Below are 72089 nucleotides of genomic sequence, written 5' to 3' on the forward strand. Positions count from 1 at the left end.
TATTTTTACAGGTCCAATGTGGACTAGCTCAATCCATCTCCAAGTATGTAGCAACCAGCTTCAACTACTGCCCACGTTCATTCTTCCTACTTCCTGGTGGTTGTTTAAACAACAAACTTCCAGGAAGAGAAAAACCAACACTGTGGGCTCTGCAACCTTGGAGTGGAGTCTGCAGTGTGGTGTGCAAAGCATCTCCATGGAAAATTGCAGGACCAAAGAGAATGAGCTCAAGTATTTTGGCCGTCATGATCCAAGTAACTCACAGTGCTATGGGAAGGAAAACTCTGTGTTTGTGTGTGTGTGTGTGTGTGTGTGTGTGTGTGTGTGTGATGGAAAGATAAAGGGAGAGAAATTAGAAATATGAGAAAGAGAGAGGTTTCCCAGGCCTAATGAAAAGTGCCAAATATTGGAAGGCTCATTAGAATTAGCTGAAGTAAAAAACACAGCCTTTCTCTCCCACATCCTGCATACCGCATGTTTGTGACAACTAGGTAGGATTAATGCCCAAATGATGACCTGAGATACATCTTTAGAGGCCTCACTGTCAGGATTTGTTTGTTTTGACTGACTCTCATTTTCTCTGCCGCTGGTTAATGATTCACAAGCAACACCTTGGTAACCAAGCTAGGGCTAAGGGATTCATTTTCCCTGTTTTCTTTAAGGGCAGGGAGCAATCCTGAGCCTGGGGACAGTCACATCACCCTTGATTACAGCTGCACTCAGGACACTGCTGGAGCTGAATGGAGCTTTGTTCAATGAGATAACTGGTCCCCAGCCTGACACCCTGATGACAGCTGCTGCTCTCTCTCTCTCTCTCTCTCTCTCTCTCTCTCTCTCTCTCTCTCCTCTCTTCCTCCCTCTTTTCCTCCCTCCCTCCCCTGAAGAATATTTATGTAAGTAACACTGAAAAATACAAGATAAGAAATGAAATGCTGGGCTCAGCAAGGTGATGGGGCAGATTGCCTCACACTGAGGGATCAGCCCTAGAAATGCCAGGATGCACTATCACTCTCAGGAAATTCCCACTTCTGGGCTCCCCCCCCGCCCCGTCATCATTGTGCTCTGGTGCATGCATGCACCCTTATTCCTGGGATGGAGCTAGCTGCCAGCCCTAATACCTACCTCAGAGAGAAGCATGAACATCAAATGAGACTGTGGATGGGAGATGTCTGGCTAACTGCAAAATGCCACACAGAGGTAAAGGACTGTCATTTTCATTACTCTTCCTTCCGTGCCAGAGACTGGCCTCCCACACCCTATCTACTGAAAGACCCGTTCTTCCCAAGGAGAGAAGGAAGGCTTCACTCAGCATCTATTTCTGAATGACAGCAGCTCTTGAAAGGAATCAGCCAATATTTACGATTCACATGCAAAAATGTGTCAAGCATACTTAGCCAACATCTCATGAATTCCTTGTGCCTAGCAACCAAAACAGAAAAATGGAACATATGGGACTGTGGTTATCTGATACCAATTCGTTCTGAATGAACATCAAAGTTACCCGCTTTTTCCAAATATGGATCTAGCATAATCACCCTTGCCTGTGAGTGGGGATAAATAGTCATCCTCCCACTTGTATTTTAATGGTTATTTTCACCCGCATTCTTTCCATTTTTGTTCTTGGCAAAGAGAGAGAACCACAGATGCCAGTGTGCACATCTCCTGACTGGCTACTGCCCTGCCTTTTCTATTACAAAACCTTCAACTTCAAGATTCTTTCCCCCTATTGGGCACATTGTCTCAAACATCACAGTAGTAGCAGTTTTCTTTGGAGGAAAGCATACGGTAATTAACTCCACCTCAGAGAGTGAACCTGGGTGGGTCTGAATAGAAGAAATCTAAGAACTAATAGATCTAAGAAACTCCTTTTTCTGTATGCTGCTATCTGGAAGGTGCCTTCATTGGGAGAAGCAGTTTTTAACTTGCCCTAAGAAGGAGCTTTCAAGCAGGGATAGCTACTGGATGACAGAGGCATCTGTCACAAAGGGAAGGTTATGATCTTCAGCCATGGGTGAAGGAGTCCCCCTGAAAGGAGGCTGAACAAATTTGGGGAATACAAGAGGTTGGACTAGTATGGAATGCCTGCCAGTCCAGGGAGCCCATGAATCTACAAAAGAGTTGAACTGTGCATGCCCCAAACCAGGCTTCCCTCAATGGACTTGCTTGAATGAGTTGAAAAGGCTCTGCTTAAGGATGCTTATTTTCTTGATTCTTTTGATCAGAGAGTCCACATTTCCCTCTGACTGAGCTTTTCTGATGTTTGTTTGTTTAAAGAAATAATCATTTAAACTTCGGTGTTGAGATGAAAGAATTCACAAAGAAAAGTTCCTCCCTCTTGAAAGAGAAAAGATAGGTAGAAATCCCATAGGGTTATTGAGTGGAAAGAAGGAAGGTCAGAAGGAAAAGGAGGAAGAGAAGAACTAAAGAAAGGAAGGGGAAGGCTTTTGAAATATGTTGCCACATATGGCAATTATTTGTGAGCCAGTCTGACACAGGTTGAGACATTTTCAAATCATCCAAGTATCTATAAAGCACGTCTTCCAAAGGTTCCCCCCAACCCACCAATCATCTCACAGTTTCCCCTGCCCAGCCAAGGCATAGCTTGTAGAGCACAGACATTCACTGCCCAACTGACAGGTGTCCCTCAGCTTCAGTCATAGCATTCTAGATAAGTCAATGGTAGTGCTAGTGGGTATTCAATGGTGGCATGATCTCCCTGACCCTCATGCCTTGATTTCTTACTTCTATCTCCTACACTCCCTAAAGTCATTTTAGAACTCTATCAGCTTTGCCATTAGCATGCTTACCTTTGGAGGCTTGGGTAAGACTGTAGTTCATGGATAGGACAGTTTTAGTAACCAGGGCAAGACTGGACCCATTAAGGCTTGGTTTGAACATAGATCATTTTAGCATCTAGAGATGTAGAGTTAGAACAGGCTTTGATTTGAGACCTTTATTTGCACCTGGCTGTCTAAGACTGACGAACTGAAGAATGACTACAGAGCTCATTTCGGCACATGTGAGATAGTTGCTTTCTATCCTATTCATCCCACAAGCTTTACAGAAATCGAAGAGGTTTCTTTAGATCTTAGAACAGAGTCACATTCTAAGGAAATAGAAAGATCTCCTCCATAGGTCTTCCCCGAACACTTCTCCTTCAGCAAGAAGCCTGGCGTAGTGGCTGCTGGGTCTTCCTCTTAAAGTTGGATTACTGTGTGCTCCCAACAAATGACATACTCCACTGAGCTGATGATAAGAGTTAGGTAACTGACCTGTAATGAACTATGGGATGGGAAAAAAATGTCTTCCTTGCTCAAGCTCCTTCTTGCATATTCTTAGTATCCTCTTACACAATGGCTTTGGTGAGCTCAGGATATCAATGACTGAATACAACAACTACCTCTTCCTTACTAGCAGATAATCATCATCGCAACAGAGAAGCAGCATTTAGAAAACACTTAGTGTGCATCAGGAATCATGAGGAACTCTTTAAAAACAATCAAACTTAAAACATCTAGCAATCCAATGGAATCAATGATTTTACTATTTTCATTTTACAGACATAGAAACCAAGTCTTGGCCAGGTTCAATAACTTCCTGGATCACACAACTAGCTATGGAAAGAGCGGAGACGCTAATTCAGTGTCTGACCCATGGGTGGGCTCAGCGAATACAGACTGAACGCATCAAAGTCTAATCAGAGAGCGCGGGTCACGGCATGTGCTCGAGTATGGATCTCCGATAGCTTTATAGTGCACTTTGCCTCTAAAGCTATATTTTCAACTACTGTCCTGCTGTTGGTCATTTATTTCCGCAAAGTGGGCAGGTAGTGAAGGGAGAGTTCACCTTCTGCTCCCATCTCTTTTTAAATGAAATGATTGAAATCAGCATGCAAGGCATCCTATCAGTTCTTTTTAAAAAAAAAAAAACAAGGCATCGCCTTAAGAAAGGTGGAGCCCTTGCCCGCAGTCCTCACTTTGCTAATGTGTTATCTTTTCTACCCAGTTCCTTAAAAAAAGAATTCCTTACATCATTTCATTTTCTCACCTAGGAAAGGCTTTTTAGAGAAAGTACCAGCCACCTTCTTCTTAACACCCTGGGACCCCAGGAGCACCAGAGAGAGGTGTGGTAAAGAAAGCAAACAGACCAAAGTGAGGACTAAATGCTTGCAGAGCTCATTAGCACCCAGGCTCAGAGAAGCAAATGCTATTTTTATCAAATGTACCTTCACTTAAATTTCAGAGATACTTGGCAAAAATAACGAAAACCCACACAAGGGCTCCCTTAGAAATGTTTGTTCCTAAGGACTGGAAGTCTTAGGTGTGCTTCTAACCCTATTGTTATCCTCAAACATTTGATGACTTTCGAAGCTTCTATTTCAGTCACTTGCTTTTTGGTTTGAGCTCAGACCCAGCAGGAAGCATCTCAGACTCCAGTGACTCAGGTTTTCTGTCACCTCTGTGACCTGGACTTGGTGCTTCACCTCTTCTCAGGACTAACCAGCTAAGCTCTGATCACTTACTGTGGTTCCAGTGAGGTGACTCCTTTAGCCAGAGCCAGTTTTTGTCCAAGACATGAGCTACATTTAATTTATAATTATACGTGTGTGCATTCTCACAGGGATCATAGAATCGTCCCCTGGCCTGGTGGTATATTATGTCTAGCCTCAATATTTGGGACAAGATTTTCACTTCTGACTCAGGGATCACAGGCACCAAAGTCTTTAAACTGACATCTTGTGTTAGGATGTTAATTCTTATCACTCACACATAGGTGTATGCCTGTGCATATGCACACGTGCACAGGAACTTGCATACGCGACACTTCCTGATTGTTCTAATCAAAATATAAAAGTGAGCCTGTAGGCTGCTGACATGACTCAGTGGGTGAAGAAAATGCTTGCAGCGTAAGCGAAACTGTAGAATCCGCTTTAGCATGCGGATGTGTAACCCTAGTGCATCCACAGGGAGAAGGCAGGTAGGAGAGGAAGAATCTGTGGAGGTTCCTAGGTGTGCCAGCCCTTCTAGGTGTGTGCAGTGGTGAAACACTGACAGCCTCTATCTCACACAAGACGGAAGGTGAGGAGCACTGAAGGTTGGGCTTTGACTTCCGTGTGTGTCAAAGCATATGTGCACCCATACTCACGTGTACAGACCAACACGCACATGCCACACACGCACAAAGGAGCTCCCGAGTGACTTTTGCCCTCCCGCTTTCTCTCAGAACGGAATCTAAAAGGGATGTGCCTATCTTCCTGTTATATAAGCTGACTTTGCTGCAAGTACAAAAATTATCTGGACATTTTCCTTAAGTGCTCACAGTCATCTTTTTGAAGATCTGACTAAACCTATTGACAACACTAGTTCACTAGGAGCGTAAAAGCTATAACTAACAACAGTCCAAATATCCACAACTAGGGAGTGGTTCAAGGAAACCGCGGGACCTACATACCCATTAATCAAAAGCCTGTCGTAGAGATGTTGGCTGAAATGGAAAATGTTAACCTGTCTCTAAGCAGGAAAAGTGCTTCAAAATTATATACATCGTGTGGGCCTTAATTGTGGAGAAGCCTCAATTGTGGTCAAACCTAGCAGTGGCCTGCCCAAGTACATACCAAAAGACAGGTATAATTCAGCAATGGTTTTTGGTGGGTGTAAAGAGTTTTACATTGTGCTTTTTTTCTGTCCTGAGTATATATTACTTTTGTAACTACGTGGAATTAAATGGAACTATTTGAGGAGAAAAATAGTATTTTCAATTTCCTCCCTCCTTTCTGAACTCTTAGAAGGTAGCTGGGATGGCTGTCCGCTTCTCTGGGATACTCATTTACCTTCCCCTCGGGTGCAGTCCAGTTTAAGTTTATTCAGGAACATGTGATGGAGTTCTTGGCAGCAAGAGAGTGTGGTACAGGCTTCTCACATCTTAGGGCAGAGGCAGGGCCAGGCTAACTAACCTTCAAGGGTCAGCCTTCAGTAATCCACCTCTACCAGTCTGGCCCAACGGTCTACGAAAACAGTTCCATATGCCAGAGACTGCATGTTCAAGCACTTGAGGTTATGGGGGAACATTAAAGATCAAATCATAGTAGTGTTCTTAGTATAAACTCAGCACTGAAAAACTTCAAGGATTATAGTCAATAAATATATACTAAAAGAATAAATAAATAAATCCATTGATCACTTTTCATATTAAGTACAGCAATAGTAAGAAAAAATCCCAAGAAGGAATAAAATATTAAGTATTATCCTGAAACGCCAACCAATAAACATACATCATAAAATAACAATGACTCCAAAAGGAAGGCGGCTACAGAGAATCTGCAGTGGGGATAGGTGAGAGCCATGGGAATATTTCATAACTTAGAGCACCTAGGACCCAGCAGAGAACATTATGTTACACAGAAATTTTAAAAGAAGCTAAAACATGATTTCTTATGTTGTGTCAGGAGAAGAGACACCTGAAGTGGTACCAGATATAAATATACACAATAAGTAATATACATAGAACTTGAGGCCAAGAACATAGGTAATTGCCCTCAAGCTCATTATCTGACCTAGAGAGGCCAAGAGAATAGGACAGCAGAGATGATAAGTCACGTGTTTATCTAAAGTAAGATTCTCTCTTGCACATGACCTGTGCCTAGAGAGAGATCCAGGTTTGGAGTCTGGGAACTCTGCCAACCACAACTTGTCCTGCCCAGGCCAACCTTTCTTGCAAGCTTGAGATGCCCATTCTCTTAATGCTACCCTGCCTCAACTTCTATCTAGCCCAGAATTCTTTCTATAAGCTTGCTTTCTAGAACCAAGTTGCACCTATGAAATGAAAGAGTGAATGGAATGACTTTCCTTGTCTATGTCAAGGTTCCATGATCCTATACCTTTAGTTATTTATATAATCCATTGGCATTTGGGAGACCTCGCTTTATGCCAAGCATTACAGAGAGAAAGCCTTAGAGAGCCTCATGGTCTTGCACTATATCACAATGTGCAAATAGAGAACTTCCAAGGTTGGATAGATAGCTCTGCTGTTAGGAGCATTGGCTGCTTTTACAGAGGACCTGGGTTCAGCTCCCAACACCCACACTGGGAAGCTCACAATCTCCAGTACCTCCTAATTCCATCTGCACACATGTGGTGCACATAAACTCAAGCAGGCCCACATGCATGCTTACACACACACACACACACACACACACACACACACACACATCTTATGGAGAAATAAAAAACCTTTCGGAGGAAGGGAGAAGTGTTGCAATGAAGATGTAATGAGAAGAACGTGAGAGAACAAGATGTCAGCCTTCCTGTGACCTCATCTGACGTCTGTCCTGAAGGCACTGTAAGAAATGTTAAACCATGGCCTCAGTGTCAGATTGGTTAAGCTTGAGTCAAGCCATGGTCACACATTAGCTGTATGATGTGGTGGGTGGGGAAGACATCTAGATGTCTTTAGTTCTTCGTCTAGAAAATGGGTCTAATAATTTCAAGCATTCTCCATCCCGGCCTGTAGCTGGGGGCTGAGTGAGGTCACTGCTGTGACCATGGAACCTGGATCATAGTAAATGCACATCTGTTTGTCATTGATGATCCTTCCTCAGTAGACTCTTGTTTGGTCCATTCAGATTTCATTTAAAAAGTCACCAGGGATTTCGTTCACTGTTGTTAAGAAAATGAAAAACAAGAAAGGAAGAAAATACAAAATTGTACAAGAAGGAAGATGTTCTTTGGAGAAAGCTGTAACTTGCAGAATTGTTGGCCCCCACCTGGAAGCAGGTACAACAGATAAATCTCCCAAGATCCAATGTCTCAGAGGTTTCAAAACTCACCAATTCTATATTTAGGAACCCATATGTTCCCATTGGCCACCGTTGCCCACAAACACAAACATTTCAGTGTACAAAGCAGCAATTTCCAGAAAGATTTTCCTTTTAGAAGAGGTAGATTCTACAAAGCTTAATCGGTCTAAGTGGTTCTGAAATATTGTATCAATTTACATCAGAAAGGTCATCATGAAGAATAAACACAGGATTCTGTTCCATGTCTAGGATTTAGCTGACTAACTCCCACTAATGTTAATGGGGCCATGCTGCCAAATCCCCAACCATCACCCTGGATATCTGCTCCAATCCCTTACTGTTGAGATTGAAATGTGTTTTCCAAATCAAAGCTGATCCTGAGAGGGTGCAATAGTCAGACAGGACACGGTGGCTGATGCCTGGGGACCTGACACAGCTCAAACAGCAGTGAGAGGTGTTGTTGAAAGATGTCTCCTCACATTGTCTACTCTGATTCTCATGGCTTCCCTTTACCCTGTGTATAACACTGTCTGCTTGTTCCAGACTCCTCTCTTCTCACATCCTTTTATGAACCCCAGAGAAAATAAAATTCCTCAGTACTCCACACCTTCCCCAGCCAGAAGTCATATTTGTGAGGCTCACTAACTTCTCTCTTTGGAGTAGACCCTCCAGAATAACCCCTTGGTGATGAAATAGTTCTACTGCAGTCTGACTGAGGTCACAGCTTTTCCCAAATGCTGCAGGGTCCTAGTTCTGCAGTCTAAGCTTATGCATCCCCAGTCTTGCTCCTGGCCCCAGGACTCCAGCCCTGGATCTTCTATCACCCCAAATGTTCTGCACCTTGAGTTAAACCGTCCAGACCTTTTCTACCTGCTCTGAGTCAATGCCAAGCCTCCAGACCTTACCTCTGCTACAGACTAACTAATGCCCAGGCTGGTTATCCTTGGCAAACCAATAACAGGTCACAGCATCCAGGGATTTACTCAGCTTCAGCACATGTACCTAGATAAGGAACACTGGCTTTCTGTTGCTGTTCTATGCTAGATCAGGCTGGCTGTCCACTGGGGAGGGAGCAGGTATCCAGCAGCCGCCCACTAAACTATGATGGGATGACATAGGTACTTTCCCTAGAGTTGGCAGACAGCACTTGCCACCCATGGAATGGAAGCTGATCCTAGTTAGAAGCCTCAAGACATTCTTATCATCTTGACAAAAACCAACCAATGAAACAAACAAAATACAACAACAACAACAACAACAAAAGACAAAGAAGTAAAAACAAATTCTTAGTGATGTTTTCTTATTTGTTGACCGAAGCTTTTCTGTCCCACACCATCTCTGTTGCCCAACTCTACACACATACATAACACACAAACACACACACACACACACACACACACACACACACACGGGGGGAGAGAGAGAGAGAGAGAGAGAGAGAGAGAGAGAGAGAGAGAGAGAAGCAGATACACAATCTTCTTTTTTTAAAGTTCAGGCTTTGAAACGTGACAATCACAGATAATGTTCTGGTGTTGGAGGCCATCTGCCTCCCCTCAGGCCAACAGGAGACCTTGTGAGAAGTAGAGAACAGCATACCCTTCTCTGTATTTATCATGACACCATCCAGGGGATGACAGACTGTTGTGTACCCAACATATTCCTGAACTAAACTGAATGACTTTTTATTGCTAAGTATTTTAGGACATCTGAGTATGTCAAGAGAAGCTGGAAGCGAGGGCGTGAGGAGCATGCTTACAAGTGAAGGTACTTTACTTATGGCATTAAACACGTTGGCATGTGGGGTTGCTCGTACTTGAAATCAGCAATTAACAGGTCTAATGGCTGCATGTTGCTCCTCACAGGTGCCAGAGACTTGGGGCAATGGCTCAGTGAGTGTTGTATCTGGCCCATAGCAGGTCAGTGGTCATTTCTAGTGTTAAGTCAATGTTTCTTGGTGCTGTTCTTAAAGGCCTAAAGCTGAATGAAGCACTGACATCATTTTAGCCATAACTACTCATTTAGGTTTGGTTCAACAAGGTCGGTTAAGCTACCACACCCTCCACCAGAGAATAGCAACCTGCTAGTATAATGTTTGGGTGGGCACAAGGCTGATGTGCCGGGCATTGTCTTGGATGGGAGTGATCTTTGCTCTTTGATGCTGTTCTTTCTACCCAACCTCCCAAGGTCTGAAAGAGTCTTAGGAAGTCTGTGTTAAGTTACAGTTTGCTACTCAACAAATCTAGTAGTAGATGAGTCTCAGTGTTTACTTAGTGCTACTTAAAACTCTCTCATTTATATAAATGCTCAGTAGAACATTATGCTACTACACTCTTCCTTTAACCCCATCTCTCTTGGCTTCCTAACGCCACACTCTTCCTCTGTCCACATCAGGCTATAACCCTGCTCAAACCTTTGTGCTCCATGGGAATATTAACTGGTACCATTGCTACTTCAAAGACCTTGAGACCTCTTGCCAGCCATTTATAGCCTCTCGTCACAAACTCCAGATATACTGAGCATGAGAAGATGAATCATGAGAACCTCATCCTTCCTTTTCTTCTTCTCTATGTAATTGATTCTTATGATCTTCTGCGAATGTTTCTGGCTCACCGGTCCTCATCTCTAAGAGAGGAATAATAAACAACAGCGGCAATTGTTAGCTTGTAGCACCAAACAGTTTAGAAAGGTGGTGTGGACCACGGCAAAGGAATTACTATGCCTTACTACTATTTCTCGTTACTACTGACTAAATGTTTCATCTTTCTGTCTGAGAAGTTGCCTTTTCGTTGACCTCAAGGGCTAACCTTAATGGTGCTATCCCTGTGTCTTCAGGCTTCCAGGCTCGGCTGCAGGAGCACTCTTGCTGTGTAGTACCTTCAGTGCAACACCTACAACAACATGGCTGCCTCGGGCAGACTCATATACACCCACTATTCTGATGTTCCATTCAGTTGCATCCTTTGTCCTTATTCTCAAAGTGCCTTTTTTAATGGATAGATTTCCATAGTGCCCCTAATTATAAAGATACCTGAAGATTTAAAAATCCTCATGGTGTCCTACCAAATTACTATCTAGAACCCTGATACAAGTATATCAGAATGTTGCTATAGTTGGACATAAGGCCTCTAACTGTGTAATTAGTTAGAAGGAGATGACTATATAGTTGGTTCTAGTGACCTGTACCGTTAGTGTATGTGAGACAAAGTCACGAGGATTTGGGGGAGTTCAAGACCACTTAGGCTACAGAATAAGACCCCGTCTTGACCACCCATTTCTAAGAAAAGGCAAGTTAAAAATGAAGCCCAAACCCAGTCTGACAGTGTCCTCATACCAAACGGAATTTAGACACAGATAGCTGACAGGTGTGGTCTTACATGTGAAGACTACATGCTACAGTGTGGCGGTAGCCACCATGAAGAGGCCTCAGAGGACACCAACCCGCCAACTTCCTGGTTGTGCATTTTAGCTGCTAGAACCAGGAGAAAGGAATTTCTCCTATCTATTTAACTCTGTTGTCTTAACTAAACTTATACTAAACTAAATAAACTAAAGCTGTTAATAAAATGTAAAATAAAATGAAACCAAATAATGTCCTAAGAATTTCTGTCCTCCAGGGTCTTACCATTTTTCAAGAAGTACATTGTTCTGAGTGTTGCTTGTAGACCTCCCCTTCTCTGTGTCCAGAGGTCACAGAGCACATAGAACAGAGCTGTTATCACTCATATGTGTGACCTTTGTGATGTTTGAGGACCTACAAATGACAAATTCTGTACCTTCAGTTATTTTTCTTCTATGAACTAACTGGTTTAGTCCCCCACTAAGCTACTTGCTAAACTTTTAAATCCAGTCAAACTGTTGCTCACTGCCACACCAATGAACACACACACACACACACACACACACTTAGGCAAACACACATATATTTATACATGGAGTGAAAGGATTTAAAGCTAGAAATGTAAAATATATCAGTAGCATCATCTCACAAAATAGAGATTAAGGTCACTTCCATCACATGGCTATGTGGAACTAAGGTCCATTCATGTACATGTCTTCATTTGATGGAAAGCAGGACATTCTGAGGGGTGTGACCATACATAGAGAAGATGCCTTCTCTGTGACTAAACTCCTGAGTTAGTCATCTTGTTTTTTTGCAGGTGTTTAGAAACCTCAAACAACTACAATAGATGAAGTTCATTGATGAGGGATGCATTTCTACCAGGAAACACTCCTGTTCTAATCCTACATCAAGGCATAAATACAACAGACCTTGTTTTCCACACAGATTCCCATTTCTTTCACACCCAAGCATATGCTAAGAGAGCTCAAGCGACACTCTTCCTTCAGCTCTGGGAGGTGTCTTGAAACATTTTTAGCTTACCAAACACAAGGCAGAGGAGAATCTGTTTCTTTACTCAAGGATAACCATCTTCAACCGCTTATTTATGCTGCAGATGGAAACCTATAGATTGAAATAGACACATTTTCATTCTAAAATTGGCATTTACATGGTCATAGTTAAAAGGTGTGACCATTGTGTTGGGAAAACAAGCACCCAGGAAAGTCTACACCATTTCTTTCCGTTCAAATCAAGAGCTCATTAGAACATGTACAAAGTTAAAGAACAGATAAAGAACATTGGTCTACAGAAATAGGACCACTTGTAGGAAAGATGAGAAATGATAAAATGATATGACTAGAAAGGCCCTATGAAGTGTAAGCAGGAGATCCATCCCCACTTAAAGACACAACAAAAATGGCTGATGGAAAAGTCTAGAACTTTGCTGTAGAGCTTCTGTTCTTCAGTTGCACTAACCACATATTGCTAATTGTTCCCAGGTTAGACAGCATGGACAGGAGAAATTATCATCACTAGAGAAATTCTACTGGACAGTGTTAGTGTAGAGAAGACCTTTGGACATCTTGTTAGACACCAGGTTGGACAGCATGCTTGCTAACTGTGACAATCCATGGAGAGAGAGAGAGGGAAGAAAGGAGAGAGAGAGAGAGAAGGAGAGAGAGAGAGAGAGAGAGAGAGAGAGAGAGAGAGAGAGAGAGAGAGAGAGAGAGAAGAAAGGAGAGAGAGAAGAAAGGAGAGAGAGAGAGAAGAAAGGAGAAAGAGAGAGAGAAAAAAAAAGGAGAGAGAGAGAAGAAAGGAGAGAGAGAAGAAAGGAGAGAGAGAGAAGAAAGGAGAGAGAGAGAAGAAAGGAGAGAGAGAGAAGAAAGGAGAGAGAGAGAGAGAGAGAGAGAAGGAGAGAGAGAGAAGAAGAGAGAGAAAAAAGGAGAGAGAGAGAGAGAGAGAAGAGGAGAGAGAGAGAGAGAGAGAAAAAAGGAGAGAGAGAGAAGAAAGGAGAGAGAGAGAAAAAAAGGAGAGAGAGAAGAAAGGAGAGAGAGAGAAGAAAGGAGAGAGAGAGAGAGAAAAGGAGAGAGAGAAGAAAGGAGAGAGAGAAGGAGAGAGAGAGAGAGAGAGAGAGAGAGAGAGAGAGAGAGAGAGAGAGACCATTCCTAAGCAGAGTTAGAGTGGCCCAGTATTATTGACATTTGTATCCCCCAAAATATACTTACACAGGCAGAGAAAGGTCAGGCTAAAGTAAGAATGAAGTTAGGAAATATCGCTTAAACATCTCACCATTCACATTGAAACATTTGTAAAAGTTGCCAGCTTCTTCCCGTCTGCCCAAAGCTAAATGGACTTTGTTGCTCATCTTCAGATATGCGCCATCTATTGTCCACTTCCCAGGCCAATGTCTGTCCAGTATCACATTTTTGAACATCCATTTAAACAAACAGAACTCCAGTCAAAATAGAAAGATGCAGACTCGTCCCAGTTTACAAAAAAAGGCAAGAACTTTATTTTAAACAAATCCTCAATTGTATAACATACCACATCCATATCTAAATCAAAAAAAAAAAACACCCCATAATAATAAGAATTCAAAGGAAATAGAGGGCTTCCATAAAAACATATTATCTGAATGCTACTCTTGCCTAGTGCTTCAGCTAAATGCACAGTGGGTGGGAAAGGTGGAATATGGCACTTGAATAAGAGCAACAAGAGCATAATTGTCTCAGTCCAAACAACAGGTTTTTGAACCTTTGGTATATGTCTCAAATAAACAAATATCCATAAGCACATCTTAACCAATGATATTTACTTCCAGGTTTGGAGCCAGTGATTGCGTGCATGCGTGTGTATTTCAAAAATAACTGATGATACAGTAGGTTGGGATGGACGTGGGCTGATTAAGGTCTCTGGTGTGAGCACACAGGTAAGTTCAAACCATGGCAAAATGATGTGCAGCTGTGTAGCACAAAAATTAGGTAAGAAATTAGAGTAAGATCTACCAGTTAGAAATTCTGTGGCTTGAGTAGATACCCTCCATTTCAACAACAACAACAACAACAAAAACAGAACAAAACAAAAAACCCACATATTTTTAATTCTATCCACAGTCCATAATCTAGAAGGCAGAAATATCTCAAAGCTCATAAACACATGCTCAACAGTGAAATGACCATCTCACAGAAGTGTTGTTGAGATTCCCTCCCTCCCATCCCCCACCCCTAATAAACAGCACCAGTGCAATTTGAGTTTTAAAAAATTGGAAATATTGAGACATTCCTAAGGTTTTGTTTTGTTTTAATGACTAAGGGCCAGTCATATGGGGCTCTACTGCAAACCTCTGCCCTGGCCGGTCTCCAAAAAGCACCCCATGTAATTCCCTCCAGCTTGCAGATAAACTGTGTTAGGGCTAATGTAAGGCCAGATCAAGGAAAAAGAAAAGCTGGCATGCTATCCTGGGTTTGAGGGAAAGGGGCATGCTGAAGGGGGAAAAATATCCTCCAGGATTTTTTTTTTCTGCAGCCCAGGATAAAGGTATGTGCTGAGATGGGTCACAAATTTTATATCAATGAGTGTTTGACTCATGCCATTCACCAGAATACAGAGCTCAGCCGAGCTAATTCTTGCTTGGCAGCTACGCCAGTTCACTATTATCAGGAGCAGGAAGGGCCACGAAAGAAGAAGGCCCAAGGACATCCAACTTAGCCATCTTGTCACTCTACCCGGTGGTCTCAGTAGAACTGATGGTGTGACATGTGATGACAGTTCTACCTCTCCTTTGTGTTGATGACGACCTCTTAATATCTGTATCCTAGACCTTCACAGCGAGCACTACGCAAATGAGGGCAAACCTGTACACCCTCGAGTCATCCTCTGCCTTGGGGCTACTTGCCACCTAGCAGGCCTTCCCCAAACCTGCCCTTTCACACATAGGCGGAGTCACTGGACTGAGTCCTGCCGAAATTGGGAACACTGACTCTTGGCAGGTCTTTGTTACGAATCTCATAGACTGACTTCCTCTTGGCCTGGGCTCCCCGGACAGCCAGTTTGATCTTCCGCCATCCCAGATGGTTAAGTTCAGCCAGATTGAGCACCACACAAATGCCGCTCACAGCAAACATGAACACCAGAAAGACCGTCTTCTCCGTAGGTCTAGACACATAACATTCTACCTCCTTGATGCAGGGGTAGCGGTTGCACTCATACAACCCTGGGACACTGAAGCCATATAGAAAGTACTGGCCCACCAGAAACCCAATCTCCAGAGCATTTCGAAACACCACTTGGATGATGTAGAAGCGGGAGATACCTTCCTGTCTTCGAAGCTTGGACCTTGCTGCTGTGCGCAGCCCAGATGGATGTGGAGCCAGCTCTTTAACCTCTAAGCAATCTGGTTCTGTCTCCTTACTGGTGGTCTCTGTGTTCTGCAGCACCCCATTGACAATGGCATTTTGCAACTTCTTATCTTCTCGCTTGCTCCCACCACTGCCACCACCCCCAGTTCCTCCAGGTCCCCCTATAGACTCAGCAGGGTCTCTGTCCAGGGCTAGGAAGACAGTCGAGTACCGGCGTTCTCTCTGCTTGGCAGATTGATGCACAGAATAGGTGATGAAACAGAGACTGGGGGTGCACACCATTATGATCTGGAAGACCCAGTAACGTATATGGGAGATGGGAAAGGCGCGGTCATAACAGGCCTGGTTACAGCCGGGCTGCAGGGTGTTGCACACAAACATGGTCTGCTCATCATCGTACACCGTCTCCCCTACAATGGCCACAATGAGTATCCGGAAGATCACCACCACAGTCAACAGGATCCTGAGCAGAGGAAGAGGAGGGGGAGAAAGGTTCTCATAGGCTAAGTCATTGAGGAAGTCCCTGTTCTTTCTGTTTCAGTGCTTACAGGTCCTTGAACAGGGGAGCTGTCCACCCTTGAGTGGTACTGAACCGAGAGCCTGGAAAACAATTTTATCTCTTTGCAGCTTGGTGCTGGTAAGCTTGGAATATTTCATATTACAAGGATCTCACATCTGCACAATTTCATACACTGTTTATGGCCACTTTGTAGCATATATTTCCTTTTGCTATATATATATATATATATATTCAGCTTTTTGTAAAGAATGTCTAGAGACTCTAAACACACCTTTACTCTGGCAAATGCATGCAGAATCCTTCACAGAGGAATTGTGTTTGAGGATCTCCACCTGGGGTGAGTATTAATCTTTGTATGTGTATGTCCTAGTCTCAACATGTAGAACTTAATTCTCTATAGAAACGGTTATGAATACAAGATCACATGTCTACAAACAAATAGGTAGCTGCAGGTAGCTATAAATATGAACAAATATCTGTATACATACATATGTATATAAATATGTACACGTAGATATATTCACAAGAAGAAGCCAGCTACGTGTGTGGCTCTCTGACACTAAGTTTTAACAGAGAATATGGTCTAGCTTAATGAATATCTGTTAAAGAATGGTGCATCTGCTGTGATGAGCAAATCCATCTCCCCACTTGCCCTTCTCTGTCCAAATGCAATTCTGCCTTCCTTGTAGATTCTATTTAGGGAACCAGATGGAGATTGGAGCTGACTCCGGAGAGTGGGGGTACCAGGACTGAGTCCACAAGTCCTTTTCTGATGAGGGAAGTGTGAATCCCCTCCCCCCTGTGGTGCTTTATAGAGAAAGTATGGGGGAGCTGGTCAGGAGTAACTGGAGGAGGGGGGCGTCACTGGGCATCGGGTAATCCCTTAATGCAGGCAACACTGGCACTTGGACAGAGGTTGGGGAGGAAGCAGAGGGCTGCCTGGGGGACCTGGGGGTCGTTAGAGACAGGAGAAGGTATTCCCAAGGGCCGCCCGACGGGCCGCTGACGGCTGGCTTGGTGCCCTTACCTCCCAATCATAGTGGAGTGCTGCTGCACCGCGGCTTCCAGCAGCCTCTCCAAGATGGTCCATTCCCCCATCGCTGTGCATCCGGAGGCAGCAGACAAAGACTGGGCAGTACCGGGCACGTTCTTGGTCCTGGCCCCTCCCCGGGCCGCACCTCCTGGCAGGGAGCTAATTGCCCCCAATTAAAGAAGCAAACAAAAATTCTTTAAAAAAAAAATCCACGAGGCCCTCCCCCTTTATTGCACTTAAAAGAGGGGAGTAGGGGGAAGCAATCTATGTGCGTCCCAACCAATGGAGCTGCTGGCGCGGTGCGGAAGAGCTGGACAGCACCTCCGTGCCGTCCGGGGGTCAGGTGGACTCCCGCAGTCTCCCGGCGAGGGGCGGGGCTGGGTGGCAGCGTGCAGGTGGCCGAGCTCCTGCCCGCGGGAGACCGGTGTCTGCGCCGCGGTCCCCGCGATCTTGCGGTCTGAGGGAGGGTCGGCGAACCGACCCCGGCGCCTGTCACTGGAGCGGGCACCTGGCGCTCCCGCGCTGCGGCGCGCAGAGCTGGCTGCGGGGCTGGGGAATCCGCGGCCACCGCCTCTAATCCGCCCTTAAGTAGTCTCCGCCTGCGTCACGCCAGGTCGGCGGAGGGGAGCAGAGCGCGGCGTGCCGCTGTCGCCGAGCGTCGGAGCCCGAGGGGCCGCGGCCGCGCGCCGCGGGGGGGAGGAGACGGTCTGGAGTCCCCCGCTGCGCAGGGGATGGGGAGACGGAGGACTGCAGCGCCCCTTGGGGCTTCTGATGCGCCCAGGTAATCTCACCTGGCCGCCAGCCTCCCGCAGGAGGAACAGACACGCTGGTGAGTGAGGAGGGACCCGAGTAGGTGGCTTAGCTTGTCCCCGTCTGTCCCTCACCTTTAGCTTTGGGCCTTCCGAGACACTACTAAAATTTTTCTAGATGGTAGTGCTAGTTGGGGGAAGGGAGTTTTTCAGCCCTTACCGGGAGAGGACAGCCGCCCGCGAGAGTGCTGCAGAGGGTCCCGACTTCGGTGTGTGGATCAGGTGCTGAGGAGCGGAATACCTAATGAGACTCCCTGCTGGCTGACGCCTAAATGCAGGTGTGAAGGTGTTCTGAGCAGGAAGGTCTGGGTACAAAGTATTTACCAACCAAACAGGTGCCTAGCAGCGAACAAGGGGCCGTAATGCGTTCTCCTTTCTCCCAGCACAGATTAGGAGGCCGTGATTTCATTTGCACGTAATTGATGGGGGTAGGGGATGCTGGTCAGGTCAGCACGGTCCAGCCTGGATTTAAGGAGACCCAGACCCAGTATTTATGGAGCAGAAACAGTAGCTCACAATCACACCCCACCCCCACTCTCCTTGTTCAGCTTTTGCTTTCTTCCCTCCCTCAAAGAACAGATTCTAGAACCGGTCTTTAAATTTACATTTTGTTGTCAGTTCCGTCTACAGCACCTACTTAATTGGTCCCAGGAAAATTGAGATGATCGCATTAGGCTGCTAATTAACGTAAGGTCAATTTTAGGAGACAGCAAAGTTGGGAGTGTGTCATATAAATGTATCAAAAGCACAATGAGTAAGGTGTTGTCATCCTTTCAAAAATATGACTGTGAACGCGTTGCAAGCTGGTCTTAGGGATATAATGCAGCCTTAATTACCCACAGGGAACAAACACATAAGCTACACCAGGAGGTGCTTTTGATTCTAGAACAACTGAGTCGGTTGGGTATCTCGTGGCCCTGAGGAAGGGCCAGGAGGAAGGGTGCAGAGTAGGGCTTTTTGCATGCATAATGCTTACAGACAGGACCTGAGCTTGTCTCTTGGTGTTGACACTTCTAGCTCAGGTAAGCAGCTCTTCACTTAAGGTAGTAAGAAGACCACTAAAAAAAATGGAGACATGTGTATCATAAAGGCAGTGTCATGGTTACAGTGGGGGTGGTTTCACTCTCTTGGCAGAAAGAAAAAGTACAAGAATGGAGACAGAAAGCGATCTTTCCAGTTGGTTAACAGATGGGATGGTGATTCCCTTATCTAAGCGTGATGCACACTCCCAGGCTTCCTCTTCACTCCCCTGAGCCCCCATATTTGTTCCAGCCATGACAGACATTTTTGGAGTTAAGAGAATCATAGAGAGACAATGGATGACAGTCTGTTTAACTACCTTTAAATGTCCCCTAATAAGTTGTACAACTCAAAATTGCTTTCTGTCCTTAAGGCTTTCCAGAGCTTTATAGACACGGAGTCTAATGCAAATTTCAATCACTGGCCTGTGACGGACTTGCTAATCATCAGTTTATTATTTGAAAATATATTTCAATACAGTGAGTGAAAGACACAGCAGTATCACTGGTGTATAAATACTCAAAACTATAATGTAAGACATCTCTGAGCTCAATAGCTTGTTTTTTAAAGCTATGAAAACTTATTCTTACCACCATTTTTGAAGCAACAGTTTTTACTTTATTTATTAAAAATGAAGTTGTCAGTGGCACTGCAACACACAGAAAAAGCACAAACAGTTTCTCTGTGAAACTGTATGAAAATGCATTCAGGAAACTAAAATTATGGTCTGTGAGAAACTTCCATGGGACAAAATGTAACCTTAAAATATTCATTAATTTAAATTTTATTACCTTACATTTCAAATTTCTGTATTTCAAAGGTCAAAAGCCTGTTGAGAGAAATGTGCAGAGGTGTAGAAAGGAAATCTAGAGAGGAAACACAAATGTTATTCCAAAAGTTGGGACTACAAAAATCCAGAAAAGTTCCAACTTTTAACTATTTTTATTTTTAGAAATCATTCATGAGTTGTCTAACACATTTGTGTTTCACTTTCTCCTTTGAGTCCAATCTACTCCATTTTCAATGAGTAATTTGCCTTGATTGTGCTGCATTAAATAGAAGAGGTTCTTCGCACAGCTGGGCCTCTCTGACCTTCCTTGGGGCACTATTTCATCCGCCTAGCTTCTGACCGGCTCGATTCTGGCTGATGAAGATACTCATTTAAGTCAACTGCAAAGTTCCTCCCACTAATTCTAATTTAAATCTCACTCTACATCACTAAATAAATGGCACCAGATGAAAATCAAGTTTAGAACTGACAGAATTAACCTTAGTGTCCAGTAGGCCACCTCTGTACACTGAAGTTCCATGTCAGACTGTTAAATTAAAGTCTGGGCAAGTAGGGTCCAAGTTTTTGAGTAGCAAGCAATCTCTTGTCACTTCAAATTTGGAGAACTTTTTTACATTCCATGTTTGCTAGTGTAGGAACAGATCCTAGAAACCAAGAGATCCCACCCCACTCTTCATAGATCTTTAAACAGGCCTCTTTGTGCCTTGTTAAGTGAAACTTCATAGGGATTGTGCATGTTAGAGTGAAGGTGGACCTTTCGCTTCTGGCCTCACTAGCACATAAACCCTTAGGGAAGAGAAGGCATAATTCATCCACCATGCTGCTGCTTTCCATGACATCTTTACCATACGGCGGCAAATGCAGTCAGTCTTTGGGAAGACTGACGTAATCCAAAACAATGAAGATTAGGATCATGGAGAGCATAGGCACCTGGGAATATCTAACTCATAATCATTTCTGGGCTGTTCACCTCGTAAATCCCGGTCTCAGCAAACAGCAATGCGCATTAACCAACTAGGGAAAGCTTTGCCTCCTCTAGAAGGAAAAGCCTCAAGACTAGTGAAGGCTGTGCTTGAATTCTCTGACTCAAGAATGGGACGTAGTGTTCCTAACAGTGACCTAATTTACTATGTTGGTGCGACTGGACGCACTCTTTTTACATATGCTTAAAACAATCATTTTCTTCAACCACAGGTTCCACACCGAGCCTGTTAACAGCTCGACTTCCAATATTTGGTAAGTGAAACCTCACTGGACCTTCATACTCGTAAGAATCTAGGTTGATCTACTGGCCTCTGCTTTCCTGGGCCATCTGTGCCTGGGATGACAGAAGACATGTGCTCCTCCTGGTACTGTCCACAGTCGTTCACCATTGTGGAAATGAAGCATTTGCTGGAGGCCTATGATGAAGACACACAGAACAGCGAATTCTTGTGACCTAAGAGAGCTACCTGTCTCCGCTCTTCTTTGTGGTGTAATTGTACTTAACAGAGGAAAAGGAGATCCACTTTCCATATGGGGGTCTTTACCCATTAGGGCTGGTCTGGATTCCAGGGGGTGGGGTTCGTCTAACTCTTGGTCCCTGCTGCTCTCCTCTCATTTCCTCTTCCCTGTGATCACGACACTGGCTGCACCAAGCCAGGCAGAGCTGCAGCAGCACAGCCTAGGCTGCAGCATCAGCATCAGCATCAACAAGGTGGCCTTGGAAAGCTGATCGGAGCCCTGGACACATCTCTCCTGGGAGGTGGCAACATCTGCAGTGTCCTGGGATTTCTGTGATGGGGAGGGACTCCATTCCACTTGGGATTGGTCTCCGCGTTAAAATCTTTCACATATCATTCACAAACGGTTATAATTAACTCAGCTTCACTTCCCTCAGTGGCCTACATGCATCTGTTCCCCAATGGAAATATCAAACTGTCTTTTGAAGGGGCAAAACTAACCTGTTTTAGGAGACTTAAAAGAACATAAATGGCAAATGAAATCTATTCTTCGGTACAAGGCGATATCTCCCTTTCTAAATTTTTTTTTTTTTATCTTTGTGCTTCTTCCATGTGTTTAAATCTCAGCCCAGAGTTCTAGAGAAACACTTGCCTTGAAAGATACATAAAATTTACTGTCTCAAAGGGGAATAAAGCTGTCCAACCTACCGATCATAAATACTCCTAAATATGACCATAATCATGAGCCCAAAATCCAAACTGTGACTTAGCCTCAAGAAACCATTTTTCCAACTGATGTTCAAATCTACCATCTTCCTCCTTCTAGTCTTTTGAACAAAAGAGTAGGTACCCCTTTAAAAAAAATCACACGCACAAATAACCCACTCCTCACTCACCTTGTGTATAGAAAATATACCTTGCACCGTAATATCTCAGGGATTAACGTAATATGGTATTGTGGCCAGAGCAGATGTGTGAAATCACAGCAAATAAATTAACACTCCATTAAGAATCAAATCAGCCCTGCTGACACATAATCTTTCCCGTTTATGTCAAGTCGTGATTCCCATTCACATCGGGAGCTTCCCAGGGAGGCTCATTAGACCTGCAGGAAGAGATTTCTTTTAAGTCAAAAGCTATTCACAAGTTATTCAGCTATAGTGAGGGCAAAAGAGCCTTCCTGGCGTCTGGGTACCCGCCTCCCCACGATCTCTTTGTCACTGTCCACCCAAAGCCCCAGCCATGCAGGATATAGCTAGGCTTCCTGCTGAGTTTGCAGACTGTATAAAAGAGATGAGGAAATTACAGAGGAAATATGTGTGGGCAGGGCCTGCCCTTGAGAAATTGTCAAACTGGGAGAATATCTTTTGGTTGTCATCAGCACCCTGCCTCTGCTGCTTTTACACCAGAGTACAGTGCTGAAAGTCAGACCTCAGGGCTGAGTTCTTCCTGCTGGCTTAGCTGAGCTTCCAATATTATAGGTGGGATCGGAGTGAGTCCCCCAAAGAAAAGTCTCTAAGAGTTGGTACTTATGCTGGAGCCCCTTGAAGACTCTACTGGCTGCCTGCTTCCTAACTTTCTGAAGCTGCCAACATCTGTTTTGTTAGGATCCCTGGGACTCAGGTGTAGTCTAGTTCAGAGGTTGTTTTTGTCAACCAATCTGGCTTCTGGTCTCTCTTAAGCACCCACAACAAAGGCTTCTATAGGAAGTGGATTGAGACCAGAGAAGGACCACCCTCACTCATCGGTCATTCCGTGTTCAGTGCAATTCAGTGGTTCTCAACCTGTGAGCCATGACCCCTTTGGCGGTTGCATAACAGATATCCTGCATATCAGATATTTACAGCGTGATTCATAACAGCAGGAAATTAGAGTTATGAAATAGCCATGAGATAACTTTATGGCTGGGGGTCACTAAGATATGAAGGACTGTGTTTATTAAAGAATCGTGGCGTTAAGAAGGTCAGGGCTCGCCTGCTATGCACTCATGTTTCTACCCTGATGGGATTCACCTTGAATTTAGATCCTGTTGACCACTGAAGTCTCCATCACGGTGCTCGCCCACTCCCACCCCTTGCTCTCCCACCACAAAGGAAAGTAATCCGATAAGGGAACACACACCGGGTGTTAATAACTGATAACTACTTAATGTATTATCCCTCTCAGAGGAATTATCCTTATTTAAGTTTCAAAGCCTTCATGCAAAGAAATGAAGTTTTTTTTTTTTTAGATAGTTTTTTTTAATACTATTTTTTAGAAGCGAACAACTATTTGGGAGCAAGGGGTATCTAAACCTTTCCAAGTGATATTGCACAAAAAGTACTTGCTTCATTTATTGCTCTATAAAGGGGCCAACTTGTGGAAATACGGGAATCACACAAATGCAGTGATTCTTGTATTTACTGCATCTTAGAGTCACCAGGGGGCTTTGAAAGCTCACAGTACCTAAGTTCTAATCAGACTAATAAAAATCAGAATTCCTTCCTGGAAGTGAAATCTGTGCATTTGTATTTTCAAAAGAAAAAATATTTAGCTTATTCTGGGTCCGGTATGCAGTCAAATTTAAGCCCCACTGGAATAATGAACAGAGTCAGAGTGTAGAGTAGTGGTACTCTTAACAAGCCCAGTGAAGTGGGCTCTCTCCTCACGATGGGAATGGCTGCCGCTGGACACAAAGCCAGAATTTCATTCTGAAAATGTGTTCATGTGGCTCTGTAAGTACTTAATATAATCCACACAGGCTAAGTAGTTAGTTGCTAAACTGAAAACACCCATCTCATTTCATCTCAGTCCACTCCTGGCCATCTGCTCCTCTGAATTTCCATTACAGGGCCATGTGTGTATTAATGAAATGATTGCATCCGATTACATCTTTTATTCAGAGCACAAGAATGGCCCATGAATTCCGTCCTCCAGCATTACTGCTTTTGTGGTGAAGTCACTAATTAAGTTTACTCCGTTTCAGGCAGAGGTGGGATCGCTGTTCACTAAGGTAAGAAAATAAATCGAATATGTTACTGCTGATAATAAAATTATAGTTTTTGCTGCCTAGCAACTAGAGGATAGAAACTTCAATCAAAAATGTAACTTTGTTGTTTTTTGTTTGCTTGCTTTGTTCAAGACAGTGCTGTCCTGGCACTCTCTGTAGGCCAGGCTGGCCTTGAAATCTGCCTCCCAAGTGCTGGGATTAAAGGCGTGTGCCACCACCACCCATGGTAACTCCATTTAAAACTGTCCAAATTATATGACTGATACCAACTGAGGATTTTATACCAACTTGTTACAAGTGGTATAAAAGAGGGCCACCAAGCAGTTGAGCTTGCTCTCTCCTTTCCTGCACTTCGCTAGAACAGGGTAGACAGTCAGAGAGCCACATGCCTGGATTATATTACTCTGTAGTTGTATGGTTGAGTAGGCATCAGAATGAAAAAAAAAAAAAAAAAAAGAAACAAGAATGGAATAGTCACTCTATTAACTAATACTTAGTTATTATACTTAAATTATTACTCTATTAACTGATAACCTTTCCTACCTACAATCTTTCAGAGGAGTTTTTAACAGTTTTTTTATTGATTCTTTGTGAGTTTCACACCATGTACCTACCCCAACCCCATTCATCTAACCTCCACCCTTGTAATCTCCCCCCACCAAAGGGATAAAAATCAAAAATAAAAAAAAATAACAAAATAAAAAAATAAGCCAATGAGAAGAAAGCATGGCAAACATTTCATCATGGAAGCTGTAGTCAGTGTGTCCCACACTATACCCGTTTGTCCATGCATCTGTACTTGCAAATGCTCATTGCGATGAGTCATTGGTCTAGTCTGAGGCATATTTTAAAAAAAATCAATAGGCTTTCACGAATATCTGTTATGTGTTTGTAATCATTGATCCAATCACATTCTCCCAAATCACTTATACTTGATCTCTGCACATAGAGATTTCTGACCCTCTCGTTCATTCACTTGTTCAACGAGACTTAGTCATTGCTGCCTGTGTGCCAAGAAGACACAAAGGTGAGCAGAGCGGCATGGTCTCTGACCTCATGGAACTTAAAATCTAGTAGAAGAGACAGCTGCGTTTTAACCAGATGGTAAAGAATCAAAACTAACCTCAAATGACAAAGTTTACCTTCAAAACTGTGGTTAAGACAAACTGTTCAGTGACCACTCTGAGATATACAGGTCATGGCGTAGAATGGAGCAGGGAAAGGGTGGCCTACTCTATGGGGCAGGGGTGATGAAAGATATTCTGTTGCTGAGATGGGAGTGAGCAGTGAGCAAAACTCGAGGGAAAGGCAGAACAGCCTTCCCAGCTGGAGAAACAGCACAGAACAGGCCCTAGGTGAGACACAGCCGCATATTTAAAGAACTGACTTTTCTCCATGGCTCATCAAAGCAGGTAGAGTCTTGAGACAAAGTTGCGGAAGTAGGTGGACATTAATTCAAGAAGACCTCAGTATGTTGGGTTAAAGATGGTTAACTATCTTTCTTAATAGTCATACGCACCTTTTGAAGAAAGGTAAGAAAGGAGTGATACGACCAAGCTTATTCTTTAAGGTTAAAAGATAATTATGTGTATATGTATGTAGCCATGTGGGTACCTGTGAATGTACGACCCTCAGAGGTCCGAAGAGGGTGTCAGGTGCCTCGGAGCTGAAGTCTCAGGTGATTGCAAAGTATCCCAAATGGGTGTGGGTCTCTTCTATGGGTGTGCAGTACGTGCTCTTAATCCCTGAGGCCATTGGGTTTGTCTGTTCAATTTCAAAGCGATGCTCCATTTGCATTGCAAGAAGGTTTGGTTAGAAAGTTGTATTTCTTTTCTAGTTTCCGTGATCAAGTAACTGACAGGAAGCAAGTCCAGGAGAGCGCGTTTACTTCTGCTTACAGTTTGAGAGACTCTATCCTGCTGAAAGAGAGAGACAAAGGCAGGATAGCAGGATCCCTAGCTGGATCATCACTTTTCACTACAGTCAGGAAACAGAATGAATGGAAAATGATCTTATCTATAAGACGCCACTGCCCCATCCCAAATTAGTGACCACTACACCTCCCAAAGGTTCCACAGCTTTCCCAAACAGTACCATTACCTGGCCAAATCTTCAGACATGTGACTGACTGACTATGGGGTGTTTTACTTTCCGACCACAACAGAGTGAGCAAGAATAGAGCCAAGGAAAAGAGAGGGATACTGCTACTGCAGATCCCAGCTCCTTAGACTCCGAGAATATCCTCACACAGATAACTGTCTTCCTTCAAAGATTATGTTTACACCAAAGAAACGTGTCTCTAGATCTAGCACATGATTGCATCTACCAGCAGGTAAATTGTAATGCTATTTAATTATGGAGGAACAGATAGTTCCTTGGTACAATGGCCAACAGAAACCACAAGTGGATAAATCTCAGAGGTAATTGTCCATTGTGACGCCACATCCAAACTTGTTCATTTTTAGCCACGGGAAACAAATGGTGCAAGACAGCTCTCTGGCATTTGTTAATTCCAATGAATGGTAAGAATGGCCACGCAGTGAAGGAGTCAAGATTACTGTGGTCTCTGTCTCCCTCCTTCTACCCCCTCCAATAAAAGTCTAAGTTTGCCTCTATTCAATAGTTCAGCAAAGTCTAGAATGAAGTCTAGGTGGGGGAGTATGGTTCCACACAAGAAGAAATATGTTGAGACATTAATATTAGGAAATGCCCTGAGTTTTATTTAAAGGATTGATTGATTGATTGATTGATTGATTGATTTATGTAGGGCAACTGTCAAAATAGGACTAAAGCGTTTGACTACCAAGTAGGACTAATACCTCTATTAACCAGCAATCGTAAAGAGGATAAAATGAAACTATGTCCTCAAGAAAACAGACACTTGTTCCAAGCACTGTGCCACAACTCTTATATTTTTGGTTGTGAGCCTAGCCTTTAACAGCTGAGCCATCTCTCCAGCCCTGTGCCACAACTCAAGAGTGTTTCTGAGCATCTATTTGGCTTCTGTTTGGGGGTTGTATCCAAAGTCCCTTGTTAGTAGACTAGAAGACTTTCATCAGTCATTTAAAATATCCACCTTGTTTTCTTTTCTTTTCTTTTTTTCCTCTACAGGTTTTATGAGCCAACTTGGTTACTCAAATGTGAAAATGCATTTTTTTTTCAGTAAGTCTAAAGTTAAAAAAGATTTCTAAAGACGGCTCTCACCTGCATTGCATAGCGGGCAGCTGTGCCGTAGGGTACAACTTCGCTCTACTTCTATGAGTTCTGAGTTGGGAAGGATCTTCGTGTCGGCCATTAGCACCCAGGGTCTTCTGGTTATTGGCAAAATCAACCTTCCCTTCAGAGGATGAGTTTGCCACTACTGAGGATACTTATAAATACTTATAAATACACCAGCTCCAGAGAAAACTCACAATCATGAGTCAGCAAATGCCTAAACTGCTCTACATAGGAGCAGCCGGAAGCACTGTCACATGACCTTCCAGGTGCGGTAAGAGCCACAGTGTAGTCTGTGGCACTTCACATTGTCAAGTGCATAGTCGCTGATGTACTAGGGCGGGGATTTGTGGGGGTTTTCTGGTGAATGAGTAAGTTATGCTGAATAGGTTTCAGTTTCCTTCAGAGTTCATATTTTCTGGGATCGAAAATGCTCAGCAGTAGAGTGCACAGGTCCTTAATTCCAACACTGCACATGTATGTATGAGCACACATATACATAGACATATACACACAATGTTTCTAGGCAAACATTCGACAACTAAGCTGCACTTCTTCCCCAGGACTATAGTCAATGTGATTTATATATGTATTACACACACACGCGCACACACACACACACACACACACACCACACCATTAGGTAGAGTCTTTAAAACTTAAGAAAATAATAAATAGAGGAAATAACTTACCCAGAAGCAGAAGTGTATATATGTCGGTGGGTGGGTGTACTGGACATGACAAAGATTTGGAGAGCTTAGTCTATGTTAAGATAGGGTCAGATGGGTCATTGTTATTGATGCCTATAATCTAAGCATTCCGGAGAATTTTGCCTTCAAGGATAGCCTGGGTATAGAGTAAGACTCCCATCATAAAACAAGTCCACAGAGATGGCTTGTCACTTTGTCTCTCTTTCAGAGTACTTCATACATCTTGCCAACTATTGATGAAATATACAAGCTCCCACACTCTTACTGAAATGTATACACTACAGGCATTGTTGTAATTTCTCAGTGGAAGACAAGATGCATGCTTAATCCCCAAGCACTATTTAAAGGATCAATATCATATCTAATTCTCCTAAGAATCCTTGAGAAAGAAGGATCGGACGTCACTAAACTTGGCAACAATACCCAAAGATTTATCTACAGCTTAGAACACCGCTGAGATTCATACAGTCACCACACAGTCATCTAGATGACAAAGTATTAGCAGGACTAAACTTTTTAATCCATCCCTGTTCTCTTGCTCTCTAGATCCTCTCTTTCCCATTATGTGTTCAGCTCTACACCCTGGATGCTTATCTTTACTGGTGACTTCTCTGAGACTGCACTCAGTTTTGACCTATATGATGTCCTAGCAAGTTTAAAGGATAGAAGGACTGTGAGGTCAGGCCACTCCTCCCTGCTTTGTGATGTTTGCAGTGCATCTCTGTGGCTACAGTTTAATGTCCTTCAGATCTCACAATGTTCTGATAATTCTATTTTTCTCCCCGTGCCTTCCAACTTTTAGGTAGTAACATCTTCCTACGACTCTCACACCTTGGCTGTCTGAACATCTATCTCTTGTTTGCTTCTATATATCTTTCCTTCATTGAAAACTTTTCTTCAGAAATCACAACTAAGTCGTCTGATTCCTGTCTGCCCTGCTACTGTCCTTTTTTAGTTTATTTTTATGAAAGAGTGACTAAAAATATAACCTATCTCCTCAAACCAAAAGCCTGGAAGTCTATTCCTATTTTTGTACCCATTCATCAAGCCACGATGACCCATTTATCCCTAAAGCACTAAAGCACTCTCTTCTCCACCTCTCTCCTTCCTTCACAAGTTATTCGATCCAGATCCTCCCACAATGCCTCTGTTTATCTCCTAAACTCTCTCTCATGCTACTAATGAAATGTTGCTTCTATGATGAGCTCTGGCTGTTGCAGTAAAAATAAAAAATGGCGGAACCGGTTCCCTGTGTACTCTGGCAGTCGCACTCTCACTAGTTCTGGCTCTGGCTGGCATACCATTGGAACTATCGATAATTATCTCAGCGGCTTCACACTGCCCCCATCTACTTTCTGACCCGCTGTCCAAGAGCCATTCTAACATGGCACCCTGTCAGGCTGCCCCACCCTCACTCACAGCTCTCTTGCCTGGTTTCCATCACACCAGGCATACACACCCCAATTCATGGTGGCCAGGTGCATCCAGCCACCATACACTCTCTTGACCTCAATTAAGTTGCCACATGAAAGAACACATCACACAATATCCTCTGATCCAATTGATAAGATATAATTTGCCCATCTAGACAACACATCCTATATACACTCATCCCTTTAAAATAGTCATAAAAACGGGGTGTGGAGGGGTGGAGATGACTCAGTTGTTAAGAGCACTGACTGCTCTTCCAGAGGTCCTGAGTTCAATTCCCAGCAACTACACGGTGCCTCACAACCATCTGTAGTGGGATCTGATGACAGTGACTGTGTACTCACACACACATAAAATAAATCTTTAAAAAAGTTAAAAAAAATAGTCATAAGAACCTGTAATATGTGCAGAGAGGAATCTTAACCTCCGTTGCCATGTTCTCTCAGCTGCTTTTTCCTCGCTCCGGCCTCCTCTACTTCTCTAAAACTTTTCTCCCATCCATCCTTCCCTCTTGTCCAGTGACATGCTTTGTTCTATCCTATACCTGCCTTCACCTGCATAATGACATCAACCTACATCTGCCCAGAGTATCTGCCATTCTCCCGGGGTTCTTACAGTCTTATGAGTAGGTTGGCCCACATCCAGGAAGTTCCTTAGAGTTTGGTCCATTCCTACTTCTCTGTTCTGTTCCCACACTGCCTTCATTCTTACCATACAGAGCTTCATAGGACTTCAAAGCCTGATTTGAACACTCTTCCTTCCCACATTTTCATGTGCCACCTCTGCTAGGAATGTCCATCCCAAAACTTTTCCTCTGGCGGTCCCTGACTCACTGTCCCTAAACCTCTTTCTATTCTGTAACTTCGTCGGGGTCTATGGCATTAATGAGGGCACGCAGTGCACAAACTGATTCTGTAGATGGGTCTGCTCTGGAGCAGGTCCCGTGATGAAGATCTCAGCAGAAACCTTAGCAGAAATAGAGTCGGCATGGTTGAGAGCTAAGTGGTTTTGCATATCCTGAAATCCATCTGTCTTTCTTCATCTCTATCACTCACTACCTGGTCTGGTTCATTTATAATTTTCCACGAATAATTCAGTAGCCTCTTTGCTGACCTCCCTGCTTCTAGCCTTTCCCTTTCCCATGTACCCTTCACACTGCAATGAGCATGCATTGCAAGTCCCGCCCTTTCTTTCCACATTAATATGGAAACTCTCTAGGATGTGAATTCTCATATAAACCGACTACTGTCGACCTTTTCAGTTTCATCTCTTACCGATCCTTCTCTGCACCCTGGCTGGACTGAGATAACTGCTATCCCCCTAATTCACCATGGTGTTGTGGTCCAGGTCACAGCATCTGGTACGCTCACTGCCTGGAAACTTTCTGACAGCTGCCTCCCCACTTGCCTCTTGGGGCAGTCCTGGAGTACATCTGAGGACTCCCATGGCCCCACCTTTCTCCATCCACTCGTGGGTTGCTCCTGTTGCTCCCCTAGCATATCACTTCCTCAGCTCCACGTCAGTCCTTCTCACTACCACACGCCAAGCTTCACAGATGCAGACTGTTTTTATTTATTTCTATTGTTCCACTTTGCTTTTGCTTTTATATACTTCAGTGCCTAGGACAGTCTATGAGATGGAATAGATGCTCAAATATTTGCTGAGTGATAAGATAGCATGAAGGAGAGCATTAAGACTCTGATGGGAGAGATTTTTTTTGTACAGATTTCTCCAAGGCCAGTAAAATCAACCACACACACACACACACACACACACACACACACACACACACACACCCTTTGCCCTTTGCATTGCCTTTTCCAGTGAGCCTTGCTGACCTTATCCTTTTCTTGATATATGTCTAGTACCCTTTAGGGGGCATCTGTTTTTGAAGACAAAATGATATGTGAATGTGGTAGATTTGAACCTAAATCCTGCCATGCAGTTATTTCTGGAGCTAAATTACTTTGCTTTTTGAGCACCAATTTTCTCCGTTGTTAGAAAGCCAACAATACACAGGTTGAGTACATGACATATTGCATACTACAAGGGAGCTACTCCATAAATGGAAGTCTCTAGTACTTTTCTTTTTTTGCCTCTAGTCAACTTGATGGAATTTAGACTCATCATGAGCATGTCTATGAGGACTTCTATAGATTATTTAATTGAGGGGGTAAGACCCATCTTAAATGTGGACAATATCATTGCATGGGCTAGAGTCTCAAACTGGCCTAAAAGGGAGATTGCTAGCTGGGTACCAGCCATCATTACCTTATGACTGCACGTGCAATGTGACTAGCACACTCTTGCCTCCATGACTTCTCTAAAATATACCAAAGAAGAGTGACCCAAAATAAATTCCTCCTTACGTCACTTTTTTTAAAAAAAGTTATTTATATGTAAATACACTGTAGCTGTCTTCAGACACAACAGAAGAGGGGATCAGATCTCATTACAGATGGTTGTGAGCCACTATGTGGTTACTGGGAATTGAACTCAGGACCTCTGGAAGAGCAGTCAGTGCTCTTAACTACTGAGCCATCTCTCTAGCCTTCCTTAAGTCACGTTTGCCAAGTATTTTGCCTCAGCAATGTAGGAAGAAAGGACATTCCTACCCTTTGTGCATCCCAACTTCCCAGTCCCTTCTGGGTTTGGATTTGAAAGTGAAAAATTGTACCACTACAATCCACAAGGGCATAGAGACATGCTCATGTTAGTTCAGTGAATAAAATTCTTGATTTTACTGATTATCAACCTGGGATTTAGAGAGATTAAGTGACCTGCTTAAATCTTACAGCTGGGAAATGGCTAAGCCCAAAGCCACAACCCAAAACTAATGCTTAAAGCGGTGTTTATTTTGTCCAATCGCATGAGGCCACCGATGAATACATACATATCTCATAGCGAGGTCCTTGGGTACATCAGGCAAGCATCCTACAACTGGTCCCCTCCTCTGCCCTCTGTTAACTTTTTATTTTGAGACAGAATCTCACAGAGTTGCCCAGGCTGGGCTTGCTAACCAGAGCTTGCCGTGCTACTTGTTCAGCTTCCTGAGAGCTAGGTTTATAGAACTTGTGCTCCAGCCCAGCTGCAAATGTTTCCCTCAAATGCTTTTTTAATCTCTTCTTTGTCTTTCTGTTCTAAAATTTCACATGACATGCTTCAGTCTGGATCAACAGCTTTATCAATGGAGCTAGAAACAGAGGGCCGTCTCAGTTAAAAGCAAATCTTGCCTCCATTCTGCGGGTTATTTTTGATGGTTTCCTCCTCATCTTCACTGGTCTGTTCTGGTGTTTGCTCCTAAGATTTGTCACGTGAATCCTGACTGATCCGACTTGCTTGATTTTTTTTGCTCTTTCTTTAGTTCTCTATTTCTTTGCTCTTTTTCCTTGTACGGAAAGTTTTTTGCTTTTTCCTTTTTTTCTTAAATGCACGCATGTGGTGGATGTGTGTGTGTGTGTGTGTGTGTGTGTGTGTGTGTGTGTGTGTGTGTGTACACATGTATATACAAGAAGGCCAAAGGTCACATAGGTACTTTTCTCAATCAACATCAACCCTATGCTTTAAGACAGGGTCTCTGAGGGAACCCGGGGTTAACTAATTTGGCTACAGTAATTAGAGAGTAGGCCCCGGGGAATCCTACTGTCTCAGCAGAAGCACTGAGTTACAGGTATGTGCACGACGCCTGGCCTTCTTACATGGGTGATCTGGATCTGAACTCAGGTCCTCATACTTGTACAGCAAGCACCCGACCAAAGGAGCCATGCTGCAGCCGTGAGAATGATAACTTTCCAAGGTTACTTATTTTCTACAGTCTTTTCTGCTTCTACAACTATTTTAAGTTTACTTAGAACTCCACATTGAACATTACTTTTCAGATAGCTGCTTGTCAACTCATGTCTAAACATGGATAGAGTACCAGGAAACAGTTGGAAACTGCATGCGTGAATGGAAGCTGCTGGCTTTGAACTTTACTGCAAAGTCATTGTTCTTCGACAGAAGAAAGACAATGGGGGTGGCTAGTCGTATCTAGAGAGTAGGGAGCAGGCATAGTCCCTGTTGTCTGACAACGCACAATGTAGCTTCCTCACAATTATCCTGCCTAGCTCACTGGACCACTGAATTAGGAGTCCCAGGACAGCACTATTTATCCTTCTCTTGACGTGATCAGGTTCTTCAGGCAGGAGCACACCAGTCTCCTACTTGGACCGGGAAAACCTTACTTCCAACGTTCTGTGTGCAATCCTGCCCTTAGCTGCATTTTTATTCTCGTTCACCCTTAGCTCCTGCAGCTATTTCTACAGTTAGCTGTCAGTCACAATCAGCTGTCTGTCTACTTTTCAGCCTCCCTTTCTCTTTGTTCTTAGGTATTTTTGCCTTCTTAAAATGGGTTTGCTATTGAAATGGTTGAGATTTCGGAAGGGGATGGGAATAAATACATGTGTTCTCTCCCCTATTAGTTGGAGTCTCAAGATTCTATTTTTCCCATTGATGCATTCACTTGTGTCCACTAGTATGGAAACCCTAGACACAATGAATCAAGTGAAAACAGTGCCTGCATGAAATGCCTGCCACCTAAGGTATAGTGTCTATGCTTCGATGAATTTCTTCTGGCCAGTTTGAAGGAGACTCATGTTACAGGGCAGGTTTTGATATCAGTGGTGATTTGATACCTTTTCTTCTCTTAAGGAAATCTATTGACTACAGTTACCGGGAAAGACTAATTTGGACTGTATATAGTCTGTACATTTTAGTGTAATAGGGGCAGAAAACAGGTTAAAGCTAAGCCCAGGAGGAAACAAGAATCCAAACACAGTGTTCCAGAAATAAAAGACCAGCCTGGATTAATTGACTCATTGAAGTTCTGTGCAAACAGAGACCAGATTTCTTCTGTTGACCAATTACCAGAACCTCTGAGACAGCGGCTTCAGCTCAGTGTCACTGCCTGCAGTTTCCTTAGAAATCTGATTTTCACTGTGGTCCCTTGAGAGCTGATAGCTCTGAAGGAAACCTAGGCTGTGCCCTGGACTTCTGTCCACGCACTGATGCTCCCAGTGTCACTGCAGTAATACATGCATCTGTTATGAAAGCAGAGAGAGGCCACAGCCATCCTTCCCAAGTCCAGTGAGTTCTGGCTGTGACTTCTTCACAATTGCACTTAAGTATTGCATGAAGGTAGACCATGCATTACAATAAAGGCAGGAAAATTTCTAATGTCAAGTAGAAGATATCATTTAAAGCACACATTTGCATGGAAATTGTGCTATTATGTGCAACCCAGAACAGCTGAAACTTGAGCCCAGAATGGTAGGACTCCTCCATCTTAACTGCTAAGAAAAGGGACCACTTGTATGGTGCCATGGCAACAGCATCATGTCCAATGGTTCTTGAAGAAAACCATGCAGAAACATGATCAGAATACACAAAGGTTTGCTATTGATTTGAAGAAACAATAGCCAAAATAATTCATTTTATCATATTCTAATATTTTTCATTTAAAAATATACGAAGAATATTCAGCATAAAAGAATTGGGATGTGAAAGTGCAAAAAGAAAACTACAGTCAGTCTCGGAGCTTTTCGTGCCTCTATAGACCCACATATTCACGAAGGGAAGCAAAATAACAAAACAAAAAACAAAAACCAGGGTTGTTTGTGTTTTACAAATAACAAAAAAAAAAATCCTATCAGAGATTTTCACTGAAAGGGTTGCACAGAGATACAAAGAAAGGAAGTAAACCCTGAGCAGAATATGAGGGGGAAAATATATCCTAGATTTTCTACTGTCCATGTTAATGTGGGTAGAATGGTGATGTAAGAGAAGTGGGACAAACATGGCTGTAAATGCACAAAACTTTAGGTTGGTGGCAAACACTAAGTGCTTATGGACAAAGACCACAAGAATGGAAACGAAGGACTGGAGAGATGGCTGAGCGGTTAAGAGCACTGACTGTTCTTCCTGAAGTCCTGAGTTCAATTCCCAGCAACCACATGCTGACTCCCAACCCCCCAATGCTCTCTTCTGCTGTGTGTCTGAAGACAGCTACAGTGTACTCATAAATAAAAATAAGTCAATCTTTAAAAAAAGAATAGAAACACAGTGCCAGGCTTCTAGACGGTACAGAGAACAATCTCAGGTAAAGCCAGCATCAATGCCTGCTGTAGCTGCCAGTGTCCTAGGTACAGTGGGTGCCTTAAATAGCACATACTGGTTTCTCACGGTGCTACAGGATGCCAGTTGTTCCCAGTAGACATGCTTTTCTTAGCTTACAGTTAGCTTTCTTCTTGTTCCAGTCTCTTATGATGAAAAACATTGGGAAAGGGAGGGAGTAGGATCCAGGGAATAAAAGGAGAGGCAGGGGTGTGAGGAGACAGTGTGAGTCCCTAACGATGACCCACCTCCATGACTTCATAGAGTGACAAAGGCACTGCAAAGGTCGCAGCTCCTAATGCCTCCATGCAGGGAGTAGAGTTCAGCATCTGTGCTAGTTAAGGTTGGGAGTGGGGAGAGGGTTGTCTGTTGTGCTTTGTTTTGTTTTGCTGTGACAAAATAAGAAATAAACAACTTAAAGAAGGAAAGTTTTATTGTGGCTCACTCATTCAGAGGTTTCCCCATTGCAATTAGGCCTGTGGCAAGGTGGAAACATCAAGGCAGAAGGACATGACTGATAGAAGCTGCTTGCACCTAAGCAGACAGGAGGCAGAGAAAAATGGAGATCAGGGATGAGATACAAGTTATAAGGGCACATTCCTAGTGACCCTCTTCTTCCCATCTTTGGGTTTCCACCAATTCACAAGAACGCCACTAATTATGAATTCATCAACAAATCAATTCATCAATTAGGTCAAAGCTCTCGTGATGCAATCACTTCCCTACATCCTCACCTCTGAACACCCTCATCATTGAAAACCAAGCCTTCAACACATGAGTCTGGGGGCAATAAGTCATAGCTGATCCATTGAAGATGTAAATTTGGATGGTTGAAAATGACAAGCATCAAAGGGGAACATCAAGGAGAGAGTGTACTAAACCTAAGTGTTCTGGAACACGCATGTGGTCCTCCTATTAATCTGGAGACTGAGACGAGAAAGTCTTACGTTCAAGGCCAGCCTGGGCTATGTAACATATGCTACCACTGACTTTATAATCAGACCCTGTCAACAAATAAATGCAGTAATCCAAAAAACCAACAACAATAAGCTGAAGGCAGGGGACAGGGAGGTGGAACTGAGTTTCTTCTCCAGCATTACAAAAAAGTGTACTACATATAAGATGAAAAATAGTGACTATAGAAGTACCAAGATATTATGACTCATCATATGATTTCTGCAATTGATTTAGTATGGCATATGATTTAGTAATCAAAGTGGATGAAGATGATACATATGTGTTAGTAAGAATAGATACATGAAACTGAACACAGAATGCCCACGAGACATTGGGTAAGTAATTAGATTCAACTCTTGTAAAAATGTTCAAAAGAAAAAAAAAACATAACTTTGCTTTACACTTGGTTACTTTTAGTCATATGGGTATTGAATGTAATGTAGGGAAACTGCAGATGGGATTTGAAGGCTAGCCTCCTATTATACTATTATATTGTAGTGCAGGAAAGAAGAGTATGTTGTGTTTGATGTTTTGGGGGGGGGTGTTTTTGTTTCTGAAGCATCTGTTGTTTCCCAGATGCTGTTAAATGTTGAACTTGACACAGTAAAAGGAAACAGACAAAAGTTACTGCCCTTGTGGAATTAATATGAAAAAAAGTCAGAGGTTAATAAAACAATCATTCACAAGATGTAAACTGTTGGTATCTATGTCCAGGAAGAGGGGTGAGGGAGGGCAAGGTTGGAGATGGGGAGCTTTCTAGATGCACAGAGCAGCAGGAGCAACAGTCTGGCAGTGGGAGTGGCATGCAGAAGACAGGGAGTGCCAGGGCTGGGGGAAGGGTGAGAGATCCTGCTGGAATGGAAGACAGGATTTTGTAGACCACAGGAGCAGGAAGTCACCAAGGAGGCTGTGTAGTAAGGGAAGGTTAAACAGAGCTGCGGGTTTAGATCACTCCCTGTAAAGGATGTTGAGCAGGTAGGAGGAGCTGCAGGGATAAGAGAAAATGTCATCAGGGATAAAGACATAGGCCCCCTGTGGAGGATGTTCCACAGTATTCTAAAGCGTCCCCCTTTCCTTTGGCACCCGCACTTGGGCATAACCAGGATTCCTGCTTCACCACAGAAAAGATTCCTAAGAGGAGCCCTTAGGAAGCCGGTATGGAGATTTATTAAAAGACATTTTTAATGTAGATATATGAACAGAATTATTAGCGAGAAAGAGACTGTGGCCAGATAGTGTGAGGTTCTCCAAAGTCACCATAGGTTTATTTATTACGAGTATATATAAGATTTTGGTGAAATTTAAGTTAAACCTAGAGGTTTGTAAGAAAGACTACTTTCCTCAACAGGGCTCAAAGGGTGTAGCTCACATCAAGGCTCTAAGGTGGAGATTTAGGAATGACAGGGCAGGGTCTGAAACTTTCTCAGTCCTAAGTAAACAGAGTTTACTTACTACTGTCTTTGAGAAACATACATTGCCTTCACATGTAAATTAAGGTTTTGGGTCTACTGTCGGGACAAGCAAGCCAGACTGTGTTGTCATGCTATCTGCCATGTCCCCAGAATTTATATGGAGATTGATTACTATAGCTTTTCATCAGTCTGGACCTGGGGTGGGAGAGGAAGGGAGATAAAATTTGTTGATGTAATTTACACACACACACACACACACACACACACACACACACACACACAATCAAATGACAGGTGACTGCAAAAAAAGAGGCAAGGATGAGTCCCAGCCATATCAGAATTGACAATTAGCATTTAGTGTGGTGAGAAGGCCTGGGATGTGACCTGGTTTGTGGGAAAGATTATAAATTTAATTTTGCACAAGTTGACGAAAAAGCACCCTTGACATATTTAAGAGAGACCGAAGAAGGTAGGTGAATATGAAAGTTTGAAACACAAAAGTGGGAATTAAAACAAGAGAAGTTGTTCCGTGAGTTAGGGAGGGAATACAGTATGGGACATTCTTGGTGCTGAGAAATTCCCTCGTGACTGATAGGCAAATGCTGATCTTGCAAAGGACACAAAACAGCGGAAGTTTAGAGAAAAATAGTGACTTCAGTAAGGAGACAACAGTAAACTGAGACAACTGACCAAACCCTCTGACCGTGAGTCCCATGTACACTGCCTACAGACCCTACCCACTTCTTCCATGACTTGTTGCCTAAGGATCAAGTGGAACCCCATGGACTCCCCAAGTAGCAACCTCCCCACAAGAAGTTATCCCTGGCTAAGTGCTCCCTTAGAACACTATAGACCTTCCATAGACGCCTGAGGGTTTGCAGCTGGCTGTGTGGAAGGTTTGCACTTGTGCTCAGAAGCTGTATCTATCGCTAGCTGAGCTAGGCCCACTTCTGTTACCTTGATGACACATCAACACAGAGTGACCCAAGACTGAACTCCAAGTACCACTCAGCTGGTCCAAAGCCTGACACACTGGGACAAGAGCAAACAGATATCCACAGGTCTACTCAACAAAAGCGGGGTACATATTGTGATGGTTTGCATATGCTTGGCCCAGGGAGTGGCAGTATTAGGTGTGGCCTTGTTGGAGGAAGTCTGTCACTGTGGAGGTGGACTTTGAGACTCTCCTTCCTAGCTGCCTAAAGATGCTCAGTCTATTCCTGGCTTCCTTCAGATGAAGATGTAGAATTCTCAGCTCCCCCTGCACCATACCTGCCTGGATGCTGCCATGCTCTCGCCTTGATGATAATGGACTGAACCTCTGAACCTGTAAGCCAGCCCCAATTAAATGTTGTCCTTATAAGAGTTGCCTTGGTCATGTTGTCTGTTCACAGCAATAAGACCCACACTAAGACACATATCCATATCAGAATCACTACCTGATTCCAGATGTCTTGGTCCCACGGCAAAAACACAAACAACACAAATAAGCAAGATAGTGTGTCTTCTCCAGGAGTCAGCAGCCTCACAGCCATGTTCCCCAGGAAAAAGAACTTAGATGGCACATGAGACAATTATTTCGAAATAGCAATTATAAATATATATGAGGTACCCAGAAAGAATGTGAATATATCCTGGGAAAAAGACCATGAAAACACAAACAGCTGAAAGAAATTAAACAATTCAAGATATAAAGAGATAGAATTTCTGAAGAAAACCTAAACTGAAATAAACCATGAAGAGAAAAAAATTCGGTAAGTAAAACTAATGTGTCCGATGCACGGCCTGGATCCAGTGGGTGTGGGAAACATTAAGGCTGGAAGACGAAGCAGAAGAGTTGGATCCATCAGTCAAAGAAGAGGATGAATCCAAGGAAAACTGTCTAGGAAGCAGTGAGATGGATGTCTTCAGAGACGTTCTGGTACCAGAGCAGCATTAGCAGAATCAGGCAAAGACTAGACTGAATGGGAAGAAGTGAGATACAGAGAAATAGAAAAACACCATTTGGAGAATTCTGGCTGTGAAAAGGAGAGAGAAACCAGAAGCTAAAATAGGATGTCAGGTTTAGGCAGAGCACTTTGTTATGGAAAGATGAGCATGCATATCGATGTGAGGCTCCAACAGTCCTAGTTTGTTTTCTTGTGCTATAAAACACTGACCAAAACCAACGTGGAATGGAAAGGATTCATTTGGCTTACAGGTTAGAGTTCGTCATTGAGAAAAACCAAGGCAAGAGATCAACATCGGAGCTTGAAACAATAACAGTAGATGAGTGCTACTTCCTGGATCGAATCCCAGACCTAGCAGCCTAGAGATGATACTGCCCACAGTGGGCTAGGCCCTTCCATACCAATGAAATATCTAGAACACATCCCACAGACATACCCATTGATCAATCCAAAGAAGAAAATTTCTCAGTTGAGGTTTTCTCTTCCCAGGTGTGTCAAGTTGACAACTGTAGGTAACTATGGACACCAACAAAGTTTCTTTTTGAGCCTTCTGATTTCTTTTTGAAGTTGGAAGAGGGAAGTCTTAAGAAGCAAGGAAGAGGAAGGGGGGGCAGTGAAAATAGTTGTTAGGAAAGGTTAAAAGAGGAGTTCTGAAATAGCACCAGTTTTTGCATATTTTCCTGGTGTGGACATCTTTAGTTGCAAGTGTTTGGGCCTCTTAGATAAGCACTCATATATCTTTCAGTATTGTGAAGCCTGTGTTTAGTTCACTTTGGTTTTTATTCTGTAGGTCTCCAGTCCGTAGTTTAAGTCTTCATGCCATGTACGTAACCGACCTTCATGAAATGATGACCAAGTTCTGAATGTAACTTCTGAGACCACCTAGAGCCATTCTTCAAATATGACAAGCAGTGTTTTCTGGAATAGAGGGTGGAAGGAACAATATTGGTGTAAAGCGATGAGGCTATTCAAAATCACTCTGTGGCGGTAGGATGGCATGGAAGTAGGGGACTCCTTTGCTACTTGCTTGTCCAACTCCAAGAAGTGACCTGCTGAGTCCATAGGATAAGACGATGTTCGTTCCAGATTCTCTAACGAGACCGTCGGGTCCTCAGGGTGAGATTCTTGGCATCCTTGTATTGAATACTTTATATCACTTCCTGCACTCCCAGCACCAGTAGAAGACTTCTGGCTTTCATAAACAGAGGCTTTTTTAGTTAACTCAGTGCCAACCCTGACAGGTGAGTTTCTTCTTTATCAAAAGCTAAGGCTTAGTCTGGATTTTCTCAGGTCCCACACAGCTCCATCTTCCTCTTTTCTTTTCTTTTCTTTTTTCTTTTTTTTCTCTTCTGTTCTTTCTTCCTTCCTTCCTTCCTTTCTCTCTATCTTTCTTTTCTTTATGGAAAATTTATTGCAGCTCTCCAACCACGCACTAACTTTTTCGTTTCAACATCTTGCTCTGCAGCTTCCTTTCCCCTTTTTGCTCGGATGCTAAAAAGTCAGGCGTTGGCACCGGCCATGCGAAGGCTGGCAAAAGCCTCCAAGTTCTTCTCTTCTCCTGTGATGACTCTGGGCTTTTCCTTTTTGTACACATTCCGGATGGGCATCACAGGTCCCGTTAGCTGGGTGACCAATTCTTCAGCAGAACTGTCTCCCTTCTTCAGAGCAGAAGGCTTCCCGGGGAAAGTATGAGCTTGGAGCAGTACTCCTTCAGGCGTTGACCTGTAGTGATACAATGGTTTTGTTTCGCTTCCTTGGGTTCACCGAGATGCCAATGGTGCAAGCCATTTTCTTGTGGATACTGCCACCCTGAGTTCCTCCAGGCCAAAGCCCCTGGCAGCCTGGACCTTGGTGTGCTCTAACCGTAGAGCAGCTCACGATGGGCCTGATGGGACCGGACGTGGGGCGAGGGGCAATGCAGCGCACTTTTGCCTGCGGGTCTGCAGATCTTGCGTGCCAGCTGGTTGAACTAAGTGTCTGCTCACTGCTGCCAATCCTCATGGAAGTGGGGCTTCAGGTTTATGCCATTCCAACTGGGCACCATGGCTGCCACACAGGAGAGTGGCCGAGCAGAAAGGTCCAGCTCCATCTTTCTTTGTTCTTTGAATCTATTGCTTGCAGATGGGATGAGTTGTAGGGGATCAGCATAGGGCAACTTTCAAACTAAACCAGGTGCCATGACTGTCTCTTTCAACAACAGTCCACATCGTCCATGAAGTTTACCTCAACACTTCTCACCTTTCTTTTTCCATTGGCTTTCTGAGACCTTTCCAGAAAATGCTCGCCTGCCCTTAAAGAGTCAAACTCACTAGAAATGTTGCCTTCCATTAAGATAGAAATCTGATCTGCCTTCGGTAAAATGGAATAGAGAAGTCATAACTATAAACTATTGGGAATAATTATCTACAAAACTATTTGGAAATCGGGTAAAGATAAAAGCAGAGCCCATTTTACTTCTATCACTACTTTAGGTATGTCTAAAATTCTTAGATAAAATTGGTTTTTTTTAGGAATATCTTAAAATTTATTATTATATATCAATTATTTTCCAACTCTTTACCCAAAAGAAAGTTTATATTGTACCTTATACATATGTATGTGCTAAAACAGAGCTCCATAAAGCATTTGCCTTCACTGTATAGTTTCCTATTCTCTATCCTGCTTAGTTAATAGTTAATATGGTGTTGGAACCTATGCAACTGATTCCAAGATACGTTCATTGATTATGTCCCACAATTAAAAAATACAGATCAAGTCATTAGTCTAATCATTATGTTTGGGAACTAAACATCATGGGTTGTCCTAGTCAAAGGAAAAGTGACTTTTCGGGGAGGGATGAAGGAGAAAGAGCAGTCATTAAATTTTTTGCCTCCCTTATTGGGAAAAATCAAGCTCTCATTTTGGGGACAGGTGCCATCAGAAATTGGCTAAAAATGAGAACTTCACCTGGTGCAAGTTCTGTGACCAAGGAGCCACTGCCTGTATTTTCATCCGCTTGTTCCTAGAAAGTACTTGACCTCCAAGCAACCATCCCTTCACTCTGGCCTTCATGGCTTTGCTCTGATGGGGTTCCTCTCCTGTCTGTGCACATTTCTCCAACTTGCCCAGGTTGTGGCCTCATACCCTGCTCTCCCTTCCTCTTCTTCACTCCCCTTGTAGTGATGCCTTCACCAACCTGCATCATTTACCAACGCTCCATTCACCAAAGGGAAGGGGCAGAGCATACCAGGATATGATTCTCACTTAAATTCCATTGTAGCAAAGGTCCGATGAAGCAAGCAGAACGCAGACCAAGTCTGACATCCAGAAAAGAGCTCTGAATAAATTTAGCATTGGGATTTAAGAATGAAGTATGGAATCTTCTGTCCTTCAGCAAATGGTAATTAACTTCCCATGGGGGAAAAAGGTAAGGATCAGAAGACATCAAGGATTCACTGCACATCAAAGAAATGCAGAATAGTACCTTGATGTAGGATAAAAGAAGCTTCGAGGTTTAAAATAAGAGGGTCCACAAATCCAGAGACATTATATACAATATGTATATATATATATATATATATACATATATATACACTTTATATGTTACATGTGTATGTGTGGAATTTTTATTAACAGACATACCTTGGAGGAACTGCTCCCTAAAAAGCTCACTTTCCACTCATGAAACACTATTATTTTGTTGAGGAAGACATTTTCATTCGTTCAACTGCAAAAGCTGTGTTTCCTTCAATATTAAGGTTAATGAGGTCTGGGGCCTATAATCTACATGAGTAGGTTAATTCTCATGTGTCCTAGATAGTTGAGAGAGAGATTTGGAACTTCAGCTGAGGGGAGATCCACACATTGCCAAACTGGAAATGCAAGCAAGCAAAGGGGGTGAGAAAAGCTGTGTGCTACGCACCTCGGTGCCTCAGCTTCTCTCTCTGATGCTGAGCAAGGCCTGTCCTCCCCTGTGCATGAAGGAGAAAAGCCGGTTCACAAGCGTTAAACAATACTGGAGAAAAACTGTTGTATGATCAAGCTCTGATTATATTATAGTTGGAGATTGGTTTATTAAAAATTAACTACCCTGTTATAACATCGCTGACAGGACATTCATGTGTCAAGTGCATTTTAGAAATGAACATACGGCACAAATTGATCTCCTGTCTGGGTCAAGGATATGGATGTGCGAGATGCTTTTAGAAATGTCTTCATGAGCAAAGCTGAAAGTTCAGTTTCAAAACCCCACAATTAGGAGAGACATTCCAAAAGAAGATACATTTTCTCATGACTTTCTTCCTCATTTGTGATATCGTTAATATTGCCCATGGAAAAGATGGTTCCTAGAAAGGCTACGCAAGTGAGATGAGCGACTCCTAAGGGCTCCTACTTTCGACAACGGCATTATCATTACCTGCAAATGTTTAGATGCCCATGCCTTTTAAATCGAAAGAGGATCATCAATTATCTGGGATCCATTTTTTTTTGATAGGTTCACTTCCTGACACTGCTGGAAAACTAATCTAGGAGTGGATGCAAAAAAGATGAGAGTACTCTTTTTTTTAATCAAACTACATTCAGAAACAGGACATTTTTTAAAACCCTGACAGTTCACAGTAACTAGTCCATCTCAGACAGCAGGATAACAAAATTTCTGCCCTTTTAACCTGCAAGGAAAGCTCCTGTAGAGTGACCAGGCTTGTTCTTCGATTAGTCTTCCTTCAGTTTTTTATGCCTATGAAAAACCAATTCCCTTTCCGTGGGCATGCTGCCTGATTTCTGAATTACTAATACAAACGAAGTCTACCACGAAATTCAACTGCCAAGGTTGTTCCTAGACAGAAAGAAACCCAGTAAGGATTCATACTGGGAAAGACCACTAATGCCTTTCTTACTTTCCTTTCAATAGATGGCAAAAGCTATCATTTTTATTAATATAAAGCTCATCAGATGAACACAATATCAAGCTATAACTAAATATGTATCTTTGTACCTATTAATGAGTGCATCCTCAGTTCTCATCACTGGTGTACTGTAGTGCAGTGGAGAGTGGGTAATAGAACTGGTTAAGCTGCAAATAACAAGTATCAGTGTAATGCTCAGCATAAAGGCAACATCTATAATATAGCCCCTCCCCCTAAGAGTGAGGGACCGTTTACAAGGTGGGGTCAGAAGATTGTAAGAGCAGAGGTTGGGGAGGATGGAGAGAAACTGTCTTCTGGAGGTTTGAAGTCTGTTGCAGCTGTGAACTCTGAGAAGCTATGGCTTCTGCATAAGACCTGTACGTCAGTCACCACGTCAGCACGGAGGGAGAGGGTGCATAGCCCCTCCCTATTCCCAGCACTTACGATGGTGCCATCCACATTCAGGTGGATCTTCCCATATCAGCTAAACAATTCTGGGAAAGTCCAGAGGTGTGTTTCCTATTTGATTTTAAGTCCCATTAAATTGGCAACCAAGGTTAAACATCACAGAACATACGCAAGCAAACCTTGCCACTGAAGTTCCTCTGGATGTGGGTGCAGGTGGAGCCGCAGTGAGGGTGCAGAGTATCTTTCTGGGGTGATAAATACGTTCAAAAAGCGAGTGTAATGATGGTTACACTCATTTGGATATAAACCATCAAGTTTGAACTGTGCACTCCAAATGGGTAACTTGTGAGTTGTGTCTCAATGATGTGTTTCTTTTTAGATGGTAAGTTCTATGTTAGCCAGAAAAGTAAAAAACAAAACAAAAAAAAAAAAAACTTTAGTCATGAGCCAAAGCAAAGGTAACTGGGCCAAAGCCTTCATTTTGGTAAACTCACATGGTAAACAAGTTACACCTAGAGTCACTTCAGGGCTACTTGCTGTTTCATCTGGTGGCAAAGGGAAATACAACTGTCCCCACTCCCAAAAGAGTAACATGACTTCCATCTCTGTTAGTTTATAACCTTGGACAACATGAAAAAATTTCCTTAATTAAAATACAATCAAAATTGTGCCTAATATTAATTATTCTTACTGTATTTCTCACTTCACAACCCTAAAGCCTTCAAAGAAGATCTTGGAGTTTAGTAGATTGAGTAGTCAGTCCAATGAGATGAGACCAGGAGAAGTGATGTTGTAGTTACAACCATCACCTTAGTGATTAAATGAGAACAGTGTGTTTCTCATCCAAGGTTCATGTCTGCAAGTGTCCACTTGTCTTAGGGATTTACTGCTGTGAAAAGACCCCATGACCAAGGCAACTCTTATAAGGACAGCATTTAATTGGGGCTGGCTTACAGGTTCCTAAGTTCAGTCCATTATCGTTAAGGCAAGAGCATGGCAGCATCCAGGCAGGGATGGTGTAGGAGGAGCTGAGAATTCAACATCTTCATCTGAAGGCTGCTAGCAGAAGACTGACTTCCAAGCAGCTAGGGTGAGTGTCTTAAAGTCCACACCCACAGTGACTCACCTACCCCAACATGGCCACACCTCCTAACAGTGCCAGTCTCTGGCTGAGCATATATAGACTGTCACACCACTCATTCTCACTTGTGGGGGCCCACTGCTGGAGGTTCCCATCCAGCAAGGAAGGACTGCAGCCAACAACTGTTGAGGTCACACTCCACTCTCTTTACGCTTGGAGATGATTTAATTTTTAACCACTCTTAAACCTTTAATCATCGTGACTTATATTTGAAGTGAACATTCATCAAGTTCTTACTATTGACTACTTCATCCCTACCAACCTACAGTTTTCTTTTTAAAAGCTAGAAAGCTCATACTGTACGTCAGTGAAGGAGTTCCCTTCCATGTATTAAAATCAAACCAGTTATTATAACACAATGGGATTGACACCCCAGGGTAAAGGATAAAAAGGGAAATGTGGCTACCCTCACTGTAAGATGTAAAGAGTTTTAAAATAAGTTCCTTTCAACTTGAGGGGAGACTCACAGTGGTGTGAAAAGTGCTTTCTACACTGAGAATTCAAAACAACCAATTTAGATAAAAAAGCAAATGCTGTACCATATAAGATCATAGTAATTACCAGCTGAACTTCTTGTTAAGCCCCATATTAAGAATTTGTATTTCTTCTTATTTCATGAAATTACTTAGGTCAGTTTCCCTCTGAAAAATAAAGTAAATCTAACCCTACAGTCTGGATCTTTAGTCTATGGCAGAGAGTACTCTAGCATTTTCTTATAAAGATATATTAGGCGAGGTTCTGTGTAGGAACACAAAACACACACACACACACACACACACACACACACACACACACACAGAGTAGACTTGTTGGACTAGATTACATTATAAGGTCTGGACCGTCTGCTCACTGAAGACACAGAGTACTCAGTACCTACTCAATCCATGAAGCCAGATGTGCCTCTAAAGTTCCAATCTGGTGTGAGAAGTTTGGATTCTTCTTGGAAAGTCACTGATACTGGTTTCTCCATGGTTTAGGAGATTGAGTATAGGACCCTGCCCGTATTAGACTCGTGCTCTGTCATCGAGCTTAATCCCGAAGTCTACAATCAGCTCTGAAAAATCACATGCTTGGTCTTAACATTAACAACAAATACAATTTCAAGAAAACTAAATAATTTGAACAATCAAAAGAAATCGAATATAAATAGCCAACAGCTATCAACCATCAGGGAAATGAGAACTAAAACCACAACATGACATCATGGTGCCCCAGTTAGAATGGCTGTTATAAAAAATAATAATGATGGAAAAGTGTGGGAACAAAAGAACTCTGTAAGAACGTAAATTATAACCGTGGTGAAGAACAGTGTAGAGGTTCCCAAAAAAACTAAAAATAGATCTACCTTGTAATCCAGCTATCCCAATATAAAGCCAGTCTATCAGAGATCACTTCATGTTCATGTTTATCATGGAATTATTCACAACAGTAAAGATATAGTATCAGCCTCAAGACTCACCAAGAAAGGAATGGATATACAAAAATGGAATAGCAATTTGCAGGGAAATTGATGGAACTAATGGACATTATGTTGAATAAAATAAACCAGGCACGGAAAAATAAATACCACATGTTCTATCATATGTAAAAACGAAAAGAAAAATAACCTTAACTTGGAATAGTGATGAACTGAGATTTTGAGGGGAAAAGTGAAATAAAGCTGGATTTGACTTTATATGGCTATATATACATATATATATTTATGCATATGTTGAAATATTATACAGAATTGTATTTATACATATAATTAATACATCTTAATCCAAACAATTAAATATAGAAGCAATTCTTATGTACATGGCCCATTAGCACCTTTTGTCATACTTAGAATGTGTGAAAATCCCCATGTGATTTGTATTCTCACACTTTTCCAGCATCACTCCGTCTCCCTCTTTCGTCCTCACTGCTTCCCAGACCTCCTGCTTCTCTGTGTACAGTATATCTTTTTACTGCCAGCTTTCCCCACTCTTCTGGCCTTTCTGAAGAGCAATTTTCTGACCACTTTACTCCCTAGACACCCTCTGTACCCTGAGCCTCTCACTGGGCTTTTTCTCTTCTCTAATTGCTCTGTATTTTTGTTTATTTGGTTATGGGCTGTTCTCCCAAGACACACTCACCCTTAACTAACACACACACACACATGCACACACACACACACACACACACACACACACACACACACACACATCACACCATTAGACTATAAGGCAAACAAATGCAGTGGCTATCTCTATTTTGTCTCTAGAAGAAATTCAGTAAGTGTAAGTTGATAAGAGCAAGCAGCCAAGTCTTTTGCCTGGTTTATACCTTTTTTTTTTTTTTTACCGAATTTTTTTTTTTATTCTTTTCTTCAAAGTATTTGACTGTACACTTACACTGTGACAGCTACTCAGACACTCCTCATTGATAGAATGAGCTCATGGTGAGAGCTTGTTTTCTGGTTTCCATCTGCCCTTGCCCTGTTGGTGAAGAGACCCACTAGGCTGCAGACAGGATGTGCACAGTCTTAGTTACTAAAGAGCGGTGTGCCCTAAGTCAAGCTGACGCCTCTTTGGGAGTCAGTTTTCATTAGTCTCATGGAAATAATACTGGGCCCTGCCTCGTTGTATGACTCAGTCCGAAAGCCTTGCCAGACTCAGAGACCTCCCTGAAACTTTTGCTAATCTTGCCTTCAAATGGAGTTTTTATTTTGTTATTCCCATGGCTAGTGAGTTTGTAGAAGAATCTTAATTTGCCATGCCCAAAATATCGGGAGAACCTCTATTGGTCTACCAAGAGCACTCCAACCAAACACCACTGGCTGAGTGGTTTCAGGAAAATACTTTCCACAGTTTTAGAGGCCGGGAGGCCAATATCAAGAGGTGAGCATAGATGCTCTCTCTGGAAGTGCTCGTTGTTCTGCGAATGGTTGCCTGCCTGGTGTGCGCTCCACCTGTGAGCTAGCTCCTGCTGTCTCTTCCTGTTCTAAAGAAGAGACCAGTGCACAACAGTGAGAATCCTCACCTTACAACAGTGCTTGGTTACCTCCATAGAAGACTTCTCTCAACTACAGTCACACGTTCACTCTGAGAATGTGGATTCAAAATTCAGATTTAGAATTCATGGGAAAAGTAAAGGGATGTCAGGCATAGTGGTTCACACCAGAACTCAAAGGGCATAGGCAGGAAAGTCAATTTCAAGTGCAATCTGGACTACCTAGGGAGCATGTCTCAGGCACAATAAATAAATAAATAAATAAATAAATAAATAAATATTTAAAAAAATGAATGAATGAATGAATGAATGAACCAACAAAAGTCCCAGAAATGTTGACTTAGGCCCTAAAACAGTACATTAGCCCCAAGGCTCTACATACTTTCTTTAGTAATTTTTCTTTTCTGTAATTCTGCTCTCTTGAATATTTATAAACACATCTACAGTCATACCCATTTCTCACACATAAAAATGAAAAATAGTATTTGGAGATATGAAAAATACTAACAATATGTTTTTCATTATAAGAAAAATATAAATAATATGAAGTTTTGTACTTAGCATTTTAATGAAATGCTACTGTAAACATATCAATTATTTTACCCACACGAAAGTGGCTTTTGAAAAACATAATTAGTACCTTTCTTAAACATAGTTTTTGAAAGATTCATCTGTCCTAGTATCTTACATCCAATTTTCAAGTATTGATAAGAAAACCAGAATGCAATGTAAATCTGTGGGTTTACTGCTTTGGACACAAAAGTCAGATGATAATTTTTAAAGCTTCTACTTCTAAATAGAAATGATATACCATCTTACATCTGCTCATAAATAGAAATGCCAAGAGATTAAATCCATGTGAATTGTGAGACCTTAAGCTATTAAGACAATACTTAGATATGAAATTTATAAATATGTATGCACCTGACCTGAGAGATTCAAGAGACCCAGAGAGTGCCTGCATTTTACTCCATATGCATGGCCCAAATATGTCTTCTTGTGAGATCCAGCTTTCAAAACAACCCATTTATGCTAAAAGATACTGCCAAGGGAAAAAGATCTAAAATAACACTTATACCTTTTCTAAAGAAAAGGTCACTGAATCAGATTACTATTTACTCATTATTGTAGAAAAGACCTTCTTCTTGACTTGTTCTAAATGTAGAACCCTGAGCTCCTTAAGCAAATTAAAAAAAAAAATGATTTGATTCAACTTTCTCTTTCTTGACCCTTCCGCATGACCTGACTCAGAGTGAAGGATCAAAAGACGCTTAAAGTTGATGGTCATAAACACACAATTGTGACCTTGAAGAGTCATGACAGCAGCGGCTTACTAAAGATGTCTGATGAGCCTGAAGTGCCCTGGATTTTGAACCCTACTTCCAGAAGGGCGGAGAATGATAGAATGGGGATACCCTTGATAAACTATGCCTAAAGTTAGAAAATACGCTTTGAGAAGCCCTGTTGCACTACTGGTCAGAACATCTGAGTTCTGTCTTAAGTATTCCACAGACAAGCTGAGCCATACCGTACCAGGTGCTTAATTCCTCCATCTTGAGTCTGTTGATAGATGAAATTTAATTAAGCCCATCAGACACTCTGCGAGCTCCGACAGTTCATGCACAAGACAATTTGAAAATGAAGAAATTTCAAGATTCCGCAATCAGGTTGAAACCTGCTTCGATTAGATTAGGTTTCCTAAAATTCTCTAACTCCCGTCAGGCTGCTTTCTGTCTGGTTCTTTAGCTGCCTTCACATTCCCTCCTGCTGGGACTTCCTCCCTGACTGTCCTACCTAATTCTAATTCCTTTTATTTAAGATATATTTGTTTCTATGTTATGTACATTGCTGAATTGTTTGTCTGCATGGCTGTGTGAAGGTGCCAGATGGTCCCCTGGAACTGAAGTTATAGACAGTTGCGAGCTGCCATGAAGGTGCTGGGAATGGATCCTCTAGAAGAGCAGCCAGTGCTCATAACACTCATCATCTTGCCAGCCTTTTCCTAATTCCAATTCTTGAGCACACGTGTGTCCATCAGTTGAAGCCCCCGGCTCATAAACATTTGGCATGTCCTGAATCTTTCAAGGACAGAGCAGAATGGATCAGGAAAGATGTTCTACCTATTGTTCTTCAAGCATGTTTTAGGTGTCTTCAACTTCACACCTTCATTTTACTCACTCCAACATCCCAAGATCACAAGAAAATGAAAATTTACACCTGTAACTGTGTCACCAAGTAGACAGAAGTACCTGGTTCTTACACCTCCATGCACCTCTTTATTTTGAGCATGCTAATGTTCGATGTTCCTAAATTTGTCCAGGAAAAGCCTTAAATTTTCTTCTTGTGATCCCCTTTCAGATGAGAAAAAATTTTGATGCTAGGCATATAGCTAAGTAAAGTAGAAACACAAATCATAAAGCAATTTATTTTAAAATACTTGCTTAGCATACGTATATAAATTTACCAACTTTTAAAGGTGAAAGTAGGTTTGCATACTAATAAGATAGACTTAATTTTACATGAAGAATTAAATTGTGGATGAATATCTGATACTGTAGGACACATATTATCTTTAATATTTTCCTGAAGTGATCTATATTTTGGTTTTTGTAACCACTAGTTCTGACAGTTCCATTTTCACAAATAAATAGTTCAAAAATGCTAGAAGTAAGTACAGCGAGGGCCATTTCAGAAACTTCTGCAAATTCTGTTCTAATCCCAGACCAAATTTTCTTCCTTTAATAACTTTTAATAATAAAACTAAAGTCAGCAACTCAGGCATGTTTTTAAAAAATCCAAACATTCAAATATAATGCAAATTAACTATATACTAACTTGATACTGACATGCTGGGGACAGTAGAAAACTATTTTTTTCTCCATCTTTATTAACTTGGGTATTTCTTATTTACATTTCGATTATTGTTCCCTTTCCTGGTTTCCGGGCCAACATCCCCCTAACCCCTACCCCTCCCCTTCTATAAGGTTGTTCCCCTCCCCATCCTCCTCCCATTACTGCCCTCCCAACAACAATCATGTTCACTGGGGTTCAGTCTTGGCAGGACCAAGGGCTTCCCCTTCCACTGGTGCTCTTACTAGGATATTCATTGCTACCTATGAGGTTGGAGCCCAGGGGTCAGTCCATGTATAGTCTTTGGGTAGTGGCTTAGTCCCTGGAAGCTCTGGTTGGTTGGCATTGTTGTTCATATAGGGGTCAAGCCCTTCAGCTCTTTCAGTCCTTTTCTCTGATTCCTTCAAACGGGGGTCCCGTTCTCAGTTCAGTGGTTTGCTGCTGCATTCTCTTATGTATTTGCTGTATTCTGGCTGTGTCTCTCAGAGAGATCTGTCATCCAGTTCCTGTCAGCCTGCACTTCTTTGCTTCATCCATCTTACCTGGTTTGGTGGCTGTATATGTATGGACCACATGTGGGGCAGGCTCTGAATGGGTTTGCCTCTGTTTTACACTTTTTCTCCCTATTCCCTCCCAAGTAGAAAACTATTAAGTGCGTTTGAAAATGAACAGGGAACACTGTCCACTACATGCAGACTAGTCTTGATTTTGAGCTGTTCCAGGCAGTGTTTGTTGGTGGTCCGTGGCGTGATACAGTGCTGCATGTGAAACACACATGCTGTGTCCTCAGTGTCGGTGTTGTAGCAAAGTCATGTGATACAACACGGGCAATAACCATCGCAAACACCTTGTATTCGTTTTACATTTGATTTGGAATTCAATTTTGGTCATAGTTAATTCATAAGCCATTTAGTGTCAATTTGTTTTAAAACCCTTTCATAACCCAGGTTCATGACACTGAGGGTTACCGGGTATATGCGGTAAGACAAGGCAGTACCTAGAAAGTGATTCTTCTCGTTTCTTTCATGGGTTTCAAGACACACTATAGGTTGGAGAGCTGTCTCCACGGTTAATATCCTTAATATCCCTAAAGACCCTGATTTGATTCCTAGCACCCACATTGGTAACTCCATTGGTAACTCCAGTTCCAGCAGATTGTATGCTCTCTCCTTACTGTAGGATCCAGGCATGCACATGGTGCACAGATATACATACAGGCAAAACACTCATACACATAAAATAAAATAAAATAAAATAAAATAAAATAAATAAAAATGAAAAAACCCCAGACAACTGGCACACAATGAAAACATAGAGATAAGCTCATTTAATAGCCTTGACCCTCTTATTACCAACATGTGCATTTTCTATAAAGCTATAAAATATGTGATATGTGCTAAAAATTTTAATACCAAATATAGCAACTAGTTATAGATAACTGTGTTATCTATCTTTACCCCTCACACAGAACCAAACCTAATAAGTAAACCACAGTACTACTCTTTTGCTTATAAGATTCAAAAGTCTTCATAGCTCCATCCTAAAAGGTGAAATCAAAGGGTAGCTCTGTAACTCCTAGTTCAGTTCAATGCCACATGGATCTATTGGGTCTTCGTGTTGCTCTACTATTGTGATGCTTGGGGTATCAGACAAAACACCTTCTTCATCCCAGGCCTACTCACACAAGAAAGAAGACGGGCTTTTGTAGGTTGCAAGTCCTGGTCTGGTTTATTTATAAAGCAATAAATATTTGAAGCACAAACAAACTGCACGTGTGTAAACAAACTGTACAATGACTGATGGGAGATGGGAGAGGGCCTCAGAGGATTCCAAGCACAATACTGTCGTCCTGAGTGTAAAGTAGCCGCCTCAGAAGCACTTGCGGTGGACAATGGAGGGCCCGGCCTCATCGTACTCTTGCTTGCTGATCCACATTTGTTGGAAGGTGGACAGAGAGGCCAGGATGGAGCCTCCAATCCAGACAGAGTATTTACGCTCAGGGGGAGCAATAATCTGCAGAAAGAAAACAAAACCATCAGTGCGTTCTGAAGTCCCCAACAAGGGAGCAGGCTTGGAATATTCATAGAAGAAGCATCACAGATTAACTGACGATAAATAATGTAGGACATGTTATACCATAAGCAAGGAGCCAATGGGGTTGTGCAATCTTTCCCAGAGTTCATTGTTTCTATTTATTTGTGCATAGAGAATAATATAGCAAGCATCTAAATGCAAGGAAGATAGCTCAAAAGCTGTGGGCCTTGTAAATGCATAGAGAGGTTTACCTGTTGCTCCCCCGCCCCCCGCTGTGTTTCAAATATCTACTTCTACCCACTATTTAGAAGCAGTCCCAAAGTTTCATATCTTGAGGAAAATGCTACAAAAAAAATCAGGAATCGTGCTAACACTAAGCAGAAAACTTAAAGAAGATAGGAAGCTAAAATACAGGAGAAGGGGGTTGGGAAGGAAGCTTGCTTTGGAACACCGAGTTCTGCCTTTGCCTCCCACTTCCAAGTGTTCCTGACCTTAATCTTCATGGTGCTGGGAGCCAGTGCAGTTATTTCCTTCTGCATACGATCAGCGATCCCAGGGTACATGGTGGTGCCTCCCGACAGGACATTGTTGGCGTACAGGTCTTTGCGGATATCGATGTCACACTTCATGATGCTATTGTAAGTAGTTTCGTGAATGCCAGCAGATTCCATACCTAGGAAAAAGCTCCGTTTTAAGTATTCACAGTACGCTCTGGCTAGGGCGGAGGGGAGAAAATGGAATCCCTCTGTGCTGGTAAGCTGCCACCGTTGATATCTAAAACATATGTTTCCCCTACAACACACTGCTAGGAACAGGTGGAACACGAGGCTCCACAATGCACTAATAGATAATCCAGGACAGACTGCCAAGAGATAGACAGCTGTGTTCAGTGCCTGTTTGGAATGAACACATCCTGCAGCCATCAGGAGTACGGAGATACGTTACAAAAAGAATGACACACGTTTAAGTGAAAATTTGTTCTGAGATAAATCTGACTCTGTGGCCCAAGAGAGACTTGAACTCAAGTTAATCCCCCTGCCTCAGTTTCTGAGCACTGGGATTGCAGGTGTGAGCTAACACACCTGGCTTATATTTTTAATTTACGGACCAAAGTCAGATTCCAGCTTCATCTGAGAGCAAGTATGTAGGAAAGATATTTGGTGACATCAAGGGTTCAGTTACCAAAATGAACAGAGTTGCGGTTGCATCGAATGGTAAATTACTTAAGTCTAGTCCATCAATAATGGAACTTCTTGGGATAAATTGGCTCTCTTGGTAATCAGGTATGCTCTATTCACTGACTGTTCAGTCTCATCCTCTACTGTGAGGTTAACTCAGCGTAACATCTTCACTTTTTTAACTAAAGCACCTTAGTCTTTCTCCTTACGGAAGTATCAGGGGGCAAGATTGAGCTGGGTAAGATGCCAGATGTTGACTCAGGAACCCTGTCGTGCTTCTAAGTAAAATGGGTTTTACGCTGGGTGACTCCAGAATTTCTAGAGAAGCTGAGCCTTGGCACCAGAAGCCGCCCCTTACCAATGAAAGAGGGCTGGAAGAGAGTCTCGGGACAGCGGAAACGCTCGTTGCCAATGGTGATGACCTGGCCATCGGGAAGTTCATAGCTCTTCTCCAGAGAGGAGGAGGATGCAGCGGTGGCCATCTCATTCTCAAAATCCAGGGCGACATAACACAGTTTTTCTTTGATATCTCGGACAATTTCACGTTCAGCTGCAGAGACAGAGGGCTTCATAGTCAAGCTCTGAGGAGAGGATCTAATGTGGGGAAGTAGGTATATCTACCAACGAAGCAAAAGCAACAGGCATGTGCTGTGTCACACACACACACACACACACACACACACACACACACACACACACACACACACACACACACACACACACACACACACACACACACACACACACACACACACACACACACACACACACACACACACACACACACACTCACCAGTGGTCACAAAGGAGTACCCGCGCTCAGTGAGGATCTTCATAAGGTAGTCAGTGAGGTCCCGACCAGCTAGATCCAGACGCATGATGGCATGGGGTAAGGCATAACCCTCATAGATGGGGACGTTATGAGTCACGCCGTCGCCAGAATCCAGAACAATGCCTGTTAGAACAAAATAGGTGAGAAGAGGACGAAGCGCCGAGAACCACTGCTTCAGTCATAGTAAAAACCTGCTTCTACTTGGGTAAGGGGAACAGTCAGGTCCCTTAATGCAAAGAATAAAAAATGACCATAATGGGTGGATGCTAACACCGAAGGCAGTGCGGTTTTGTCTTTAAGTATTGTGGTAGGAAATTTTCCTGGGGACCCTTTAAGTGGCCATCCCTCTTATCAGCCATTAGCATGTTACATAAGCATCCAAGGATGCTTTTCTTGGGGCCAATCCAACTTAAAATGTGTCTCTCTGTTTTAATCCAGACCCTGCAGGGGAACGCATGTCCTTGAATATGTCTGCCCTGGGGCTGTGAATGTAGCATCTCACATATCTTGAATGGGGGAAAGATCTAACTCCACGGGTTATCGGATTTTACAGTAAATGTTCCTGAAACTAACTTGCTAGTCCTTTCTCTCAGCATAGATACCTTGCTAGAGAGACCTTTTCTGTGTCGGGAGAGAATTTGGGTTCACGGCAAAGTCAGGGAGTTGAGACTGATTAACCAGTGACTGTTCCCAGCCCAAACAAACCTGTGGTTCTCCCAGAAGCGTACAGGGACAGCACTGCCTGGATGGCCACGTACATGGCAGGCACATTGAAGGTCTCAAACATGATCTGTGTCATCTTCTCACGATTGGCCTTGGGGTTCAGTGGGGCCTCAGTGAGCAGGGTCGGGTGCTCCTCAGGGGCTACACGGAGCTCATTGTAGAAGGTGTGGTGCCAGATCTTCTCCATGTCGTCCCAGTTGGTGATAATGCCGTGCTCAATGGGGTACTTCAGAGTCAGGATGCCTCGCTTGCTCTGAGCCTCGTCACCTACATAGGAGTCCTTCTGCCCCATACCCACCATGACACCCTGGAAAAAGGAGAAGATGAGAACATCAAGTTCTCAACAAGGCAAAAAAATAAAAAGAACAGTCCTGGCCTTGCTAAGCTATATCCAGTCCTCGAGGCAGCGAAGAGCTGTAAAATACTAAGAAAAAAGTAAAAACAGAATTTGAAAGTTAGGGATGCTGGTTCACGCCTATAAAACCAACCAGCATTCAAAAGGCTGGAACAGGTCACAGCTTCCATTTAGCCTGGTCGGTAGAGCCAAGTTCCAGGCCAGCCTGGGCCATAGGGTGAGACCCACCTCCCGGAGTTAAGACATAATCCTAACTTTAACGAATTACTTAGACTAATGTTATATACTTCATCTCCGCAGGAGGAAATGTGTGCATTAATTTGATTATAACTGTGGATGAGAGAATAAAGGGATTTTCCTGAAGAAGCAGAGCCTTATCTTGTTCTTGAAATAGCATAATGACTTCATTAAATTACTAAGCTTATCACTGATGTCACCTAAGAAATAGATGACCATCTTTTGGCACAACTGAATTAATTAAGTCCCCTTAAGAAAAGATTGTGACACTCATCCACTGTACATAGGCTGATAGGCAGCTATCACTCAGCTGAACAGTCAAACCACTCAGACTATCCTGGAGTAGCCTTCACTGGCCAAGCCTGAGGACTCCAGCTCTGTGCTCTGGCAGCCTGTCTGGCCAAGCATGCGACAAACCCAGAGAGCGTGGCCTTTCTTTTAATAAACAAGGTGGTATGCCACTATCACTGTGGCACTTGTTGCTCTAGTCACATCTGACTTCTAAAAATGCAACACCCAGGAAGGAGTGTCCATTACAGCTTTGGGGAGTTCTGAAAACTGGCTGTGAACAAGGGGGAAGAATGTAGATTGGGTACTGGTTATTTCCAAGTAGCTACATTACTAGTAGTTAGCTGTGTTGTTTAAACTAAATTGAACAGACAAAGGGCCGAGGGGAAAGAAGAAATTCATGTTTCAGAGACACAAAAGACACTGCAGTTGAAAACCCACAGGTCCAGAATGAGAAGCTGGTGGCCTTTCGCAAGAGAGCTGGCCCATCAACAGGTGAGCCACTGCAGTGGACTTCTTGGAATTTGGAGGTTGGCAGGGAGTTTCGTGGGATGGCTTGGATTTGAAACTCACTCTGCTTCACATGGATGACCTAAAGGATCTCTGAACAATTGGGTCAAGAGAGTCACTTCCCAGGTTGCTGGACTGAGGGGGTGACCAGAAGGGGTCTAGAATATGGACAGGGAGCAGGCTAGGAGGCTCGGAGAGTGTTACCTGGTGGCGGGGGCGACCCACGATGGATGGGAAGACAGCTCTGGGAGCATCATCACCCGCAAAGCCAGCCTTCACCAGTCCGGAGCCATTGTCGCACACCAAAGCGGTGGTCTCCTCGTCGTCACACATCCTGGCACAGCTTCTGTGGGATCTGTAGGCTAAGGAAAGAAGAATGGTCCATGCTCAGTGCTTGCAGAGCTGGCCTCCGTCTGAAGGGTCCAGTGGGGTTATTGGATTGTAGAGAGTGAGGAGACAGCTGTACTCTCCCTTATGCTCAAGATAAAAACCAAACCTAAACAAAAAAAGCCTAGGAAGAATCAGGGAGACTGACTGTGAGGGTGAGAGAAGGCTGGTGAGACCCCACCCTTGCTCTTCTAGCCAAGAGGCTCACACACCCCCTCCATGCAAGAAGCCATGGTCCTAACCAGGGAAATCCGGCCCTTTCAGCTCCTTTAAGCTCTCCACATTTTCACCAACAGAAACACCATTCTCCTTCCCTATCCATACAGGTGAAAGTGCAAAAGATCAGTGACCCACAAAAGCTCAGGTGGTAAGATGGAGTGAGCTCTTGTGCTGTGGGGATTTGATGAGATCCAGGACAAAAAAGTCAAAACCTCGCCAAAAAGTTGGCTTAACAAAACAAAAGAAAACAAACAATCAAAACAAAAAAAAAAAATCAAAACAACAAAACTCCCAAAAACTAAGAGTGTGGGATCCCAAGAGCACAAAATCCCCGCAGTGCTGACAGGGCTCTGCAGGGAGCAAGGGCGGAGCGAGGCTGGGACTCACCGTGCTAGGGGCGGCTGGGTTCAGCTGGGCTGGCGCTGGTGGCAGGCACTAGGTGACAGTCGCCTGGAGCGCGGCTTTATAGCGCGCTGATGGACGGGGTCAGTTGGAGCAGCCGGGGGCAGGGGTGGGGAGCCCCTGAGCTGCCACTTTGCCTTATTTGGTCGCCTTAGCACCATCTAGGACCGCTGAGGCCATTCTTGGAGCCAAGGGCAGGGGAGAGGATCAGCCAGGGGGCTCCCAGACCATGTAAGGAAGGGGAGGGGGCAGCCAGAGCAATGACCATATAGGGAGCTAGGGAGGGGCAGGCCCGTAAGGGGTGGGGGGCAGGGGAAGGTTACGTGATGCCACCTCGACCCTTCCTCCTTGTTGGGATGGGGGAGCTCCCTAGTTGTGGAGTGGGTTTATTGCTTTTCCAGACTAAAAGACAATAAGTCTCTCTCTCTCTCTCTCTCTCTCTCTCTCTCTCTCTCTCTCTCTCTCTCTCTCTCTCTCTCTCACACACACACACACACACACACACACACACACACCCTGGAAGCTTGGCCCCTGCCCTTGGAGAAGGGTCTCACAGCTGAGCTGGGGCTTCAGGGAGAGAGCAGCTTCTCATCTTCCAGCAATGGGAAATAGAGGAGCAGAGTCCTGGCAGTTGTCATAGGCACAAAGAGCACCTTGGCAGGACATTTGAGTACCTGGATGTAAGAGGGGCACCTGGGTAGTGCACCTTCTGGTCACGTTTAGCCTGAGCTGGCACTATGCTCACCTAGATGGGAAAGCCAGGATTCACCAGTCTTGGACCCACCCCAGACATGGTCCTGAGCTGGCAGAGAAGCTGAGGGGGGTAGTCTGAGGGTCTGGCCAAGTCCAGCCCAGAGGCCAAGCAACTCTCATCCACTCCACAAGAGTTTTGTTCAAAATCAGATTTCAGTCTATGGGCCACAAAGGGGGTCTTCTGCTGCCAAAGTTAATGGAGGAACCGATACCAAAAATATCCCAGGCACTTGCTGGCAGATGGATGGGCATCTTTTAAACAGGCGATAAATTTCTTCAACCCAGGTAATGACACATCCTGAAAAGCAAATGCTTTTGTGGAGAAGTTCATAGCCACTTAGGATATGAGAATTACCAACCCTCCTATGCGAAGTGAGGACCATGGGCAAACAGCATCTCCATAACTTGGGTGATTTAGAAATGCAGCAACCCAGACCCCACCCCAGATCAGATCTACTGTATGGCAAGATGGTCATAATTAGCATTTAAAGTGTGGGAAGCATTACTACAAGTGAGTGTCATCTTCGTGCACTTTGAAAGAACTTCACTTTTTTTTTTTTTTTTTCAGAAAGAAAAAGAAAGATAGTGAGGAGAAAGGGAGGGAACAGGAGAGAGGACATAGATTGCCCTGGGGTGCCCTGTATTCTTGGTTCTTGACTAGTGCTTGGACTTCTAAAGCTGTGCTTTTCCTTCAGTTCACACCAGTTAAAAATAGAAAACTGGGCACCGGCATCTCTGTCCAGAGTGGGCTTGGATTGATATGCTGAGGAGGACTGCTGATTAGATATTTCTAGGGCCGGGCAATGCTGGGCCCTCCCCTCAGAGCTTCCCAACCATGTTTGGGGATGGTCTGGGGATGAAACTGCTGGGCAGCTGAGCCATGGAGACAGGGGACAGGCCTGTCTGGCTGAGACCAAGCCCTGCCGTACCTTCTGCAGGTTACAGTGAGAATGCCCATTGGCAGGAAGCAAAGAGCAGTGAATGGTGCAGACACAGAGAGAGGGAGAAGCAGAGTGACTGATGGGCTTCAAATCCCGCCTCTATGACTTAACTAAGTACTGCGCGTTTGGTCTCGGGCAGGCCAGTTAACTCATCACGACCTCATTCCAACCCCTCAAGAGTGGCACAGTAACTCAGTTCTAGGGCGTTACTGAGGACTGGCCCACAAAGAGACAAGTCGTGTAAGTCAGCAAGACAAACTGAACCTGATCTATTATCATCCGATAATGATTCTTTTAAAGGTAGGAATAGCTTTCTAGTTTGAAAAATTGGGTCACTATCATTTATTCCTCGATTCAGCAATGTCCCACTGATTATGAGGCAGAATTCAGTGATAAATAGCACAGAACAGGACTCATCCTCAGTGGTAATTGTGGAAGTCAGAGACGTGGTCCATGCTTGGAAGGCAGGGGTGTTTTCACTGGGTTATTACAAATGGGGCAGGGGACATCTAAAAGGACTTTCAGAGACAGCCTTTTTGAAATATCATTTAAGTTTTCTTTGTTTTATTTTGGTTTTTGGAGTCTTCGAGATAGTTTCATAGAGACTAGGATAAGCCCCCAACAAACTGGGTAATAGAAGATGACCTTGAACTCCTGACACCCCGATTTCTGCCTCCCAAGTGCTGGGATTCCAGGTGGCTTAGTTGTTTCTAACGTAGAGTGGATCTGAAGTTCATGAACTCGTGTGAGGGCGTTTGACAGTGATGAGAGATTCCCATCACTGCATGGGTGCAGAAGCTCTCTGGAGCTGGGAACGGTGCTGTTTGATCTGATACTCTCGATTCTCTGAGGGCTTGCTTACCCACTCCCAGACTGTGAGTCCTGGTGAAGCAAGGCTTAGTCCGCTGAAGACCGTCTATGGGAGGTAATACGCATCCTTAAGACATTTTTAAACTATGTTTTGCGGTCCATTCGGTACACTAATTTTTGAAAATTATGTATTGTTATTAGTGTCCCTGGAGTGGGGTTGGTTCCACAGTACGTGAGGAAGGCGAGAGGCCCGCTCGGTGGAGCTGTTTTCCTCTTCTTCCTTCACAGGGACTTCAGGGGTTAATCTCAGGCCCTCAGTCTTGTGAGGTAGATACTTTTACCTGCCAAGAATATCATCAGACCTCAACTAGACTTTTAATACTTGAAGCAAAATATATTTTCATGTATGTTATATTTATACTAAAAAAATACTTTTTCTTAAAGGTTTATGACAAAAGCATTCAAAGCCCTTCTTCTAACTTTGAGATATAATGTGCATCATCTATAGTTACCCTCCTGTGCAACAATACACAAGGACTTATTGTTGTCTAACTGTAAGTTAGTACTTGCTAATCAATCTTCCCCATTCCTGTGCAGACTCTGCTCTCTCCAGCCTCTAGTAACTAGAACATGTGGGGTTTGTCTGGCTTATTTCACTTAACAGAATAATCTAGATCTGTTTCCATGCATGTTTTTGTAAATGAAAGACTCTCTCTCTCTCTCTCTCTCTCTCTCTCTCTCTCTCTCTCTCTCACACACACACACACACACACACACACACACACACATCATGTCTTTTATTCACCAGTTGCTAGATACTGGTTGCTTGCATTTATCAGATCATATGAGTATTGTTGCAATAAACACTGCAGTGCAAACAGCTCCTTACCATACAGACATTGTTGTCATTGGAAACAGATTCCCTGGAGGGGGGGTACTGCATCGTGTGATAAATAACTGACATTTAAAGTTTGTGAGGTATCCAAAACTCCTTTAATGGCTGAACTAATTTGCATTCCATCCAAAGTGGACCAGAGTCTCCTTTCCTCAATATCTTTTGTTCTTTTTATAATAACCCATAACCTGAGGACGAATGGATAGCTCATTATAGTTTTGATTTACATTTCCCCAATTAGTGATTCTGTTCCCCTAATTGTTCATGTGCCTGCTGGCCATTAGCCATTTATACATGTTTTCTCCTGAGAAATATCTATTTAGATCTATTGAAATTTCAAAGTTTTATTTATTTAATCACTTTATTTATTTAACTTGGCTATTAAGTTTTCTAGTTCCTCATATATTTGAGTGTTAATCCTTTGGCAGACAGAGTTTGCATTCCATTCTGCAGGTTGTCCTTTTACTGAGAATTGCTTCATTTGCTGTCCAGATACAGGCAAGCAATCATATTTGCCTGTTTTGTTTTCTTTTATTTCCTGTGGTTTCTGAGTCTTTCCCTTAAAGATTTATGGTATTCAGTACTTACTACTGTGTCACTGTTTATATCAGTATTTACTATATAAATGCCGATACTACTGTGCCACCCTCTATATCAGTATTTACTATCGTATCACTATTTCACATTTTAAAGACACTAGGCATTCAGTATTTACTATTGTATCGCTGTTCATTTCCACAGTTTAAAGACACTAAACTCTATTTTATATATTTTAAAACATAAGTTAATTAAGTTGGTAAAAATCCCCAGCTTTTCATTTAAGGCAAATCTTCAGTGATTTATTTAATTTGGAAACTGAGATAAGCGAGTGCATAGTTCAAAAGTGCTAAATGCATTCACATTGTTATACTGTCAGACTTTATGTTATTTGTTCATGCTTATTGTAATTAAAGTGACTTTCAAACCAGGAGTGACTGCGCCCTGACGTTTAAGAGAGTCCTGGTCCTTGGAATCTGGGATTCTACCTGAAGTCACAAGGATGAGCAAATGGTAGAGGCCTAGAGAGAGGCGCCTGAGTGAGCCTGCTTCCTAACCAACTTCTCAGAATTGCCTGCCGCTGGGCTGCCTAATAGAAGCTCAAGTTCTGGGATTCCACCCTTGAAGAGAAATGAATTTGCACTTTGTGAGCCCTCACCCCATAGGCCAGGTGAGTTTTTCCTTTCCACAGTGCCTGGCTGTGCTTCGCCAGCGCACAGAGCTTTGCTGGATTGTAGCCCAAACTGCCACTGTTGGCCAGAGTCCTGCTTGGCTGACCTTGAGTGTCCCAGTGGGATAGCAAAGCCAGGCGGGTCCCCAGGGCTGTGGAGAGCCAGCAAGGTTCTTCCTGGCGCAATAGGCCGTGAGGGTGACGTGCAGAGCAAGCTAACAGGACAGAAGGTGGGACAGTTCCCTGTGTCCTTGCCTGGGGGAAGCCTGTTTCATCCACCATCTGCTGGGATCTGAAAGGGAACAGCCCAGCCTCCTCCCCTGCACTGGGGGATTAGCAGTCACTTATCTCAGCTGTTCCTCCATTTGGAGGTGTCGTGGTATTTACAGAGAAGCCAGAAACAGACCAAGCCACACTTAATTCCTCCCCACAAGCTGCCCTACCCCTCAGTCCCTCCTGCATTCCATGTGCCTGTGAGGAGCCTGGGAGGGGCTCTCTCTAGACCCGAGCAGGGTGGTGCGGGTGGGGGCGGGGGAGGGCGGGGGAGGGCGGGGGAGGGCGGAGGAGGGCGGGGAGCGGCCTGGCAGCCTTCTCAGACATTGTTATCTCCTTACACATTTCTATCTTCGTGCCCTCTGGCTGGGGCTCAGTTTCAATTTTCATTAAATAAGAACGAGATGGGACTGGAGAGGTGTAATCGCCCACACATCCTGGTACTCAGGGATGGCTAATCTGCTTGTTTTTGTGCAACCACCAAAGAGATTAACCTAGCTGGGAGGGTATTTTGACCCCAAATCGATTCTGTTCTTGGCAGATTCCAAGATTCCAGAAGGAGTACCTGCCTTCTGACATGCTAAGACCAATCGTGACGAGCCATCTAAACAGATTCAGAAGGGAAGACAAGACAGGAGTAAGGGGAGGTAGGCGCTGAGGGAGATGCCCGTACATTCTGGAGTCACTAGGCTTTAACGCATTTTCACTGGCCTATGCCCTGGTAGAAGGCAGGGAAACCAGGAAGGATTTCTGTAGAGCCCCTTTAAGTCCTTAAAAGGAGTGTGACCTTCAAGCATCCAGTGCTCTCTCTTTAGGATCCTTCTTGGAGCATGTCCCTCTTAGCTCAGATTTGGCTTGCTCCGCCTATTAGTGGTGAGTCTATTTATGGAGTTTTGGTTTTCCAAGGGTTACCTGGAGCAAGCCCACTTTTCCTGGTTAGCCCAAACATGGCAATGTCCAAGTTAGCTTCCCTACTAACAGAAGCAGTCACGGTCATGTACAGTGGGCAAGCTGTGGACTGAGTTTCCATTCACCCGCGCAGTGGGAAACTCCTCTGTTCCCTGTCAAAGAACAGACACACATCAAACACAAGCGAGTGGTACCAGTAAGGCTAATCAAGCACACATGTTTATAGAGCACTTCTTAGGGACCAACTCTGTTTTGAGACTTTTTCTGTGTGTGCAGTCAACTGGGTTAAGTTGTAGTGAAGCTCAACAGAGTGCCAGCTACAGGGCTCATTCTAATACCAAGAGTCATAGCACTCAACAAACAAAGGTGCTTGCTTTGAGTCTGTGGCTCTTGAAAACAGCATGTGTGGCCCAGCTGCTAGCACAAACCAAAGCGCTTGTGGTCTATTGCGCTCCCATCTCTGGTCTTCACTTTCCTTTCTCTTCCACTTTTTACTTTAATGTATTCTCTTCGGAAGCTACTGTAGATCTTTTCTGTGGGACAAAAAAAAGGAGAGAGACTAGATGGGAGAGATAAAAATGAGTTTATGCCTACAAGAAAGAGAATGCATGAAATTGGAACTAGGCTGTTCATGCCACCAAGTCCGAAAGGAGTTACAAATGCCTTCGATCTTCCTCCACCACAATGAAAACATATTACTTAATGAAAAGACCCATTGCCCACACACCATAATATTTTTCCTTCCCTCTTTTAGCATTCAACTGTACAAAGTAATAGGTTTTATTGTGACATTTTCACACACTGTTGGTTTTCCTTTTGATATGGTAAGTATAAAACTGCCCATCTGAACTAACCTTCCTCCCATTATATTAATATTTGCTTAATGTAGTGGGTTAGGAAACATTGAAAAGTACAAAGGAAATGACACTTCTGGGAGAACTGTATAGCTCTGTAGTAAAGTCCCCAGAGTAAACTAAGTGTGACATAAAAAAGTCACGTGACCTTGCCTTTTGTATCTACTTACAGCTGCTGGGCTGAGGAAAGACAAGCGGCCTCCGGAGGGTTGTTTGCAAGAATGTCCACTTGTTCTTCAAAGAGGGATGCACAACGCCAGGAATTTGCATTAAAAGCATTTCTTGCTCCTGCCATTAGCATCCAAATCATCTTTCGCTAACAGCTGAAACCAAAGAATGAAGAAGCAGGAGCAGCATCTGCCCCGGGATTATACTATCCCTAGCTCCTTTATATAGATTCTAGATCAGCTGCTGAGCTCTTTCAAAATGGCACTCTGAAAACAATGATCTACTATTACAGACAAAACTTAGCTAGACCTGCATATTCCCAAAGGCTTTGTCTTCCTCTTCAGAGGGGTCAGAAAGCTGCTACTTTTTAGGGAAAGAAACTTCTTATAGCTATTTAGTGATCAGTATTTCTTGATCAGTAAACCCTTGGTTAAAAATGTAAGCAACATTTATTTTATTTTTTCTCAATTTTGAATTGTATCCATTCTTTGTATGAGTATTCCGTTTTGTTTGTCTGTTTCAAGATATGTAGCTCTTGCTATCCTAAAACTCACGTGTACATCAAACTGGCCTCGAACACATTGAGATCTGCCTGGTTCTGTGTCCTCAGTGATGAGATCAAAGGCGTGAGGATACCTAGGATCCAAGACTTTTACTTCTACATTATGGCTTCTGGTTTTCTGTTTTCATGGGATTCCTAATCGTGCAAGCAAAGTGGGTCTCTGTGTCTTCATCTGTTTCTTTTGCCTTTTATTTGACTCATTTTCTTTCATTGGATTGTTTTGTCCTTTTCCAATGTGTTAGTTTTTGTTTTGTCTTGTATTTTATTATTATTTTTCAAATGCCCTCTCTTTTCTAATGAGAAATGGAAAAGCTGTGAATCCACATGAGATGGGAAGGAAGGTACAGAGGAACTGGGAGGAGTAAAAAGAGGAGAGACCATAATTAGGATATAGTGTATGAAAAAAATAAAGGCTATTTTCAACAAAACAACAAAAAAATAAAGAATGCAAATACCAAGCCTATCTTATCTTCCCAGCGTTTGCTTGATTGTTAAAAGGAAGACTGATTTTGAACTTATGATTCTCTCTGCCTAGGCTTCATGAGTGTTCACTAGTGTAGGACTGTCTCACTATGAATGTGAGACATAATGTCTCACTCATCCACTAACTGCAGAAATTAAAACAATAGAGGCTTGGTCCAAAGCCAATGATCTATGTCCATTTAAGGAAAGAAACAGAGACGGTATGTTCAAACTAAAAGTAACTGAACATCCATCGCTACCATCACTTATGCACAAATGCTAACCCCAATACAAAAAGGAAAGAGCTCTGGGGCTTAAGAGATGAACCACCCTTTAATGGCGAAAGAAAGAATCAGCAATTAAACCATGATGATGTGGCATTAGAAAAATAATCACAACAACTTTAAAATTGACCCAAAGAATGAATCCTTTAGGTAAAATATTGCATCATTAAAGAAAATATTGTATAATTAAAGAATGATTGATTGCATGCATGCACAATGGACTCATCTCTCGACCCATGGTTACATTATCTATCTATCTATCTATCTATCTATCTATCTATCTATCTATCTAATGACAAGAGGATTCATAGCAGTAATTCTAAATGTGCAAAGGGAGGAGCCTTGAGGCCAATACCCCAGACTGACTTAAAACCTCATGCCTAGTGTCCCTACAGGGATCTCATCTTAAAGCTGCTAGCCCAATATGATGGGGATGAGGAAGATACTGGGGTAGGATAGAAGAGATTGTGACAGAAAACTATAAACCAGAAGAATTAGAAAGGAAGGAAGGAAGGAAGGAAGGAAGGAAGGAAGGAAGGAAGGAAGGAAGAAAAAAAGCCAGAGAGCAGAAGTGCATGCCTGTGATCCCAGCACTTGGAAATCTGAGGCAGGAGGATCAAGAATTTGGCCTAATATGGATTACATAGGGAGAGCTGGTTTCTAAATCGAATGCAACAAACCTTTTAAAACTAAGCATTTTGCATTTAAAGCATTGATAGGTATTAGCCAAAGAGCTACCCTTTGCTTTTGTTTGGTAGAGAGGAATCTTAGGTAAACTGTGCTCATAACTAACCTATGAGGCAGAAGGCCATATACCATACAATAGATCTGTTCGGATACTTTCTAGAAATATCCAAATCAAAGACCTAACTTTTAAATTCTAAAACATTGTCCTATGGATTATATAGTCTGTTGATTTATCTGTAAATTAACCCTTATTCTGACTAAATGTAAAAAGTTGACCTTATATCTGCCTGTTTTCTCTCATGAGACATACACACATGAACCTGAGAGACTCAGTGGTCGTGAAAGTTTTATTGGTTCTGCTTCCTGTATTCCACCATGCTGTGACAAGGAAAATGAAAAGTTTAAAAAAAAATTAAGACTGGCCTTGAATGAACAGATGTTGTTTCTTTCCAGAGATGATTATGTATGTGTGGAAGGTCAGAATAATATTTCACAATCACCAGCTTGGGCCTGAATCTAATAACTTCATGTGGCATGCTAGGGAAACAAAATACCCTATTTTCAGAACATGTGCTAATTCCAGTAAAGTATTTTTTACCTTCCTGGCCACTCTGAATATTATTTAAATTCCTAGCATCGACTATGAAGATGTCTAAACCTCAGTGGCTAGCTAGTTTTAAACAAATGTCTTTGTGGGTCGCCCTGGTGCTGTTTTTATTTTGATGCTAATTCCCCTTCCCCAAGAAGGGCTGCCTAAGATGAGGAGGGAACCAGTACTCAGGTGACTTCACTGGAACCTTCTCCCGATTTTAACTTGTAAAATAAAGGCTAGAGCCCATGATTTGGCAGGGGAAGGAAGGTGGAGCTGAAGAGTTGGGGGGAGAGAGAGAAAGGGGGAAGAGGAAGACAGAGGAAGAAGAGGTGGAAGGAAGATGGAGATGAAGCACATGGCCTGGAGAAACCGCAAATTATAAGGGCTCTCATAGCTGGGGATAAAGTCGTGTAGCAGTAGATCTGCCCAATCTAGGCACGCAGCTTGTATTCATATTATTTGAGTCGTGTTTTCATTGAACGGGCTTGTCTGGATTGGAGAAATTACCTCAACATGTCTTCCAGTGTTTTCTCTGGTGGACTCAAGAGTCACTGAAACTTGAAGAAGTCCCACATTTTCATTTTGTCACTAATTTAGCAAAATGTTTCAGATGATGAATATTTATTTTTTTTACGTTTATTTGGTGTGCATGTGCATGTGTGTGTACGTGTGTGTGTGTGTGTGTGTGTGTGTGTGTGTGTGTGTTGCTGTATATGTGTGGAGGTCAAATGGTAACTTGCACAACTTAGTTGCCTCCTCTGCCATGTGCATTATCAGGCTTGGTAACAGGTGCCTTAAACCAGCGTCATGTTGCCTTACTATAAGATAAACATTTTCATTTGAAAGAATATTCTCAGTGCAATTTAAATACCGGTGTGCATCATGTAAAATGTAAATATGAACAAGAGTAAAAATCCAATTCTGTGGCTCAGTGATGCACCTCTGAAATCCAGAGGTGGTTTTTACCTTCTGTTGATTTGATTGATTTTCACCATATGCCGTGTCTAGACGCTGTGTGTGCCAGGGAGTGCTAGAACGGATGAGGCAGAGGAAAATGCTTCACGCTGATAGTATTTAACACAAAAGCGCCACATGTAAAAGAAGAATTAAGCAAAGGCTAAAGGGCTGGAAGATGGAAGACAGCCTTTCTCATTAGAGCCCTTGGAAAGGCTGCATAGCCTATGCAACTTGAATTATGCCTCTAAGGGCTGGTTGAGTAATAGGTTCTTTCCAATACTAACCCACACCGAGTTGGCATAATTTTCTATGTAACTTAGAGGAAAGGACAGGAGTGCTAATGACCAGAAGCTCCAAAGATAAAACACCAGGAGGAAGAATTACTCAGTAAGCTTTATCATGTTATGCTGTGTTTATGAAGTCACTTTCTACCACAATCATTTTTTATTTAAAGAACACTCATTTCTGTAATAAAACCCAGAATATAAGACCTTACATATTCAATACAGTGCACTTACTCATGTATAAATGGGAAAAAATAAGTTCAATATTTCGAGACCAAGATGGCTGCTAATTTATCTACAATGTCACCTTTACATTAGGTAAACAATTGTTTACCCAATGCAAAGCCTGCACAAAAACCTCCATGTATTTGAAAAAACACTTTAAAAGTTGATTCAGATCTTTTCCACCAATGGGGCTATTTTTAAATCTGCCTTCAACTTTCCTCTGTAACCTAATTCTGCTCCAATTCTTCAAGTGCAATAAAGTGTCTTTTAGTCAAATTGCTTGAATGTTGTGTTTCTGGTCCACTGAAAACTACATCCGTTGCAGAGTGAAGCCCATCTAGATACTCCCACGCAAAACTGTAGGAACGGTTGAATTTGTGGTGCTACTTCAGAAGTTAGGATGTTCCGGATTGGAAAACCAGATGGATGAACCACACAGCATGAGTGACAGAGTGGCCTACGCTGGGATGATTCAACTTGAAACATGATTTATATGGATTAGCCGTTGGCATTCGCTGGACAAACCTGTTGTCTACAAATTTCTCTTTAAAGTCGAGTATAGATCAAAGTTCTGGTCCCAACTGAGATGGGAGCATCCCAGTCTTCCCAGGCCCTCCCTCTCACCATGACGGACATCAGTGAATGAACATAGGGAGGTATGAAGAAGGTGGTCTGGGTAGAATCTTGGGGCTTAAGAAGCAATATGACAGTGACTTCTGCGTTTATTCCATCTGTTCTGAATATGAATGGCCAGCAGGTACAGACAAAATCAACACTAAGAGAAGTCTGTTACTCTGATCAAAAGACCAAGAAAAGGGTGGCCCCATGGTGGAAAGCCATTTGAGTAACAGCTGTTCTTCTTATGACAAACAATGTCCCCACCCATAATTTTAGTGGGTTTGGGTGTAAGCTTGTCCCATTCCCTAGCTGAGGCATTAGGTTTTGGTACTCGGGTATCCCTGCAGGGGTATTTAATTGGATGCTGATCTTTGCTTAAGGTGTGGGGCAATGGTAACATTATTGTTCTCCTACAGAAAAGTATGAATAGCCTCCAACCTGAACCTTCACCCCACCTACCATCCACAAGACGGGGCTGTGCATATTGGAGTCAGCACTCACTCCACCTGTGGTGTCAGCAGGTCCAGAAGGTTACTGAGCTTCGTCAGCAATGAGACTCGACAGGCAACTAAACCAAGGAGCACTGTTGGTTTCTCACTACCTTTACCCACCTCTAGAAAACAAACCAAGGATGTGAGGAGCAGACCCTAGCTGACTCTCTCCTCTCCCTCTTTCTAATTTCACTAACAAGGAGAGCTGACCTCCTGTCCTCACCTAGAAGCAGCAGAGCTGTGTGGGTCAGCCCCCTACTTCCTGCCTAGACAGCGAAGCCTATTAGGAGACATCCTAATCCCCACCCCTTTTCTTTCTTTTTTTACTTTTATTTTTCTTGGATATTTTGGATATTTTATGTATTTACCTTTCAAATGCTATTTCCTTTTCCCCCTCCCCCATCCCCTGCTTCTATAAGGATGCTCCCACTCCCACCCACCCACCCCTACCTTAACACACCCTGGCATTCCCCTACACTGGAGACATAAGCCTTCACAGGACAAAGGGCTTTTCCTCCTATTGATGCTGAACTATGCCATCCTCTGCTACATATGCTGCTGGAGCCATGGGTCTCTCCATGTGTACTCATTGGTTTATGGTTTAGACCCTGGGAGTTCTGGTGGGGTCTGGTTGGTTGATATTGTTGGTCTTCCTATGGGGTTGCAAACCCCTCAGTCCTTTCTCTAACTCCTCCACTGGGGTCCCTGCTCAGTCCAATGGTTAGCTGAGAGCATCCTCATCTATATCAGTAAGGCTCTGGCAGAGCCTCTCA

At 43.1% G+C, this 72089-nt stretch overlaps 2 protein-coding genes, 1 long non-coding RNA gene and 1 pseudogene across 5 annotated transcripts; 1 reads left to right on the plus strand and 3 right to left on the minus strand.

Annotated features, from left to right (window-relative positions):
- Positions 1–14353: 14353 nt before the first annotated feature.
- Positions 14354–18192, minus strand: Gjd2 (gap junction protein delta 2). The gene is made up of 3 exons (XM_032903896.1): positions 18016–18192; positions 17041–17205; positions 14354–15956 (listed from the first exon to the last, which is right to left on the minus strand). The coding sequence occupies exons 2-3, from the start codon at positions 17109–17111 to the stop codon at positions 15062–15064; spliced, it is 966 nt and encodes a 321-aa protein (XP_032759787.1). The 5' UTR covers positions 17112–17205; positions 18016–18192; the 3' UTR covers positions 14354–15061.
- On the plus strand, positions 17605–28684 carry LOC116901759. Of its 2 annotated transcripts, none has more exons than XR_004388017.1 (5): positions 17605–17875; positions 20860–20901; positions 23938–24099; positions 27208–27258; positions 28569–28684. It is a non-coding gene; the product is annotated as an uncharacterized LOC116901759 (long non-coding RNA). The 2 variants fall into 2 exon arrangements; XR_004388018.1 differs by having other exon boundaries at positions 24073–24099.
- An 8824-nt stretch (positions 28685–37508) lies between these two features.
- Positions 37509–41965, minus strand: LOC116900952 (annotated as a pseudogene).
- Positions 41966–53888: 11923 nt separating this feature from the next.
- Positions 53889–59492, minus strand: Actc1 (actin alpha cardiac muscle 1). 2 transcript variants are annotated; one of them, XM_032903897.1, is made up of 7 exons: positions 59330–59492; positions 58541–58698; positions 56929–57253; positions 56185–56346; positions 55750–55941; positions 54705–54886; positions 53889–54192 (listed from the first exon to the last, which is right to left on the minus strand). In XM_032903897.1, the coding sequence occupies exons 2-7, from the start codon at positions 58667–58669 to the stop codon at positions 54049–54051; spliced, it is 1134 nt and encodes a 377-aa protein (XP_032759788.1). In that variant the 5' UTR covers positions 58670–58698; positions 59330–59492; the 3' UTR covers positions 53889–54048. The 2 variants fall into 2 exon arrangements, with proteins under 2 accessions (XP_032759788.1, XP_032759789.1); XM_032903898.1 differs by lacking the exon at positions 59330–59492 and having other exon boundaries at positions 54049–54192; positions 56929–57124; positions 58541–58669.
- Between the last annotated feature and the right edge of the window lie 12597 nt (positions 59493–72089).

Source organism: Rattus rattus, chromosome 5, assembly GCF_011064425.1.
Source record: "Rattus rattus isolate New Zealand chromosome 5, Rrattus_CSIRO_v1, whole genome shotgun sequence".
Taxonomy (NCBI): domain Eukaryota; kingdom Metazoa; phylum Chordata; class Mammalia; order Rodentia; family Muridae; genus Rattus; species Rattus rattus.

Excerpts from the sequence above, each read along its gene's own strand:
- Gjd2 (XM_032903896.1), bottom strand. The coding sequence starts at position 17,111 with ATGGGGGAATGGACCATCTTGGAGAGGCTGCTGGAAGCCGCGGTGCAG. Across the intron at positions 15,957-17,040 it reads CACTCCACTATGATTGGGAG|GATCCTGTTGACTGTGGTGG; the intron begins GTAAGGGCACCA and ends TCCTCTGCTCAG.
- Actc1 (XM_032903897.1), bottom strand. The coding sequence starts at position 58,669 with ATGTGTGACGACGAGGAGACCACCGCTTTGGTGTGCGACAATGGCTCC. Across the intron at positions 54,887-55,749 it reads CTTCCAGCCCTCTTTCATTG|GTATGGAATCTGCTGGCATT; the intron begins GTAAGGGGCGGC and ends GCTTTTTCCTAG. Across the intron at positions 54,193-54,704 it reads CCAGCACCATGAAGATTAAG|ATTATTGCTCCCCCTGAGCG; the intron begins GTCAGGAACACT and ends TTCTTTCTGCAG.